Source organism: Martes martes (genome assembly GCF_963455335.1).
Source record: "Martes martes genome assembly, chromosome: 14".
NCBI classification, from domain to species: domain Eukaryota; kingdom Metazoa; phylum Chordata; class Mammalia; order Carnivora; family Mustelidae; genus Martes; species Martes martes.
The window spans coordinates 30049910-30118835 of record NC_137902.1 but is presented as its reverse complement, the minus strand read 5'-3'; the positions used below and the strand labels follow the sequence as shown (position 1 = coordinate 30118835).

Sequence of the window (68926 nt, the reverse complement as noted above, 5' to 3'; positions counted from 1 at the left end):
CCTGCTCAGCGGGAAGCCTGCTTCTCCCTCTTCTACTCGCCCTGCTTGTTTCTGTTCCCTCTCTCACTGTGTCTCTGTCAAATAGATTTGAAAAAAATCTTTTAAAAGGAAAAAATAAAACAAAAGGGTCAAACGGAGGAAACTCAACTCTCTGTAGGAGGTCCTGGAAAGTAGAAGAAGTAACATTTAAGCTAAGATAGGAAGGAGAAGTTGAAGTTGGTCAAATGAAGAGGAGTGGGTCTGGGAAAGTGTTTAAGGAAGAGAGAATGGCATGTGCAAAGTCTAGGAGGTAGCTCGACTCAGGAGGACTTGATATGAGACTTGGAGCGAGGCTAGGAAGGGGCAGAGTGGTGAGAAAGCAGAAGGCAGAGGCGGACAGTGAAAAAGTTTCCATTTGACTCTCCGAGGGGAATGGCATATATATTGTTTAACAGATATTTCATAGCATTTACCATGTGCCAGTAATGCCAGTTACAAACGGTAGCTCATTTCATCCTCATGAGAAACTTGTGTTTTTAGAAGGTCACTTTGCCCACAGCTTGGAACTTGTATTAGAGGGTTTGGGAGTGGATGGAGTGTCCAGTGTTGTTGTTGTTTTTTTTTTTTAAGGTTTATTTATTTATTTGGGGGCATAGTGGACAGAAGTAGAGGGGGGAGAGAGAGAATCTCAAGCAGACTGTCCGCTGAACACAGAGCCCAATGCTGGGCTCCATCCCATGACCCTGAAATCATGACCTGAGTGGAAATCAATAGTCGGATGCTTAACCAACTGAACTGCCCAGGTGCCCCCAACAGGTTCTTGATAAACGCTTGTTTAGTTCTTTGGAAGGTGAGTTGTTTGTTCACTGGTTCAAATATGGTCAGGAAGGTGCCCAGGAATAGGCAGCTAGGTCTCCCTGATTTCTTTTTCACTCTAGAGCTGACCTTCACGGTCATTTAAGTGTGATCTCTCCTCTGTAAAAGTTCTGAGGGGAAAGGAGGAAAAGCCAGCAAATAAGGATTTGTGGGTCCCTTTCTGCAAGATGGAAGGGATATTTGGGAGCTGTTCTTCCTCATCCCATGGTCTCCAGTTCCTCTTTCTGTCCTGCACAAAAACAACATCAGCAAGTGCTTTGCTGTAGTTAAAAGGGCTTTAACAACAGTTTCTCTTTGCTTTTCCTGAAGACCTAGGGAAATAGCAAAAAGAATAAAGAAGTCAGCAATGTTCATCTCCAATAGAAGGTGCTCACTGCTGCAAAGCCTTTTCAACCAACTGCCTGGCTAAAAAGAGGAGTGTGTGGAGTCCTGAACAGGGACGCCCTGTTCCCCGGTCTCAGAAATAGGAAGGCCAAACTCTTGGCATCTCAGTGCTTGGAGAGCCTAGGATGTCTGATGCCAGCAGCTCAGACGAGCATACCAGGGTGGGAATTGGGAACTTGTGGCTTCTGGGTCAGATGTGACTAAGGCTGGGTGGAGAACATCTGGTGTCTCCCAACATTTTTGCAGGCGTGTGACCATGCACTTATCACACAATGGAAACATTTCTATTGTTACAGCCTTATGCATCTGTATGTCTGATGAGAAGACAGGACACTTCCATCATGCAGGAATGGAAGATCTGGGATCCACCCCACAACCGGGATGGCCCTGTTTGGAAGAGAAGCGATCAGATTAAGGTGAGGTGAGTGAGGAACATTCCTTGGGTGCAGTACTTAAGGGGACACCAAAACCAACCAACCAACCAACCAACCAGTAATCAAGATAAATATTTTAATGTAATATTTTAAAAAATCAAAATTAATGTAAAACATCCACGGTAAACAAAATATCAACACTTAAAAGCAGACTGCTGTTTGTGTTATGACCTGGTGTCATTTTGCAACGGGAATAGTCATTTCTTTCTTTTTTTTTTTTAAATTTTTTTATTTTAATAAACATATAATGTATTTTTATCCCCAGGGGTACAGGTCTGTGAATCGTCTGGTTTACACATTTCACAGCACTCATCATAGCCCATACCCTCCCCAATGTCCATTTCCCCACCACCCTCTCCCGTCCCCCTTCCCCCCCGCAACCCTCAGTCTGTTTCTTGAGATTGAGTCTTTTATGGTTTGTCTGGGAATAGTCATTTCTAATCAGCTCGTGGTTCCCACATGGGTCGCCCTTATGCTCCCTTCCAGTTAGCTTTATGAGAATTGAAAATAGTGTGTGAATCGATTGGGCAACACAAGGCTTTATGTATGGTCCTGTTTTTTGATTGTGGGGCTTTCATCAACTTTCTCCATTCAATTCAGAGACTATTTCGTTAGGTGTGTCTAGGAGTGCACATGTTCCTGTTGCCTTGGCTGCCAGAATGGCTCAGCAGAGTACTAGTTTCCAGAGGAGTAGAGTCTAGGAAAGGGGTTCCAGCTGTTCAACCTTAGGCAAATAACCTAACTTCTCTGCTTTCCTAGTTTCTCTTCTATAAAGTGGAACTAACCATCCCCCCTCTCTGTGAGGATGAAGTGAGATGCGGTGGGCATAGGGCTCAATACAGACCTTGCTACAGACGCTAAACCAGCATTTGACTCCTTCCCTCTCTGTCCTGCAGGGATTGTTCATGCAGCTCTTGCGAATGGTTCCCTTCCGATGGGTTTGTTTTTGCTCTCTGTCCTGTTCTGGGAAGACCAAGAGAGAACGTCCACCCTCCGCTGACAAGCAGTAGTGTGACTCTTGAGTCCCCTCTTTTTCTTGATAAATGCTCTTGGTAATTGTAAACTTTTTAAGAAGCTCCCTTCTGCTTGGGACATTATACAAGACAACTTACTACAGCCCTCTTCTCTGAATTTAGCAACTGAGAATAGCAAAGCCCTACAGGCAAACAGTACATTATAGAAACACTGACCATGAAACAAAACAAAACCTCGAAGGCAAAACAAAACCCCCACACCTAATCTGACTCATGTACATTAGAATTAAAGGTCAATTTTGTATTAATCTGCTCGGGTTGCCATAACAAAATAGCACAGGCTGGGTGGCTTAACAACAGAAATGTGTGCTCCTGGCAGCTGGGCAGGCAGGAAGTCCAAGATCTAGGTGCCGGCCCATCTGGTTTCTGGTGAGAGCTCTCTTCCCTAGTTGCACATGGCCACCTCCTCACCGTGTCCTCATATGGTGAAGGAAGAGAGGGAGTATTCTGGTGTCTCTTCTTATAAATGCACTAATCCTATCAGATTGGGGCTGCACTCTTACAGACCTCTCACTTAATCTTAATGACTTCCTTACTCCAAAGACAGTTATGTTGGAGGGTAGGGCTTCAACATGTGAATTTGGGGGGACACAATTCAATCCATAGCAAGTCTGAACTCATGTCCTTTTTTTTTTTTTTAACAAGTACTTAGCTCTTTTTTTTTTTTTTTTAAGAATTTTTATTCATTTATTTGACAGAGAAAGCAAGAGAGCACAAGCTGGGGGAACAATAGAGGGATAGGGTGAGGGGGAAGCAGGGTCCCCACTGAGCCAGGAGCCCGATGGGGGACTCCATCCCAGGACACTGGGACCATGACCTGAGCTGAAGGCAGATAATTAACCATCTGAGCCACCCAGGCACCCCAGAACTCATGGTTTTTTAATGTACAGATAAGTAGATAGAGAAATAATTAAGTTGTAAGTGTATGCACATGTTTAAATGTATATGTGTATGTATATACATGTATGTATCCACACAAACACATGTAAACACACACGTTCTCCAGCTGTGTCTGCTGAGAGGGCCTAGAAGTGATGATGCCCCAGTTGGAATAAGCACCTTTACAACCCACATTCTGAGTTTTCAATACCATTCTCCACAAAAGGAACCATGACTCCTTGGAGAAAGGATTGATTCAAACACTGGGGTTGAGAAAGTTCAGGATGGTTCTAAAACATCTTGTCCTGGAAGGTAAGGAAGAACTCAAAGAATGATGGAAACACATCAAACGGACTAGGAGTCCATTTTTAAGGGCTCCCATTAGCAAACGCAGAGCACCAAAATGAAGCATGACAGCAACAGATTATAACCCAATGAGTGAAATAATACCCAAGTCCACAGCAATATGAATAAGTTAATAAACAGGTAAACAGAAGAGAAGAAAAAGACCTTCCTTATAGAATATCAACTAATAAGTGTATAAGGAATGAAACTACTAGAAAATCATTGATGTCTACTGAAACAGCCCTGTGGCCAGTTATAAAAACAAAGCTTGTAGCAGCTTTGTGTATTTTCTCTGTTTGTTATATATACAGGGTGTTTTTGTATATATTAACCTTTTTCTTTTTCTCTCTCTTCATGTTTTCATTTCATATGTAAGTTTCTTTTCTTTCTTTTTTTTTAAAAAGATTGTATTTATTTATTTGACAGACAGAGATCACAAGCAGGCAGAGAGGAAGGTGGGGGTGGGGGGGGGAAGCAGGCTCCCCGCTGAGCAGAGAGCCCGACATGGGGCTTGATCCCAGGACCCTGCAATCATGACCCAAGCCGAAGGCAGAGGCTTTAACCCACTGAGCCACCCAGGTGCCCCATATGTATGTTTCTATGTCAGTTGTTGGAAGTCAACATGACCATGTTAGTCTTTAGTTAACAGTCTATTCTGAGGGACTCTGGCAAAATCTGAGAAGTGTTTCTGTTTTTTGTTTTTTTGTTTTTCTTTCTGAGCAGTATTTAATGCAAACCGTTGGGGCTGTGTATCTCCTTATTGTGGAGAGAGGGGGTGAGAATGTCACCTCCAAGAAAAACAGCTGTGTCGCATCAGGTGGCAATTACAGAGTTGTTTCACTGTTGTATGGAAGTCCAATTGTATATAGAAGGTTGCATATGGAAGCTGAGTCTCCAAAGAGGTAGAAGGCACGGGTTCTCTCTGTGAGAACGGAACTGAGTCCTGGAAATATTTCTCCTTTTCCACGGGGAACAATGCTTAGCTTTGTCAGTAGAGGGAGTCGGCAAGACGCGGTGGGAGGAAGGGTTTCTCTCTTTGGTTCTCGAGTGTCCTCTCACTAAGCTCCTGAAGCTTGCCAGACTTCTCCAGGGCCTGCTCTGGAAGCTCAGGTGTCTTCTCAGGCGCCTGGTCCCATGGTGTGGACTCCCATGGAGTGGACTCCCGCAGTGTGGGTGGCTTGTTCAGCACCTGGGTCCTACAGCGCCAGGCAGCCAGCGACACACAAGGGCTAGGAGCTTCCCTCAGCCCCTTCGGTGGCTTTGCAGTTACCCCCCCACTTTTTTTTTTTTTTTAAGATTTTAAAAGATTATTTATTTATTTGAGAGAGAGTGAACCTGAGTGGGGGGGGGGCAGGACCGAGGGAGAGAATCTTCAAGCAGACTCCCCGCTGAGCTCGGAGCCCCACACAGGGCTGGATCCCATGATCCATGAGATCATGACCTGAGCCAAAACCAAGAGTCAGACACTTAACCGACTGAGCCATCCACGTGCCCCATTTTGCAATAACTTCTGATGTCCCTGCAGTTGCACCCCAGGTGGCTGATTTCTGGCAAGTTCTACAAGGGCAGCACCTCAGTGACTTCTTTGCCATCTACTGAGCCACAGCTATGTCCTCTCTAAGGAGATCTGAATCTTGGCCCTGGGAGGTGGGAGAGGAGGAGAGCTCTTCTTAAGGGGCCTATCTCAGCCCTAGGAGTCGTAGCTGTTGCTTGTATCTTCTTTTCCTGGTTTCTTCAGAGTGCTCTTTAATGCCTCAGCTCTCCGTTAGAGTAAATGATAATTCCTTATGTTGAGGTTCCCCTATGCAAATTACTGTGTGGTTTCTGTCTCGAGATCAGACTCGGGCTGAATCAGTGGAGGATAGCGAGACCGGTAGTGTGATGAGGGTGAAGAACGTCAAGTGAACAAAACTCACGTGAGAGCTCGCTTTTGTCTTGCAATCCAGTGACACCCTGAATCCAGTGAGCTGGGTGTCAAAGCTCTTTCAGAAAACAGTATTGATGATAAAGCTAACACTATGAGCTCTGGGCACTTTGCATCCCATTGAATCCCCACAACAGCCCAGTGATACTGAGCCGTTGCTGTTAATCTCCTTATGCCAATGACAAAGCTGAGGTTAGAGACCTGCACGATAGCAACATGTCTTCCAGCTACACCTGTTGCCTAACAAATCACCCCAAAACTTAGTGGCATAAAATGACCATTTTTTTAGTGCTTATGGATTCTGTGGGTCAGGATGTTTTATTTATTTTTTAAGAGGTTTTATCTATTGGGGCTTCTGGGTGGCTCAGTCGTTGGGCGTCTGCCCTCAGCTCGGGTCATGATTCCAGGGTCCTGGGATCAGGCCCTACATCCAGCTCCCTGCTTGGTGGGAAGCCTGCTTATCCCTCTCCCTCTCTCCCTGCTCGTGTTCCCTCTCTTGCTGTGTCTCTCTCTGTCAAATAAATGAATAAAATCTTTGTTTTTTTAGATTTTATTTATTTATTTGACAGAGAGAGCGATCACAAGTAGGCAGAGAGGCAGGCAGAGGGAGAGGGGGAAGCAGGCTCTCTGCTGAGCAGAGGGTGGGGGAGAAGAGGGAGAGGGACTCTAAGGTAGACTCCATATGGAGGACAGAGCAGGATGGTGGGACCTCAGGTCTCACAACCCTGAGATCATGACCTGAGCTGAAATCAAGAGTAAGAGGCTTAACTGATTGAGCCACGCAGGGGCCCCATGTCAGGATGTTTTTAAAATGTCCTCAGGATTTTGGTTTTATTTAGGAATAGTGAGGCCAACAGATCAGGCGACGGCTACCATTGAAAAGATAACTTCTTACAGTTCCCCAGAGGAAGGGACACATCACACAGGGCCACGTGGGGGAAGCCCTGGGTCAGTCAGGAGGCAGAAGGAGCAAGGGAAAAGCACAGACATGAGCTTTTATTGTTGTTTTTGTGGGAAGAAATGGGTGAAACAAAGTAAGCAGCTAGGCGGGTTTAGGATTGGCTGGTTTGAATAATACCCGCAGGCTCTGGGGCGTAGGAACGGTCTCCAGTTGCCCGACACCTTTCTCTGGAATGATTAGGGGAGAGGAATATTGATTGCCTCCTGGAGTACAAGAGCCCAAACAGAGGAGGTGGTTTTGGAGTGTGGGTTTAGGATTGGTTGGTTTGCATGGCAAAGGCACACTCACAGTCACATTATTTGCTATCTTTAGGAATTAGCTAAATCTGGGAGGGGCAGCCCCTCCCTGGATCTGCAAGGTCCCAAGATGTCAAAACATCAGGAAACAACAGAAAATAGAAAGCATGAACGATACACAGGAACTGAGGTAGTGGACAGTGGGCGTGGCTTGTCTCTGCCCTGTGATGTCAGGACTCCAGCTAGAAGTCCTGAATGTCAAGGTTGCCTTGACAGCTGGGGATTGGGTTCATTTGAAAGCTCATTTCGTATGTCTGGGGCTTAGGCTGGGAGAACTGGAAGGCGCAGACTGCTGACTGGAGGACTTTGGTGGTTTCTCAGTGTGACCGGGAACAGAGACTTCTTTCATGGTGGCTCAGGGCTGTGGCCTTGTCTTTTGGACAGAACTTAGAAGTCATACAGTGTGGTTCCTACTGTCCTGATCGTTATAACTGAGTCACAAGCTCACCCAGATTCAGGGAAAGGGGACAAAGACGCATCCTCTTGATGGACGAAGAATCAAAGAGTTTGTAGCCATTTTGTTTTTAAATCAGCACAGAGTGGAACTAGGAATGAGACCCTGGCAGTTAGGATCTGAGTCCTACTTCCTTCATGCCAGGGCCATTATAAGAAACAGAAATCTGTTTAAGTTGTCTCAGGTGAAGAAGTGTGGGGGGTGTTGTTACTGGAAAGCCGCAGTGAGTTCACAGAATGAAGTCTAGTGGGACAACCTGAAGCAAGTCACAGGCCCTTGTTCTCTCTCACCATCTCTTGTCCCTGCATAGCGGCCTGTGATGGTTAATTTTATGTGTCAATTTGACTGGGCCACAGAGTGCCCAGAGATTTGTTCAAATATTATTCTGGATGTGTCTGTGAAGGTGGTTTTGGATTAGAGGAACATCGGAATTGGCCGACCAAGAAGAGCAGATTGCCCTTCCTCAAGGAGCTGGACCTTGTGCAATCAGTTGAAGAACCGAACAGAACGAAACAAAGGCTGACCCTCCCATGAGTAAGAAGGACCTCCTTTTTTTCTTTTCAAAGATTTTTGTTTATTTGACAGAGAGACAAGAGAGAGAGGGAACACAAGCAGGGGGAGTGGGAGAAGGAGAAACAGGCTTCCTGCAGAGCAGAAAGCCTGATGTGAGGCTCCATCCCAGGACCCTGGGATCATGACCTGAGCTGAAGGGAGAGGCTCAATGACTGAGCCACCCAGGTGCCCCAGAACGACCTTCTTTTGCCCGACTATTTGAGTGGAGACATTGTTGTATTGTGGGTTGTTGTTTTGTTTTTTTTTTAATTTTTGAGAGAAACGTGCGTTCATGCAAGCACTGGTGAGTGGGGGAGGAGAGAGAATCTTAAGCAGGCAGGCTCCATGCTCAGCACAGAGCCTGATGTGGGGCTCAGTCTCACGACCCTGAGATCATGGCCTGAGCCAAAATCAAGAGTCAGAAGCTTAACCAACTGAGCCACCCAGGCACCCTGAGCCATTGGTTTATTTCTACACCCTTCTTTGGACTCTAACTAAAATACTGCCTCTTCCTGCCTCTTGAGCCTGCAGCCTTTAGACTAAACTATGCCCTGGCTCTCCTGGGTCTCCACCTTGCCAACTGCACATTTTGGGACTTACCATCCCCCATAATTCCACAAACCAGTTTCCTATAATAACTCTATATGTATGTGTTATTTATCTATCCATCCTGTTCCTCTAAACAACCCTAATAACACACTGTCCTTTTCTCTGCAGATCAGCTTCCTCTGCCAACTCAGGGTTTCTGCTCCCCCTAAATTTGCCTCATGCTCTGGCTTGGTGGTTACTCCAGCACTAGCTCCATTTAGGAATGACCATTTGGCCAAATTCCCAGTTCGGGTCAGAAGAGGAGATGGGAAAATAGCCACAGAGCTTTATGGTATAAATATTCCTTCTCTGTCCGGAGCCACCCCACTGACAAGGGCTGCGGGTGTGGGGAGAAGGCTGCCACGGGGGCGGCAGGCAGGCCGGCCTGCCAAAGCATTTCCATGCCACTGAAGATTCTTGGGGCTTCTCTTGATCCTTGAATGCCATGTTGTTAGCTATTCTGGCATCTTCCTGATGGGTCAGGACAAGGTCCTTCTTGGTCTTCAGTGGCTTCTGTGACCTTTGATCTCTTTCAGTCATGGCAGTCATGTCCCCTCTGCCTGTCTAGGTTGTGTGGCGGCGGGGGTGGGGGGACTTTTTGGCAGCAGAGAGAAAAGCAGAGTTGTAGAAAATCTCCATGATTCGCCACATCTGAAAGAGTCCCCAGTGGTCATGGGGATTGGAAACCAAGTGGTAGTGGAGGGGATAGCACGATTGCTTTTGCTCTGTGGTTTCAGTGAATAACGTCTTATAGAGTCTGGTGAGACTAGATGTAAGGGGCGAGTTCATGGTTAAAGTAGACTCAGGGCATCTCAGACAGCTGTAGTGTTTCCAGTGATCCAGAAATTTAAATTTAGTTCTAGCTTAATCTTTCTGTTTTTTTTTTTAATATTTTATTTATTTATTTGACGGAGAGAGAGAGATCACAAGTAGGCAGAGAGGCAGGCAGAGAGAGAGGAGGAAGCAGGCTCCCCGCCGAGCAGAGAGCCCAATGTGGGGCTCGATCCCAGGACCCCGAGATCACAACCCGAGCCGAAGGCAGAGGCTTAACCCACTGAGCCACCCAGGCGCCCCTAGCTTAATCTTTCTGAATCTCATTTCCCTCAGCTGTCAAGCGGAGATAATGAATTGCCTATCTCCCAAGGTTGTTCCAAGGAGGAGGTGAACACCCCACACCAAGCATCCTCTGAGGGAGACCCTTGGCTCTGCCCAGTCCTTGGGCCTCATTCCTCTTGCTTTAAAGCTCCAACCATGGGTGGGCTAGAGAGTTAGGGGGACAAATCCCCCTTTCCTGGAGACCCTTCACATAGCAGGGTAAGAAACAGAAACAGCATACACAGCCAGGCTCCCCAAGTATAAGTCTTGGGGCCTGTGACAGCCACACCCACTCTCCCTGCCTGGCCCCATACCTGCGGACCATCTCTGCAACATGGAGATCATTCTCTTTGTCACCGCTCGGGGGCAGTACTGTGATGTCTTGTGACCTCCAAGACCAAGGCTGAAGTCCGAGATATATGCACTGATTACAAGCCTGGATTCGGAGATCAAATATTTGAATTCCGTTCTCCATTAGATATGGGATGTTAGATAAGTCACACAAGCTCCCCATGCCTCAGTTTCCTCATTTTAAAGCGGAGGCGGTTTTAATGGGCCTACCTCAGAGACCTGCTGTGGAAAGTACACGAGACAAGACTGGCAAGCACCTGGCATCTGCCGCCTGGCATCTGGTAGATGCTTTGCAAATGGTGGATGTTTCCACTGAGTCTCTGCCACTTTTACCCAAGGCTGACTGGTAGAGTGGTGGTGACTGATTCAGTCCACCCTGGCCCAGAGTGTCCATCCCTGCCCCAGGAATGTGGTCTGCTGGGATCTACCCACCCCACCATATGTCCCAGTAGGAGGTCATCGTCAGTAGCTCACGGGCAAGCCCATTAATGGTGAAGTCTCATGGGCGTCTCCCTTGGACACCATGGTTCCCTAGCCTTAAGGACCTGGCCTCACCAGCCAGTGTTCTGGGTGGATTCACACAAAGACAAGCCTCAGAGGATACCTGTGGCTCCAGGTCTGGTCCTGGCTGGCTTCTCCTGGGGAGTGAGGGCTGAGCTTTGCCAGAGTCAAATGCCTTTACCACTTCATGCCCAGCCTGTGGCCCCCTGCCTCTGTCTGCCCAAAGGGGCCCAGAATCCAGGCCACTTCATAGCTCCAGCCAAGGCCAGGTCCTCCTTGGGGGCTGGAATAACAAACTCAGGAGCCCCCCTCCAAGTTCCTACCCAACTCCAGCCCAGAGGGTACCCTACCCACCCCACCCACCATTCCAGAGCTTGGTGTTCCCATAGCCTTGGGAACATGCCTGGAGATGTGAGCCACTTGGCGACCAAAAGAGCGTTCATGCGCAGAGCCCCCTGCCCTGAGTGAGCACTGGACAGTGAGTCAGGAGACCTAAGTTCTAAACTTGGCACTCCCATCATCAACCAGCTGTGGGACCTGGGGCTAGTCACTTACCTTCCCCAGGCTGTAGCTACCCCTGCATAAAATGAGAAGCCAGGAACAAATGATCTTTAAGGCCTCTTCCAACTCAGGTATAGGATTGTGGCATAATGCCAGGTACCTACACAGCAAGTGTTCAGGAAATGTTGATTTAGTAATTTAACTCTAAGATTCCAGGCAAGATTCTGCAGGTGCCAATACCCACCTACTTCCTCGCTGTGAGTTTTGCCTCTGCTGTTAGCTAATTTATGTCAAGGGCCAAATCAGGGCCTGGCATGTAATAGGTATTAAACCAGTGCAAGTTGGGTCTGTGTATGCAGTGATTTACAGTAGCCCAGAGGCTGAAGAAGGAACTGACCGACCAGCAGGAGCGGGTCATGGGATCTCCAGGGGGCCACGCTTCCCTCCTTGTTATCAGCTGCCTCCTCTTCTGGGCATAGTCAAAGTCATTGCTTTGGGGCATAGAACAACGTCCAGCAAGCATCACTAATTCTTGTTGCCTGAGCAAAGGAGGCCTTGCTTTGGCTCACACTCTTCCCTTTGCCTATAGCACCTGTCAGGAGCTGCGATTCAGCCCGCTTACAAGCTAATAAGCTAGCCTGCTCTTGTTTCATAAATGTGGGCAGAAGATATGGTCTCCTGAGTCAGACTCGAAGGATTTACCACTCTTGGCACAGCAGGCCGCGCGAGCATCATCATTATGTCTCTTTCCCTCGCTCCCTAGTTTGACGGGGGCAACGCGGAGGAGCCTGGGTGGATGTTACCCATGCAAGAGCTTTATGTCACAGCTAGGGAGCACTGAGCTTGGGGAACCCACCCCTGTCCCCTCCTACCACCACCACTCTTACGGTAAGCAACAACCAAGCCTACTGTCTGTCTGGGGGGTGGGTGTTCCTTCACCCCACAAACTTGCTGGCTGCAGAACACAGCAGCCAGAAGTGGTTGGAAAGTGAATGGGTGACCATGGCTTTGCATTCTCAGCACACTCAGTATTAAGAGCCACGGCTGCTCAGGCCCCATGGGGGACCGCCTTGCCCAACAATGCCTAGCCCCCATCTCTGCTTGTCACAACTCTATCCACCCTCCAGAGATGCTCCATTCTGGAAGCTTTCCCAGCCCTCCCATCACACATATTCTCCCTTTTAGATTTCCTTGCATCTACTTTCTTTTCCCTTTTGTGTCCACAGCTGTCGCTGTACTACCGAGAAAGTGCAAACACAGTGAGGGCAGGAGCCGGTGCTCCTTGTTCCGCCGTTCCACACCCAGATGGTTTGCATCCCACAGGTGCTTAGGCCATATTTGTGGATATCTTCTTGCATGCTTATGCTTTTGCAGCATCTCCTGGGACTGCCCCTTGGAATGTCTTCAGGATTCCAGAGGCTAAAAATATCTCCCCAAACCATTGGCTTCCTTGTAAGGAGCTGGGCTTAGCTGCGAGGCTGAAGATTTGTGCCCACCAGGCGGCGCACCACCCTTAAGTCTGCAGATGCCTTTCTTAGATGCCAGAGGACTCTTCTCTCCCTCTGAGTGTTTATTTGGTTAGGTCCCCTGCTCACAGACGTAGTTTATGGAGCATAACCCCATCATCAGCCCAGCACCCAGAGTCAGCCCCCAAGTGCCTGTCCTAGCTCCAGCCTTTTTCAAGACCAGCACCCTGAGGACACTGAGGATGTCCCAGGAGGGATTGATTGCTAAGGGAGATTGCTGAGAGAAAGACCCCAGAATTGGGATCAGAAGACCTAGGTTTGAGTCTCCATATGGACACTTGCTAGTTCTGTTTCTCCGGGCAAGTTATGTAACCTCTCTGGGCCCCTGTAACAGTAGCCAAGAATAAAATCTGAGAAAGTAACATATAAGCACTTTGTGGTTTTTTTTTTTTTTAAAAGATTTTATTTATTTATTTGACAGAGATCACAAGTAGGCAGAGAGAGAGAGAGAGAGAGGAGGAAGCAGGCTCCCCGCTGAGCAGAGAGAGCCCGATGCGGGGCTCAATCCCAGGACCCTGGAATCATGACCTGAGCCGAAGGCAGAGGCCTTAACCCACTGAGCCACCCAGGCGCCCCAACATATAAGCACTTTGAACATGAACCTGGAGCCAGCCACACGTGGGCTCCTGTTTAAACTGTCACCCGCCAGCTCTGTGAGCATGGTCACCTTCCTTCACCCTCTGAGCCCTGGCTTCCCCACTGGCAAATCAGAGTTAACATTACCTAGAATATAGGGGTGACTGGCTAGCTCAGTTGGTAGAGCATGTGATTCTTGACCTGGGGGTGAGTTCACGCCCCACCTTGGGCGTAGAGCTTACTTAAAAAACAACGACAAAAAACAGTGCCTAGAGCATAGTGAGCTTTCAGTGAATAATGATCACGTATGTATTATGGATCCCTAGACCCTCAAATGGTGCCCAGTGCCTAACAGGTGCTTGATATCCATTTGCTTAATGAAAGGATTTCACAGATGAAGAAACCGAGACACAGAGCAGTTAAGTGTGAGGTCCCAGCACAAGGGAGTGGTGAAGCCGTAATGCATAGCCAGCAGTCTGCCTCCACGGCTTGCACCCTTGTCTCAATACCATGCTATTTTACACAGTGATGGAAGTTACACATCACCTTTTACTCACTTAAAATAAGCGTTCACAGCTTTCCCAGGTCCCTGCAGGTGGGGCTGTGCAGCAAGAGGCCTCAGCCCCCTGAGAAACCACATTTACTTTCTCCCATAAGGAATGCCAGGGTGCTGGGAGAGGAGAGGACTGCTCAGCCAGGCCAGGGGGCCAATGGACACATTCCATGACCAGGAGATGATGGACTAGTTCTGCACTCTGCTGACATTTATTGAGTCTCTTATTTCCGGGCAAAGATAGAGGTGACAGCCAGCAGTTGCAAGCAATGTACCAGACTCAGGAGCACTGCATAACTTCTGGATGCTGCAAGAGAGGGCCTAAAGAGCCAGCAATCAACAGCTTGGGAGTCTGGACCAAAGGGAGGAGCATTTAAACTGGGCCTTGAAGGGTAAGTAGGAGTTTTCCAGCCAAGTGCGGTCTGGGAATGAAGGGCTTTTTGAGCTTATTTGGGGGGATTTAAGAGGTTAGGTGGGGTTGGCAAGCCCCGTGGGAGCAGGGGTAAGGAAAGGAAGTGGAAAACAAGGAAAGTGAAAGTCAGTTGGAGCCAGCTTGTGAAATAAGCCCATAGAAGAGATAGAACTGTATCCTGTGGTCAGTGGAGGAAGCAACGCAATGCCAGGTCTGTGTTTTGGAGGGATGTCACAGTGAGCGAAGGTTGAATGGGATGGGGAGACAAGGGACACCAGCTGCAGTTACGAGGTTAATGGGCTTAACTCCTCTAGACCTCATTTCTCCTCCTCAGTAAAAGGAGGAAAAGAATTCTATCTGAGGCTGTTTTGAGGCACGAGTGGGCTTACGTGTAAACGCATTGTTAGCTTCCATTGGAGGCTGTTCTGCCTAGTGTCCTGGTTAAACACGGGGGCTTTGCTCTCTCTTATCCCAGGCTTGGTGCCTTGGCCATGTCGGATAGCACATTTTTAATCTAGGCGACCCTGGATGGCAAGGAGGTTGGAAAAATGAGGATGGACTGAGGACTTGGCTTTGTGGTGTGTGGGAGGGGCAGGGGGGTCTCTGGTGGGGGACTGTCCCTTTCTCTGATGTCTGAGAGCCCAGCTTTGGACCGGAGAAGAGTGAGGTGGGCACATTCCAGATGTCCAGGTGAGAACGGATGTCAGCTTCAGACCAGCGCCGCTCTCCTCCAGAGCCAGGAAAAGGCCAAGAGTGCCCGGGTGGGCCCTAGGGCAGGAGAAAGTAGAAAGAAAGAGGCACAGCGAGGCGCTGAGAGAACGCTCCAGAAGACAGCTTTTCCCCTCTGAGGGTGGACGGGAGCTGGGGAGGCAGGGCAGGCAGGGTGGCCCCAGATGTGCCAAAACTTGGCCCGGGCGGCCAGAGCGGAAGGCCCTCGGGCGGCCCGGAGGTGCGAGTGCCCTCCGCCGCGCCCCGGGGAGAAAGGAATCCGAGCTGGGAGTCTGGCGCCGGCTGGAAAGGGGGGCTGGGATGGTGAGCGAGGCCCAAAAAGAGATGGCAGGAAGCCGGGAGGAGCGAGTGGGGGTGGAGACGGGGAGGGGAAGCCAAAGGGCGGGTAGCAGTGGTGGAGACGGGGAGAAAGAGAGGAGGGCTGGAGGGAGGAGAGAGTGGAGGAAGGGTGGGGAGAAGGGCAGAGGAAGCGCGAAGAGGACTCGGAGGGACGCGAGGAGGCCGCCGCGGGCGCAGCGGGCACGTCGGCCGGGCCACCCCCGCGAGCCCGGCGCCGCCATTCCGCTACTCGGGGCTCCGCCGCCGCCGCCACCGCGCCCGGGGGCCATGCTCCCGCCGCCCCCGCGCCAGCCGCCACCCCAGGCGCGCGCGGTCCGCGGGCCGGTGCGCCTGCAGAGGGCCTTCCTGCGCGGCCCGCTGGGCGTGCTGCGGCTGCTGCAGCTGCTGGCCGGCGCCGCCTTCTGGATCACCATCGCCACGAGCAGGTACCAGGGCCCCGTGCACTTCGCGCTCTTCGTGTCCGTGCTCTTCTGGCTGCTGACCCTGGGCCTCTACTTCCTCACGCTGCTGGGCAAGCACGAGCTGGTGCCCGTGCTGGGTTCGCGCTGGCTCGTGGTCAACGTGGCACACGACCTGCTGGCGGCCGCGCTCTACGGCGCCGCGACGGGCATCATGATCGCCCAGACGCAGAGCCACAGCTACTGCAACCTCAAGGATTACCAGATGGCCTGCGCCTACCACGCCTTCCTGGCGGCCGCCGTCTGCGGCGGCCTCTGTCTCGGCCTCTACCTGCTCTCGGCCCTCTACGGCTGCTGCCGCCGCTACCAGGGGGAGCAGGAGGTGGCGTGAGCCGCCGCGCCGCGGGGCGGGGACCCTCCCGAGACCGGCGCCCCAGTCCTTCCTGCCTCCGCCGCCCCGCGCCCGTGCGCCCCGGCACCCACCCGTCGCCCCGCGTTCCCGCCCGCGCCCGGGCGCCCTGGCCCGCAGTTCCCGTTCGACGGCAGAGCCGCCGCCTGGAGTCCCGCCAGACGCGCCGGCTGCGCCCTTTCCTGGGACCCGGGCAGGGCCTCATCCGAGCAGCGGGCCCCCACGCATCCTGGCCGTCCGAGGCGAAACCTCGCGCTTCCTCGCCCTCTTCCGTGCGGAGAGCGAGACGTGGACAGGCGCCGCGTAGATCCGGGGGAGGCTCCCAATTGGAACCAGGCTTCTGGCTGCGCCACCGCCCCCTCCCTCCCGGCCTGCTGTCGGAAGAGCACCCCCGTTCCCTGGCCCCTCTTCCAGCTTTGAGTGCTGTGAAGGGCAGGCTCACAGCCGCGGACAGAGCCGAGGACAGGCCTCCACTGGTCTCAGGATGAGCGAAGAGTTTCGTTTCAGCTCGGGATTGTGCGCGCATCCTGCGCGGTCCCTGCTCTGACATTGGGGTGGGGCGCGTCTGCAAAGGTGAGGATGGATCGGAAAGGCCCGCGGGCTGCACCTTTGCACGTTTGGAGTCTGCTCTCGCCTTTGCCTGTTCCGCCTTTGGCCTCAGGGTTCTTGGAGGCCAGGCCCAAACGCACACTAGTTTCCGTGGCCTCAGCTTCCCAGCATTTCTCTCACGGGCTTCTGCTCCACCACCCCCACCTCCCAATGTCTTTTTGCATTAGGGATCCGACAGGACCCTGAAGGAATGTCAAGGTGAGCCTCACCCCTTGCTCTTGGGAAAGCCAAAATAAGATTAGAACCCCGTTTCCAGACTCCCAGCCCAGCACTGTTTACATTAAAGCGGTGGATGTTCCCAGGAACCCTGGCTCAGCAGCTACCGTCTAAAAGAGGGTTTCATTTTCAAATGGGTTTGTCAAAGTGCCATCTCTCGCCCACTTGAAGATTCACGATGCTCATTAGCATATCAAAGGCTCTGAGAAGTCCCACTATAAAAGAAGCCCAAGTAATTTAGTTTACAGTGTTAACTGCCTGTGGACCTGGAGCAATTAGATTTTGCCACCTAAGACTTCCAAGCATCCTTGTGCTCTCTTGGCTGTCATTCATTCCCACCGGATCCAGCCCATTGGCTCTGGTGTGATTGAAGATCTGGGGTGCTCCTTCTCCTTCCCAGCGTATTTCTCTAGCAGAGGGAGGGCTTGCCTCAATGGGGGAGAAGATAGCTGTCCCTGCTAGGCACATGAGAGACCTGGGAATTGGCGGACCTGAACATTCCTCTACATTGTTTGGAGAATGAAGTCAAGGTTATCCAGATGGTGTCCCTGTCAAAAAGAACATTGCCTATAAAAGATGCTGGCATGGACCGTGAGCAGCTGGCAGGAGTGGGACTCACTCACCGAAGAGAGAAGAAAGCTCCGAAGTTGGGGTGAATAGCTGGCCCAGCCTCCATAAGGTAAGGTGCTTCCTGAATTTCGGGAGGGGTCATAGGCCTTTGAATAAAAAATAGAGAGCCCCCCTTTGCCAAAAGGTGAGGGGTTTTTATTCAGGGAGCAAGTTGGAGGGGTGACCACCACAATGCCCAAAGACTTGTTCAGCCATTTTGCCACATCCCGCAAAGGTCTGCTCTTGGAAAAAGCTCAGCCCTGTCTGGATTAGAAACTAGAACAGGGGAGACCCGAATGTGTTTTGGGGAGTGTGTTTTTGAAGCTTAGGTAGAGAGGGTGAGGCTTTTCTGTTGTAGCCATGAAGATCGGGGAGGGGCGTGTTTCATGCGGAACATGAAAGCATTTATGTGGGCACTGCTTAAAGCACTTAGATGTATTTCTTTCATTCTTTCGACACTGTTGTGGCGAGCTGTGTTCTCGTTCTCCTCTTCCCTAGGAGGCAGATGAGTCTACCTTGTCCAGAGTCTCCCAGCTGCTGTGACGGGTGGAGCTAGGAGCTGGACTCTGGCGATTTGGCCTCCTCAGGACAGGGCTGTACTCTCTAGAGAAGGGGGTCAATACACATTCGAGACTGTTCATGTGGCTACTTTAAAAAAAATCGTGGTAAAATGTACACGTAGCATGAAATTGACCATTCGACCATTTCAAAGTGTATGCTTTGGTGTCCTTACGTAGGTTCCCAGATGGTTGTGCAACTATCACCACCATCCAGCTCCAGAACGTTTTTCACCTTGCAAGACCGAAACTCTGTCCCATTCAAATCGTGGCTGTTTTGTTGTTGTTACTGTTGTTTTCTTTCCTTCGGGAACTCCTAGAACACTGAGCCCTTTGCGGTCTCGTTTAGGCTGGAGTGTTGCTGCCTTCCTCCAGGTGGCGCACCCATCCTTTCAGCCCCCACCACTGGTGCTGGCCAGAGCCTGGGGCTGGCCTTTGCTGGGATACTTACTTGGAGGTACCTTGGCTGGCCATGACTTTGGTTCTTCTTTTGCAGGTTTCCATGTTTCTGAGGCCATGGAGATTCCCGTAGTGATCATGCCGACCTCTCCCAGGGCTCGCTTCCCTGGCAAGGGACACCATTCTGGGCTGGGCCAGCAGAGGGCTGCAGAGTGGCCAGCAGAGGGGAGAGTGGATGACCTCTGCCCAGCAGCTTCCCTTCAACATTGTCCAAAGGAAGATCCAAGACACGTGAAGATTCATTTTGCCTTAACACAAGAGAAATTCCGATTCTCCTTGTGCTGTGACTTGGTTCCAAGATTCCAGACACCTGGAACTGAGCAGTGCACCTCCGTGCCCTAAACAATGGGTTTAAGCTCCAGCTTTTGTTCCTTTGCTCTTTTTCCAGATCACTGTTGAAGTAGCATCCTCAGCTCTCTTCCTAGCGCCGCCCCCCCCCCCCCCCCCCCGGCTCATGGTGCTCTGTCTGTGGTCGGGTGACCTTACTCAGGAGCAGACGTCTCCTTCGCCTTCACAGTATCTTATCCAACCAGATGTGCCTGAAACATTCCAGAGCTCACTGGCTCTTCTAGATGTGCCTTCCTGCTTGGCCTCCGGCTGCTTCTCCAGATGCAAGAAGGATGTGTAAAACAGCCCCCACACCCATCCCCTCCTCCCACTGAGACCCTGTACCATAAGAATGGCCACCTGACCTGGCCCAGAATTTTTGAATACTGGAGGCAGCCTCTTTGGCCTCCCTCATTCGACTCCAGGACTCAGTCCAGCTTGAGACCACTGTGGACTCCTACCAGTCCAAAAGTCTGGGACTACTTGCGGATCCAAGAGAGGAATTTTCTAGTATTCTACGAAGGCCAAAAGAGAGGGTGGGAGTGGGAGGGGTGTGGGCCAGTAGCGAGAGGGGACCGATGTGCCTCTTTTAATAGTTTAGTGGTGATTACTAATTTGCTTTTCAGAATAAAGTTTGGTGTGTCTGATGTTGGTGTATAGGTCTTCTCTCCCCTGCAGTAAACCTGTGTACTGGTTCTCCCAGCCTCTGTCCATCCTCTTCTTCTTTCCTTCTGGGAGGGGAAGAAAAATGAGTTCACAGGTTTTCAGTGCATTAAGGCAGGACACAGGAAGCAGAGGAAAGAAAACCGCCTGTGTCTGCCCCTGACAAAAGCTGGTGGGAATTCAAGAGGCTCCTAGCCCAGCTCTCAATGACCCCTCTCTTTTTGGAAGCTCCACTCCCTAACAGGCAGGCACAGAATGACTATGGTTAAGGAGCCAAAGGGTCCCCTGACTCCCTGACCTTGCAGAAAGGGAAATGAGCCACAGGGAGGAATGGTGCCTTACCTAGTGTCACAGAGCTGAGAGGGGACTGAGTGAGGTCTTCTGGGGCTCAGGTTCTGATATGGACTGTAGTCCTGCTCTGGTGTTGCCTCCCAGACACACCCCACCTGGTTTCCCCTGATTCCAGTCGCAACCTGATGAATAAGGTGCTTTGTAAAGGGTAGGAAAGCAGAGTGAGCCGGCTTCCTTGCCAGCTTCTCCCTCCTGTGCCCTGAACCTCAAGTCTGCAGCCCGAACATAGGATTCTAGCGGCAGATCTCAGAACTCACTTAGAACAGTTCTATGCAGAGATCGGATGCTAGGTGTGTTCACACCCACTCTCTTCCAAAGCACCCTCCTCGGCACAATAAACACACACACACACACACTCACTCTGTCTTCTTCATGGTTTGAATTTCCAGGGTGGAAAAAAAATGCCAAGGACCCTCCCTTATTCCCCTCTTCCCTCTCTGTCTATTCATGAATTTTGCATGAAATAAAATGTGGCCTCCCTTTATGCAAAGGCTGGTAAGCCCCCCACTCTACCATAGCTTTGTGGAGAATTTTGCAATGGAAAATATGCTTCTACTTCATGATCTTTTTTGATCCGGTTAAGTCTCAGTGGTTGGCATTGTTACCCCCGTTTAATAGGGGAAATAGAGCCTCAGAGAGAAGGGCCATGGTCACACAGCTGGCTAGTGGCAGGACTGGGACTGGAAGGCAGAGGGTCTTTCACTACCCTTGGCAGCTGGTAAATCCTTGTGGTCCTCCGGCAGGCTCTGAGGTTTCGATGGAGTTTGGTTTTCATTCCTGCAGATCAGGTGTTCAGGACTGGTCTAATCTGACATTTCCTGTTTAATGCTGGGGGCACTTTGAAATAAGACACGGCTCTTCAGGGACATAATTGAGTCTGGGGAACCTGAGGGATTTGCTCATTTATGTCTACTATTTTTCCTGCTTTTCTAAGGATGGGGGTGAGGGGGCCAATGGTAAGAAAGGAGAGCTAATAAACCCACAATTGCAGGGATAAAAGGAAAGAGGGATGTGAGAGAGAAAGGTCTGGTTAGCATTATTCATTCATGTTTGTATTGTTTTGTTTGTTACAGTAGTTATTTGTTAAAATACCAACATATATATCCATTACAATATAATAGCAATATATACCTATTAAAAAATTAAACTGCACAGAAGGGTACAAACTAAAAAGAAGCCATTTAATCATCCTAATCTCAAATGCTAGATATAAACCATTACTAACTACTAACTCTCTTGTTTTTTCAAGGGTTTTATTTATTCATGAGAGAGAGAGAGAGAGAGAGAGAGAGAGCGCGCGAGTGAGCATGAGCTGGGGTAGGGGGAGAAGCAGAGGGAGAGGCAGACTCCCCGCTGAGCAGGGAGCCAGATCCCAGGACTAGTTCCCAGGACCTGGAGATCATTGTTATGCCCCAATAACGGGTCCGTGATTAAAGGAGCGAGACTGATACAAAGCGAAGGTCAAGCAAAGCTTTATTTCGGGCCAAGCATCAAGAATCTAACCGAACGTTCGGGGCCGCACCTCTTACAAGAGAGGGCAACCCTTCTCTGTTTCACAGTCTAGCTTTTAAGGGTAAAGGCCATGCGGTTGGGCCTGGCCACGCACAGGTGACCAATGAGATTGTAACACACACAGGAAACTCCACAGTGATGCTAGGTGACCAATTGAATTATAATTTACCCTAGTAGACATTTGAATCAGCCTATTACATCTTGATTAGGATTGGCGCCAAAAGGGTTCCCAAAGGGCGGGGGCCCATACTCCTTGGTAGCTAGGGAGACAGTATGCAACCCCCTACTGATCGGATGTCTCCACCTGGCCTGACCCACCTTTGTATCTGGGCATTGTTACCTAGAGCTAGTTTCCGGGACCGCCTTTAAGTGAATCCCCTGGGGGAAGGGGAGCAAGGACAGTTCAAGGGCTAAACAACAAGGTTTTGTTTAACCTCAATGAAAGCCTCTTGACAAAATATAAACATAAAATAGGTCCTTACAATCGTGACCTGAACTGAAGGCAGAGGCTTAACCATCAGAGCCACCCAGGTGCCTCTTAACCCTTTTTCTTTGATTTTTATAACGAACCACATGTACATGGGATACGTGTGTGCATGTGCACACACTCAGATACACATATACATTTGACTCTCTTACAACTTGCTTTTAACAATTAATGATAATATAGTCCTAACCCTTTCTAAATGCCCACGTATATAGCCAGGGACTGCAAGAACTTTGTGTACTTTCTGGAACGTTTATAACTTTCCCACATTGGTTAACTTTGTCACTCCCTTGGCTGCTTCCTGTGGAAATCTTAGTAAAACCCTTAAGAGGGGGTGGGTTCTTTTTTACAGATGAGTAAATAGAGGCTTAGGAGGGGAAGTGAAGTGACTCTCCAGGTCTGTGCCAAGAGTAGCAGGGAGCAGAGGGAGCACTGGCGTGGCTGAATTCCACTTCACCAGTCTTGGGGGAGAGGAACGTGCCACTGACCAGTGGGAGCAGCTGAAAAGAAGCAAGGAGGGCCTAAGGCTCTCTAGGCCCTTAGGCAAAGGGGAGGTATGCTGAGGTGGCCAGAACCCAAAGGAGAGCCCCTGACATAGCCAGCAGGAAGGTGTGGACCACCCACAGCAACCTCGCCTGTGGAAATGCCAGTCAGACTCCTAATCGGAAAGCCCTTTTGTCCTCCCTGTTCCATGACCCCATTCCTTTCAAACCGGATGGCTATTTGGGATCTTGCTGGCACCAGGGCTGTGACATTCCTTCCTCAGCACTGAGGTGAAGGCAAGCTCCCAGTGGCAGTTCTTGGCAGGTTCCTCTATCTCCCACAGGTGCACCCCGGGCTCTCCTTGCTGCCATCTCCAGGAGTCCTGAAGGGGGCGCTCCGACGCCCCAGTTGTAAAGCGCTTCTGAGTCAAGGTTGGCAAGAGGGGAGAAAGGGAACTCACTCTATGAAGTGTGTGCAGTGAGTCAAGCACAAGTCGGAGGATACCTTATATATCATCGCTTGTCATCCTCACAAGCCCAAGAAGTATTTAATTCCCCTTTTTGCTGGACGTGGAGACAGGCTCAGAAGGGTCAACTCACATGACAGAAACCAGATTTAAAACTCAAGTGTGTGCGGCCATGCTTTGCTGTTTCAGAGGACTTCCCAGCAGACAGGCTGTTTCTCCCAGCCATCCAAAGACCCCACCGAGAGCTTCTGGGTTTTCTAATAGCTATGTTTTGAGCTAAGGCAGGGAGGAAAGACTGTAAAGAAAGTGGTATCATTCAAGTCTGAATAATGTCAGCTTCTCCCTCCTCGGGAGTTAGGTTTAACCAGCTCACTGTGCTGAAGCCACTCTCCTGGTTCCTGGAGACCGCCTCTCTGCCTGACGTAGGAAGGACTCAGAGTGTCCCTCCACTCAGCCCTCCCTCCTCCTGAGACTTCGTGCCACAGGTATGGCCACGTGACCTAATCCCAGCCTTGGATAGGGAACCCTGTGCCTTAACAAAGTCTTGTTCTGTGCTCTGTGCTGGCTCCTTCTGTGTCCCCTAGGCGGTTAATATGACTGGCTCTAATTCTGAGGTGAGCTCAGCCTGTGGCGTCAGAAGTGAGGCCAATCTCTCCCTAGTTGTCTATTCTTAGGCAATTTGCTAAAGCTCTTCATCTGTTTCATCACTCCCTAAATGGGGTTAATGCTCATAGCTGCCTCCCTGGTCCGTGGGAAGGGCTTGCCGAGACGAGGCACCCAGAGCAGAGAGCCCGGCAACTAGTCTCTGCAGGTCAGCTCTCAGCTGGTTAGTGTTGTTGGGAGGACCTCGGGTGATGTTTGTCAAGTGCAGACCTGAGCCACAGTACGTGCTCAGAAATCTTTCTTCCCTTCTCCCCAATTCCGCCCTGGCTCTCTTCCTGCCTGAGAAATGAGAAATTGACTCCTCCACTGTTCTTTCTTGCGGTCCGATTTGAGTTGTCCTGAAAGATAGCACAGGACTGTTAAAAATTACTGTCATCTATGTGAAGGTCAGGATCCTCTTTTCTCCAGAGTCCACGGACCTTCTTTGCCTTCCTTTTGATTCCCTGGACCCTGCTCTGTGCTCCTAGCAGTACCCTCGTCTGCCTCCTCTCAGCCTGGAAGGAGGATGCCCTCTTCTCATCTTGTTTTTTGAGGGTCCAGGCCATCTACAGAGAGATGAACTGACCATGGATTCTCGGGTGTCGGGAGTGAGATGTTCACAGACTCCCCTCATTATGTGTTTGCAGGCTCCTCCACGACTGCACTCAAATCAAAATTTGTCCGGGCACCAGGGCGGGGGTGGGTGGGTTGGGTGGTGTTTCTAAGTGCTTGGCTTCCCTCACTGTTTTGTATCTGGGCATTTCACAAGTCTTTCCTCACTTCCCTGGTAAACTGTAAACTCTGTTGTATTTATCAGCTTGTCATCTTGTTCTCCCAGCCATCCCTAGGAACTAGTGAACTTGCAGGGTTTGTTTTTTAAGTTAAAATGATGAACTACCAGGGTGCCTGGCTGGCTCAGTTGGTAGAGCATGTGACTCTTGATCTTGGGGTTGTGAGTTCAAGCTCCATGTTGGGTGTAGAGATCACTTAAAAATAAAAATCTTATCAAAAAATGAATTACCGGGATGTGTGGGTGGCTCAGTTGATTGAGTAACTGCCTTTGGCTCAGGTCATGATCCTGGAGTCCCAGGATCAAGTCCCGCATTGGGCTTCCTGCTCAGCGGGGAGTCTGCTTCTCCCGCTGACCTCTCTCCTTTCATGCTCTCTCTCTCTCTCAAATAAATAAATAAAATCTTTAAAAAAAAAAAGAATTACCTCCGTGATTTTTTTTTAACCTCAGTGATCTTAACATAGGTGCCAGAAGGTGGATGGAGGCTTTTTGCAGTGATCATGATGGTGATGACAATAAGATTATTGTCGATAATGGCATTAACAGTAATAAAGATTACTCAATGTCCCTGTATTCTTGTATTCACAATTTGCGAAATTTTTTTACGTCTATTTCATCCCATCCTTATATGAACTGGCAAACAGTTCTGATAATACCTGCATTTTGTAGATGATGCTCAGAAGGGGAAAGTGTTTACCTCGGTGTATTGTTTGTTTGTTTGTTTGTTTTTAGAGAGAGTGAGAGAGAGAGAGGCAGGGGAGAAGGGCAGAGAGAGAATCTTAAGCAGGCTCATTGCCCAGTGTGGAGCCCAGTGTGGGGCTCCATCTCACGACCCTAAGATCATGACCTGGGTTGAAATCAAGAGTCAGATGCTTAACCGACTGAGATACCCAGGCGCCTCTAGATATTACTTTTTTGAAACAGATTTATTAGATATACTTAATGTACATTAAACTGCATATAGGTTAAATGTACACTTTGGCAAGTTTTGACCATATGTATACACTCATGAAACTGTCACCACAATTAAGACAATAGACATATCCATACTAGCCCCAAACCTCCCTTGTGCCCCTTGGTAATTCCTTTTTATCTCTCCCACCGCTAAGCAACCATTGATCTGCTTTCTGTGACTAGAGATTAGTTTATAATTATACTATGTATGTATGATATGTACTTTTTTTTTTCTGGGGTAAGGGGAGGTATTTGGCTTCTTTTATTTAATGATTTTGAGGTTCATTCATGCTACTGTGGTAATAATAGTTTGTTCATTACTATCACATGTATTGTCCTATTATAATTCATTTATCCATTCACCTGTTGACAGGCATTTGTATTGCTATAAGTTTTTGGTTATTGCAAATTAAGCTGTTGTGAACATTTAGGTACAAATCTTTGTGTGGACATATGCTTTCATTCCTCTTGCATAAATAGCTAGCAGTAGAAGGATTCAGTTGTATTCTTAGTATTTTTAAATTGGCTATATTCCAGATGATATTTGGGGGGTGTGTGAGTGTGTTTGGCGCGTGCTATTCCCTGGCACTTGTATCAGTGATGGTAATTCTGGACTCATAGAATAATTTGGGAAGTTTGCCATCTTGTTTTGTTTGGAATAATGTAACAAATCATTTTATTGATGGGTTTGATAAAAATTGGCTACAAAAGAATCTGGGCTTGACGCCATTGAGGAAGTTTGCAAATTCTTCCAATTTTTTTAATGGTAATTGGTCTATTAAGATTTTTTTTGGTGGGTCACCTCCAACAGTCCACTGGTGGCATATTTATTCTAGTAGTCTCCCATCGAATTCTCCAATTTAGGATGAGGTGTTTTTTTTTTTTTTAATTTATTTTTAAAGTAATGTCTACATCCAATCAGGCGTTCAAACTCATAACTCCAGATCAAGAGTCACATGTTCTACTTACTGACCCAGCCAAGTGCTCCTAGAATTAGAACATCTTGAGGAAAGAATTCTGGGCTATTCCTTTCTGTATTCCCCTGAAAGCCACATAATAATTAGTCATTCAGTGAAATAAACAAATATTGATGTTTATAGCTGCTATAACAAATGCTCTCCAACAATTTGGTAGCCTAATTTAATAAAAATCTCTTTGTTATTCACATACAAATCTATTTCTTCTTTATATAACTGTCCATTATGGCTATCCCAGGTCAGTGGACGCCTTTCCACTATGATGATTCAGGGACTAGGGCTCCGTCCACCCTGTGGCCTGGCCATTCCCTCTGCATTGAGCTGGCACTGGGGAGAAGAGAGGAAGGGGGAGGTTTTGGATTTTTACTTTTTTTTTTTTTTTTTTTAATTTGACAGACAGAGGCAGAGAGGCAGGCAGAGAGAGAGGAGGAAGCAGGTTCCCCGCCGGGCAGAGAGCCTGATGTGGGGCTCCATCCCAGGACCCTGGAATCATGACCTGAGCCGAAGGCAGAGGCTTTAACCCACTGAGCCACCCAGGCGCCCCGGTTTTGGATTTTTAAATGCCTTGGTCTGGAAGTGATACTCATCGCTTCCACTTGTTTCCTTTGGTGAGTCACATGACCCACTCCATATGCAAGGGGCTGGGAATGTAGTTCCTGGCTGGGCATTTGCTGCCCAGCTGCAACTCTATACCATGAAGGGGCGGACGAGACATTTTGGTGGATAGTTAACTGTCTCTTTCACAGGAGGCCACAAGGTTTTATTGCTGAGATTTTCACTGCTTTGCTCTGTGAGGTTTTTTTGGTGCCTGTGTTTGATGAATGGTTGTTTTCATGGCTGCCAAGAGCTATTGAGTCAGAATGTAACTGCAGACATCCATTTCCTTGCTGTGTTTGTCTGGCAACTCACTGCCTCACAGCTGGGAATCTCATTACTCAAGAGCACTTCTTTCCCAGGTACAAGAACATAAAAATGTATTTATTGAACTCTTTTCAGAGCAATGGTGGTGAGCTATTAATCAAAAACTATGCTCAAATATTAAGGGTAAACACTAGAGAAAATGCAAATATTAAAGACAGTCTAAAAATACATACCAGTCAAATATTTATTTATTCATTCACTTTAAAAAAAAAGATTTTATCTATTTATTTGACAGAGAGAGATCACAAGTAGGCAGAGAGGCAGGCAGAGAGAGAGGGGGAAGCCGTCTCAATCCCAGGACCCCAGACCACGACCCGAGCCAAAAGCAGAGGCTTTAACCCACTGAGCCAGCCAGGTGCCCCTCATTCACTTTTTAAAGAATTTTTTCATTTATTTATTTGGCAGACTGAGAGACAGCAAGAGAGGGAACACAAGCAGGGGGCATGGGAGAAGGAGAAGCAGACTCCCCTCTGGGCTAGAGCCCAGGACCCTGGGACCATGACCTGAGTTGAAGGCAGAGGCTAAACGCCAGAGCCATCCAGGCGCCCCTACTCATTCACTTTTTAACGGAAACGTAATTCACGTCACTTAAAATTTCACACAATGTAACAAAAAGTCTCAGTTTTAAAGTGTACAAATCAGTGGTTTTAGTATATTCACAAAGTTGTGCAACCATCACCACTATCCAATTCCAGAATATTCCCATCATTCCAAAAAGAAACCCTGTACTTGCTAAAAGTCGCTCCCAATTCCTGCCCTTCCCCTGCACCGCCCCCTGGCCCCCGGTACTTGGCAAACACTGATCTACTTCCTGTTTCTACAGGTTTGTCTATTTTGGACATTTCATACAGCATGTGGCCTTTTTGGTTTCTTTCATGTGATACACTGTTTTCAATTTCATTGGTGCAGTAGCATGTGTGAACACTTCATTCCTTTTTAGGGCTGATTAATATTTCCCTGAATGGATATATTACACTTTGTTCATCCATCATTCTTTCATTAAAAAATTTCTAATTGTGGCAAAATACACATAACACCAAGTTTACCATCTTGACCATTTTTTAAGTGTACAGTTCAGTGGTATTAAAGTATGTTCACATTGTTGCACAACTATCTCTCCTCATTTTGCAAAATTGACAGTCTGTTTCCATTAAACAATAACCCCCCACTCTTCTCTGCCTCCAGCCCCTGGCGTCAGCTGTTCCACTTTCCGTCTCTACAAATTTGACTACTCTAGGTACCTCATTAAAGTGGAATGGTACAGTACTTGTCATTTTGTGACTGGCTTATTTCACGCAGCATTCATGTCCTTAGGGTTATTCATATTGTAGCACATGTCAGAAGTTTCCTACTTTTTAAGGCTGGATAGTTTATTGTATGTATATACCACATTTTATTTGTCCATTCATTGATTAATGGAAATGTGGGTTGCTTCCACATTTATGGCTATTGTGAGTAACTCTGCTATAAACATGGATGCATAAATAACTCTTCAAGACCCTGCTTTCAGGGATGCCTTTAGTGGCTCAGTTGGCTAAGCATCTGTCTTTGGCTCAGGTCATGATCCCAGGGTCCTGGAATTGAGTCCCACATCAGGCTATTTGTTCAGAAGGGAGCCTGCTTCTCCCTCTGCCTCCTGATTCCCCTCCTTGTTCTCTCTCTCTCTGACAGATAAATAAAATCTTAAAAAAAAAAAAAAAAAAAAAAAGACCCTGCTTTCAGTTCTTTTGGGTATATACCCAGAAGTGGCATTGCTGGATCATAAAATAGTCATGTATATAATTTTTTGAGGACATGACATACTGTTTCCCTTAAAGGACGCACTATTTACATTCCCAACAACGGTGCACAAGGGGTCCAGTTCCTCCACATCCTCACCAACTCTTGCTATTTTCTGTTTTATTTATTTATTTTAAAAGAAGCATTCATTGAATATTTACTATGCCAAAGCCCTATACTTGGCAGAAACTGGGGCTGCCAAGATTGTTAAATTATAGTCTCCCTGCTCTCAGGAACAAAAGGAGATTCTAGAGATATGTTGAAATGCAAAGTAAAGGTGCTTAGGGGTGCCTGGGTGGCTCAGTGGGTTAAGCCTCTGCCTTGGGCTCAGGTCATGATCTCAGGTCCTGCAATCCAGCACCGCCCCCCCCTCCCCCAATTGGGCTCTCTGCTCAGCAGGGAGCCTGCTTCCCCTTTTCCCTCTGCCTACTTGTGATAAATCTCTCTCTGTCAAACAAACAAACAAAAGTAACAGGTGCTTAATAGGATCAGAGTTTTGTGTAAACACAAGGGAGGAAACGAATTATTTGGGGAAAGCTTCACAAAAGACTTGACATTCAAGCTGGGTGTTGAAAGGTGTGTGGGAGGAGGTCAGGTGGAGGAGGAAGGGTATTCCAAGCCTGCAGAGCAGCACCTAGTAGCTAGCCTTCAAGCTGGCCTCCAAATTGGCCCCAGTGACTACCCCCTGGTAGACACGCTCTTGTATAAGCCTCCCACTATACTTTGGGACATTAGATAGTTCTGACCTGTAAAACCGGTAGGATATTGTGCAAATGATGGTGTGTGACTTCTGAGGATGTCTCATAGAAGATCTTGTGGTTCCCTCTTGGATTTCTTGCTCTGGAGGAAGTCAGCCACCATGTCAAGAGGGCACTCAAGATGCCTTCTGAAGAGTGCCAGGTGAAGAGAAACTGAAACTTCCTCCCAGCCTAATAGCACAAGAATGCCAGCATCAGATTTGCTGAGTAAAGAAGCCACTGTGGAAGCCAATCCTCCAGCCCCATTAAACTTTCAGATGATGGCAGCTGTGGCCAACAGCTGACTGCGATCTCATGAAAGTTGGAGCCAAAGCTGCCCACGAAGCCGCTCTCCATTTCCTGACCAAACCACCCAAAAGCCAAAACTCAATGTGAGAAAATATAAATTTATTATTGTTTTAATCCAGTAAGTTTTAAAATAATTTGTTACACAGAAAGATATAATGAATACAGCTTGAAGCATGACGAAATCTGGTATGTGGTGGAAATGGTGGCAGGAGAGACCACAGACAGAAACTCCAAGTTGAAAGGCGACTCGCCCAAGGTTTGAGTAAGAGTGGGTGAGGGAGCCATCTGGTGGAGGTGGATGTGCTTAGACAGTCTCTTCTCTTCCCACACTTTTTTGTTTTTCTTTCTTTCTTTTCTTTTTTTAAAGATTTTATTTATTTATTTGAGAGAGAGGGTGAAAGAGAGAGGGGAGAAGGTCAGAGAGAGAGGTGGACTCCCCATGGAGCTGGGAGCCTGATGCGGGACTCGATCCCAAAACTCTAGGATCATGACCTAGCCAAAGGCAGCCGCTTACCCAACTGAGCCACCCAGGCGCCCCCCCACTCCTTTTTCCCAACTTCTTCCACCCAGCATTTCCCACAAGTGTTTCACCAAGGGCCACAGTGAGGTTTATGAGTCAATCATGTGGGCCATACACACCCTCGCTTAGAGATGTAAAGACTAATCTTTAGGAAAATGTCAAGTTATTAGTTATCCTCTTTTACTATTTTATTTTCTCCTTCAGTCTCTTTCACTTACCAGTGACGCTAGGATTTGAGGCGAAGAATGAAGACTCAGAATGCTGGAGAAGAGAAAGAAGGAACTGGGAGAACTTTATGATACAAAATTCAGAGTTAGACTCCCAAAAGCAGAGTCTAGCTGACCAGTGTGTAGTTACCAGGGGGAGCCTTTGTTCATTGATATTGGCCATAACTGTTGACCCTCTCTGGTCTTTAGAGCCTTCTTATATCCTCCAGAGTTCCCCCCAGATAATGTCTAATTCTTGAATAATATCTCTCAATTGTAGAGCTGCCAGAAGAAAGAAACAATAATACTACTGACCCCAGGCAGTGTGAGGCCAGTGGTCCAGGCCCACCCAACAAGGAATTGCAAAGAAACCAAAATTTGCCTTTGGAGTAAATTATTGATTTACTTAACTACCTGGGAAATTTCAGGTAGCTGAGATATTAAAGAAAAAAAAAATCTTTCTATACTTCTAGACTCATCCTGAAGGAGGAGAGGCCGAGTCCAAGCAGACAAGCCTGGACCAGCAACAAGGCCAGGCCCATCTAAGAAGTAGGAGGATTTCCGACTGTAGTTTAGTAGTCCGTGTGGGGATTCGGATCTGTCTTCATTCCAGCTGTTGGGAGGGGTAAGTGATAACTCCCAGATGGGTCAATCAGAGAAGGGGTACAGACATTCGACTCTTGCTTAGACGAATGTGTTGGATTTGAACCAAAGCGGTGATATGCACGGCGTAAACCTCGGGCTCCGCGATCCTTCGCGAATCGCAGTCACCCACAGACCCACTTGAATCTGGGCGGGGTAAGCGAGGAAAGACGCGCAGGCGCAGTGCTGAAGAGGGCGCTCACCTGCGCTAGAGCGGGCGGAGCTAAACGCTGGAGCGGGAGGCGGGGCGGGCGTGATGACGTCACGGACACGCCGCCGCAGAGCAATTCGCGTCCCGGAAGCGGCTGTGGCGGCGGGGGAGGCGGAGGAGGCTCTCGGGTTTGCTACTTCGGAGAGGCGCTTGGAAGAGGCGCGTCCTAGGGGTGGGGCGGGCCTGAGGAAACGCTCCGGGGCCTAGTGGCCTTTCCAGTGGTCCCTGGCCGTCCCCGCCCCTCCCCCACCAACCCTGCGACCGGGTAGGTGAAGTGCCACCTCTCTCGCCCCATCTCCGGGTCTCCGCCGACTGTGCGGAATTGGGCGCCTGGACGTCGCGGGGGCCGCCACCTGCTGGCCCAGCGACTTTGGGCGTGGCCTTCCCGGTCTGGGCCGCAGGGCCGGAGCCGGCTCCGTGGGTTGCAGAGGTGGTGGTAGTCCTGGCCTCTGCCAGCACTGACCACCTTCACCCTCTCCAGGACTTTTTACCTTGCACCCTCCCTGGATCCTTTAGTTCGAGCTCCGCCTGCGGGTATTTGGGCTCCCAGTGGCCCCTTGGTCACATCCCCACCCCCAGTCCCCGTCAGGTCTCAGTCCACAGCGAGGGACTAGCTTATGCTGATGTGCGTCAAGGTTCCGTCCGTCCGTCCCCTCCTTTTCTTTTTAGGTTTTGGGGTAGGACTTTGAAATTAGGAAGAGGGTGATGGTCTCCCCATCGGAGTGGGGAGGTGGAAACGGGGCCTTAGGGAAGGGGGTGACTGCCCTGTGGGGTTCGAGGGAAAAGGGAGGGTAATGGGCAGAAATGGTCCAGGAAGTTGTTGGGAACAGAAAGGAGAAGGAAGCTTTAGAAGATGTGGTGGGGCAGGAGAAAGCATGGGAGTCCTAGAAGATGGACAGTTCGTTTACTCATTCAGTGAGCATTAATTAACCTTCCACTGTGTGCAGAAGCAGTGGTAAATGGAAGACATAGTTTTTGACCTGGTGGAGCTCCAAGTTAAGAAGCACAGACCGGCAAGAAAGCCGAAATTTTACTTTGGTGGGATAAATGCTGTTAGGGCAAGTGCATGATTGGGATTATTGGGGAGGGTCTCCCATTCCAGACTGGGGTGGTTGCCAAGATCCTCTCAGATCAAGGGAGCAATGTTTCAGCAGTTACCTGAAGGGTGGGTAGGAATTAAGCAGGTCAAGAGTAGGTGAAAATATTCCAGGTCATCTTTTCTTTTTAGACATCAGACTGCCTCTTCCCAGCAGCCATGTATACTCCGTCTTTATGGTTTAGACTCTTGATGGATCTCTGGGGAAAAGAACAGGATTTTTATATCTGGGCAATACACTTTATCCTGCTGAATATGTCTTCTGTCTGTGAAATGGGTATTTCATCTGTAAGCCTTCCTACCTCACAGGTTTATTATAGGCACCACATGTACTAATGTAAGTAGAAGGGTGGTGGGTACAGTGCAAATGTCAGGAATTATTATGGTTGCAGGATGCAGACATCAGAGCGTGAGGGGAGTGGGCCAGAGGTGAGCCCCAGCGTGATGCCCGAGGCTCCCCTGGAGTCTCCATCTGCCCCTACCAAGTCCCCGGCGTTTGATCTTTTCAACTTGGTTCTGTCCTACAAGAGGCTGGAGATCTACCTGGAACCCCTGAAGGATGCAGGTGACGGTGTCCGGTACTTGCTCAGGTAACAGACTTCGCAGAGTTGCTCTGACCGTCTAGACCGTCTGCTTTCCTGCTCCATAGTTGTGCTGAACATTTAGGCAGTTGCTGGGTTATCCTTTCTGCCCTAGAGAGGAGTGGTTCTGGGAAGTCCATTGGTTCCCTGGGTTGATTCCAGATCCACCTCGGGAGAGGCAGGGCCCTGGGAACCATATTGTCTTTCACCAGAGTTTCTGCTTTGTCGTTCAGTAAGCTTATACCTCAGGACTGCTAACTAGCCTCGAACATCAGGCCTTCTAAATCTTAAAGGAGGATTTTTTTTTTCCTTCTTTGTCAGTACTAGCATAATTAATATTAAAATTAGGATGTAATTTTGAACATACTAAATACAAATACCCGTGAATAAGCAGGTACCCCTTTTGCTAATTTAGGATTGTGGAGCTCCAAATTTTTTGTTCTTATTTTGCTTTGATTTTCATCCTCTATGATTTCTTTTTTTTTTTTTTAATTTATTTGTCAGAGAGAGAGAGGAGCGAGAGTGAGCACAAGTAGACAGAGTGGCAGGCAGAGGGAGAGGGAGAAGCAGGCTCCCTGCTGAGCAAGGAGCCCGATGTGGGACTCGATCCCAGGACGCTGGGATCATGACCTGAGCCGAAGGCAGCTGCTTAACCAACTGAGCCACCCAGGCGTCCCAATCCTCTATGATTTCTTATTTCTCTTTTCAGCTCACTCTATTTCTTATCTTAAACAATTTTATTACAGATACATGCTATTCCACTCCCTAAATACTTCAGTTTATTTTATTTTTTTAATGAGAAAAAGCAATATCACACCTAATAAAGTTAACAGTAATTTCTTGATAGCATCTTATACCCAGTTCTGATTTCCTCAGTTGTCTCAAGAATGTCATGTTTTGGCCAAATCAGATTCTAATCCAGGACTGCATTCTATGTGGTTATGTCCCTTAAGTCTTTTTCAATCTAAAATGGTTTCCTTTTCATGATACTGACTTGCTGGAGATGGAGCTGATGGTCCTGGAGAATTTCCTACTTTGATTTGTCTGGTAGCTTCCTCATGGTGCAAATTAGAAGTTAGATTTAAAGGTTGGATCATATTTAAGTGATACTCCCTCCCCGACAAAGGTCATGTGTTCCTAATATACGGAGCCACGTAAAACTTGGTTGTCCTGCAGAGCAGCCCTTTATATCTTAGAATCTGTGAGTGGGGCTTTAGGGCTCACTGAACCTCCTGAAACTACATGTAAAACTTGGTATGTGCATGCATGTTTATTTCTAAGGGAGAAGCTTCTAGTTTTCATCAAGCTCTCCAGTCCTCTGAGAGAGGTAAGAGATAGGGTGAGTGGAGTGGGGTTAACCTGTATGAGTACTATTGAATATCATTCTTACCTCAGTCTGGAAATAGTGGGAGGTTTATTTTTTAACTCTCTGAACAAGTCCTTACATTTTTCTTGTTCCCTTCAGAACCCCTTTTATTTTATTTTTCATTTTTTAAAAAAGATTTTATTTATTTATTTGACAGATAGAGATCACAAGTTGGCAGAGAGGCAGGCAGAGAGAGAGAAGAGGAAGCAGGCTCCCTGCTGAGCAGAGAGCCCGATGTGGGGCTCGATCCCAGGACCCGGGATCATGACCTGAGCCGAAGGCAGAGGCTTTAACCCACTGAGCAACCCAGGCGCCCCCAGAACCCCTTTTATTTATGGCATTAGGCCTAGAGGTGAGGTAGTTTGTCTTCCATAGCAATATTCTCTACCATTAGATCACTGTCTCCTTGGTGCAAGGGATAGGGCACCGGATGGTATGAGAGGCTTGATTTGTAATCCCACCATGACCATCCAGCTGAAATGAATTTTAGTCTTCCTTAGTGGAGGGGATGGGCCCTGGGGTTTTCTGCTGTGCACCCACGCAGGTGTATGTGTATGTATGTGTATTTTACTCTTTTGTGGCAAAGCACAGAATTTAAATACAGCCTGCCCCTTCACCTTTTCTACTACTGGTCTCTCAGTGCTTCTTGGCACTCGTATGTTCGGACTTTTCCATTTTATGAAATTAGAAATCCGAGGGTGTGGTGTGATTCATTAAAGCTGGATGGAGGGGGAACAGCATTTGGCCTAAAGAGCCCCCAGGAGCTTGTGGTTCTGTGCCACTGGGAGACAGAGCACTGGTCTGTGAAAATGGCTGTCAGATTAGTTTGTGCTTTTGATTGTTCTTTTCTTAGTAAAGAGGATTTGACTTTCAAGAGGGACCTAATCTTGAGCTTTGTCTGATAGTCAGAAGCCTAGAGCTGCAGTAGATTTTTAAAAGACTCCTCATTTCTGGGATCAGCTACTCTAGTAGGTGGATCTCTGTGACCAAAGTGTCAGTAAAGACATGAGAAAGAATGGGAGAGGCTTTATAGTGTAAGTGACTTGAGTGGCTGTATGATGTTTTTATTTCTGAAATGGGGTTGGCTTTAGACCAGATTTTTAATTTGCTCTTATGCTTATAGCTGCCACTAGCTGGTTCTGAGGCCTAATTAGAGTGGCATAGTGGGGGATGCTGGGTTTCCAGAGGAAGGCAGACAGAGGTCATTTCATTCCCTTACTCATAACTTTTATGAAAAAATAAAAGGGGCACCTGGATGGCTCAGCTGGTTAAGTGTCTGACTCTTGATTTTGGCTCAGGTCACGATCTCAGGGTCTCATGCTCAGCAGGGAGTCTGCTTGAGATTCTCCCTTTCCCTCTCCCTCTGCTCTTCCACGCCCTCCCTTCCCCCACAAAAAAATAGAAGCACGTAAATCAGTGAACCTCATTTAGCAACTGAAATACTCAATCACAGCAAAAGAAAATACATTGAAGTTCTGAATACATTGCTTGCCAGCAACAGACCTGTTTATTTTTCTCTTTGACTCTCCCTCAGTTGGCTGACCTTATAAATGCTACACTGCTGGGTTTTTTTTTTTTTTTTTTAAAGATTTTATTTATTTGACAGCCAGAGAGGGAACACAAGCAGGGGGAGTGGAAGAGGGAGAAGCAGGCTTCCTTCTGAGGAGGGAGCCTGATGTGGGGCTCCATGCAGGGCTCAATCCCAGGACCCTGTGACTGTGACCTGAGCCGAAGGCAGACACTTGACAACTGAGCCACCCAGGCGCTGCTACACTGCTATTTAGAATTTAGGTATCCATGCTTTCATTGTTACATCTTTGCTCCTTTTCCCCTATTAAATGTCCTTTATCAGGGATGAAGCCAGCAGAATTTGCTTGTCCTCAGCAACTCAAGTCTCTGGTCTTCTTCCTTTCCTCTTTGGGGGCTTCTGCACTGCTGTTTGGTGGTGGTGGTGGGGGCTGGGTCTGCCTGTGCTTCCAGCTGTTCCAGTTCACTTAGGGCATGTCTGCTGAAAGAATGCTATACCCCGGTTTCCATTTCTTTTTTGATCTATTAAAACAAAATCTTCATTATCTTTTCTCCTTTTGGATTGCCATGTTACGATCTTACAATTTCAGAAATAAGTGAAAGTTACAACGTGGTCACATAAATCCTTCACGTTCTGTTCTTTTGATTTCTGTATTAGATGAATCTTGCACAGTGAGTATATATATGTTCCTGTGAAGTTGTACAAAGAATAAGTGAACATTTTCAAGAAGAAAGTTCATCATTATCACCTCCTAAAGAGACCAGAACATTACAAAACACAGTTAAACAGTATTAACTGGGTTTCTTAACAGGTATTTTATAAATTTTTCTCCTTCTGGGAGAAAGTTCCACAGGTCTTTTAGTTCTGAGAGGATACCTTTTCTTATCCTGGGGCCTAATGGGTGACCTTAACTCCTCTCCCAGTTTCCTATCCACGTTAGTGGACACTTTGCATGTTTCCTTGACACTCAGAGCTCCAGGCTCCCTCCTCTTGCTCCTCCTTTTGATGACCCACCCGTGATGGCCGTCTCCTCCTCCCACCCTCTCACCCCCAAATTGGAGGAGTGGCCATCTTTAGTGACCAGGACTTTCTTGTGTTGTAGGTGGCAGACGCCTTTGTGTTCCTTGCTGACCTGTCTGGGCCTCAACGTCTTGTTCCTCACTTTGAATGAGGGTAAGAACTGATTCCAGGGGCAGGGGATTTTTGTGAATGAACGTGGGAAGGAATTCCAAGAAGTAGTCCCTTGTCTTGCCATGGAGTTGGCCTCCTTCCCTGTCTGCTTGATGTCAGAAAACCGGCTCTGAAGCGACACACTCTGGGCTAGAATCCTGGCTGGATTGTTGAGGTGGCACGTTCTTTAATCTGTTTGTCAAGGCCTAATTTTCCTCATCTCTAAAGGGAGGATAATAATAGTGCTCTCCTCAGAGAGTGGTTGTGAGGAACGAGGTAGCCTGTATATTACATTTAGCACGGTGCCTGACACAGAGTAAGGAGCCGGTGTATTGTAGCTATTATTATTGTTTCCTTCTTGACTGAATGCTGGTGTTTTAACCTTTTTCCATTTTTATTTCCAAGCTGATTCCAGGGTCAGTGAGGGCATGACATGCGGTGAAGGTGCCAGGGAGGTGAATGGTTAAGAGATTTTTGCCATGTCCATTGATGTCCTCTGGCTCAGCTGTGGAGCCTGGAGGGGGCTGCTGGGCAGTCACCAGCTCTGAGGGGTCTGTGGCATGAAGGCTTTGAGGTAGATGTGTGGACAGGTGGGTGGCTCTAGAGATCTTGGGTAGTGATGTCTCCTGGGGACTGTTTGTGGCAAGATATACCAGGACCCAGGCCTTTTCCTGTTTGAACTGACAAGTGGCTGCAGAAAAAGCTAAACCCCTGGGGGGAAATGTGTAAAAAGCCTGAGACAGAGTGTTCTGAGGAACTGGGTCCTTTATTCATGTATTCATTCTTCTATCAAACTTGCATTTCTCAAGTGTCTCCTTTGTTTCCTATGGAGATACGGATTCAGTGGGTTGAAAATAAACCCAGTTTTCACATAAGACCTCATTTTCTGTTTGTCCAATGACAGATACTTAACTAGCATTTACTGTGTGCCCAGTGCTCTGTTAGCTTGCTTTGGGGGTACCATGCTACATGGAAGAAGGTCTTTCTTTGGATTTTCTCTCAGCCTCCCCATTTCTCAGTCCACAGTGGTGTGTCTGTGGTATTCTAAAAGCCAAACGATAGGCTTCTGATCTGCCCCGGTGGCCCAAAAGGTCAGAATGTCAGTCACAGGGATGTCTTAGCAGCCAGACTCCAGCAGGAGCCTCCTACTGTGTGTTCGCGTAGATTTGTTAATGTTAAAAAACAAAAAGAAAATGAGTCTGGGGCTATCGTAGTGACCAAACGGATGGAGTCCCAGCCTTCAAGAGCCTGTTTGTGGAGGAGAAAGCAACTATGCCTATAATCAGTCATGTGGTGAAAAATTTTGTGAGGGAAAATAAAGCTGGGTTAAAGGGTTGGAGAGTGAGCAGGGGAGACACTCTTTCAGGGAAGAGTGTGATCAGGGAAGGCCTCTTGGACAGAGCCCTGGAGGAGGTGAGGGAGCGAGTATGTGGGCCTCTGGTGGGCAGAGGCCCCCGCTCCTTGCTCCTCATTTACCTGCAGTGTTTTTGATCCGTAGGCGCATGGTACTCCGTGGGTGCCCTAATGATTTCAGTGCCTGCCCTCCTGGGCTACCTTCAGGAGGTTTGCCGGGCACGGCTGCCTGAGTCAGAGTTGATGCGGAGGAAGTATCACAGCGTGAGGCAGGAGGACCTCCAGAAAGTTCGCCTGTCTCGCCCAGAGGCTGTGGCTGAGGTGAAGAGCTTGTGAGTATGGACGGGGCCGGGGTGGTGGGAGATGGTCACAGTGGCAGCGGCCACCACAGAGTGCTTGCATTGTATGAGGCGTTCTTTCCTCTCATCTATCGGGTTCTTTCCTCTCATCTTTTGAACAGCTCTGGGAGGTAGCTACTGTTAGCATCCTCCATTTATGGATGAAGAAAAAGGCTTACACGGCAAAAAGGGGACCAAGCTGGGATGAGAATCCAGATCTAGCTGATTTCACAACAACCTGTGTTCTTTCCACTAGAGAGACAGTTCAGGGTCTTAACGGAGCGCATGCATGCATGAGCCTCGGCCAGGGTTCAAATCCCAGCCCTCCATTTACCGGCTGTGTGGCAACATGTGGCATCCCTGCGCCTCGAGTTCCTCACCTGTTAAATGGCATGATAGTAGGCTTGCCTCATAGGTGGTTGTGAAGACTGAATGAGTGTCCGGTACCCAGGAAGTGTCCGATAAGGGTTAGTCACTGTCACTACACTGTCAGGAAGCTTCCTAAATGTGACAGAGCTGGTACTTCCAAAGAGCCACGTTAAGACCATTGAATAACATTAATCATAGCAACTGCAAAGCTTCAAAAAAAGTTAAAAACAAACGGAGGCCTGGGCCTGGCCCCTGTCTGAGTCCATTTTCTGGAGTGGGGTCTGGGTCTCTGTGGTTTTTAACACCCCCCACCTTTTTTTTTTTTTTTTTAATAAATGACTTTAAACTCAAATGGGAGTTGCAAGAATAATACAGAGGAACTCCCAGACTCCCTGTACCCAGCTAGAACAGTGATTTCATTTGCCACATTGGCTTCCTCTGTTGCTTTTCTCTTGCATGTTACTTTTTTTCCTTCTGAACCATTGAAAGTAAGTGCAGACGTCATGCCTGTTTACTCCAAATACTTCTCTCCTAAGGACAAGGACTTTCTCTTATGTATTTATAATTGTATAATTAAAATCAGGAAATTTTACATGGCTAATATTAGCATTCTTGTAATTATCTAATATGTAGTTCATAATCAGATTTTACCAATGGTATTAATAAGGTTTTTTATATACGTTTCCCCTCATCCAGAATCCAGTCCCAAGTACTACATTACATTTAGTTTTTATGTCTTCTTAGTCTTCTGTAACCTGGAATAGTTTCCTTAGTCTTTGTTTCTCATGACCTTGACACTTTTAGATAGGATGAGCTTATTATTGTGTAGAATTTCCCTCAATTTGGGGTTGTTTGGCTCCTTATGATTAGATGGAGGTTTTGCCTTTTTGCAGGAATATGACAAGCAATGTGTTGTCAGTGTATTGTATCAGGAGGCATATGATGTCAGTCTGTCCTGTTAAGGGAGATGCTGAATTTGATCGTTTGGTTAAGGTTTCTCTGCTGTAAAATGGCCATTGTTGGGTCTTGTCTTTAACATTTTATTACTGTGATAGTTGTGAAGGTGATTTTCTAATTGGCGTTGTTAGCCAGCATCCGCTCTAAGAAAGAGCTCTTCCATCTTATCTGTATGAACTCGAGATTCTTAATTTTATTTAATGGGTTTTAATCCATTACTGTCATTATTTTGATCTCAGATTGTCTTAGGTTTGGCAGTAGGAGCTCTTTTGAACTGGCTTCTGTGTTCTTTTGATATGTCCCATCCTTTTTTTTTTTTTAAAAGATTTATTTATTTATTAGAGAGTGTGGGAGCACATGCCCATGGGGGTGGGAAGGTGGAGGTGGAGGGGCAGAGGGAGAGAGATAATCTTTTTTTTTTTTTTTAAGATTTTATTTATTTATTTCACAGACAGAGATCACAAGTAGCCAGAGAGGCAGGCATAGAGGCAGGCAGAGAGAGGGAAGCAGGCTCCCTGCTGAGCAGAGAGCCTGATGTAGGGCTCGATCCCAGGACCCTGAGATCATAACCTGAGCTGAAGGCAGAGGCTTAACCCACTGAGCCACGCAGCCCGGAGGGAGAAAATCTTAAGCAGATGTCCTGCTAAGCACGGAGCTTGATGCAGGGCTTGATCCCATAACCCTGAGATCATGACCTGAGCTAAAATGAAGAGTTGGGTGCTCAACCGACGGAGCCACACATCATTTCTGAGTGCATATGATATTCAGAGTCATCTTACGCTTGCGCTGCCCCCACTCTGGAACGAGCCATTTCTCCACGGGGCCTTTCAGAAACCAAGATCTGGGTGCAGCATGCATTCATTGCTTCTGGGGGTGGATCCATTTAAAAAACCTCTCCAAGTGAGTCTGCCTTACAGCCCAGGTGGAGACACAGTGTTTTCTCTCCTGCCATTTATCCTACAGCTGTAGTGCGTCTGTCTGTGAGGGGGGGGTTCCCTGCTCCTCATTGTCTCTCAGCCCCGGGGAAGTTAAGCAGCTGGCCCAACCCCAGCAGCTAGGAAAAGACCCAAGCGGGAACATTTGTCCTGTTTGCATCCCTGTAGGGGTCCAAAAGGGGGCCTGAAATGTATGCAGTTTCTTCTGAGCTATCCGCCCCTTCTTTGGGTTCGAAGACACCAGCTGTCCCTGGCTAGCTATGCCCGTGAGGTCCTAGCTCCTGTGGCCCCGAGCTCTGGCTCACGGCAGTGCCCTGTGCCCACAGCCTGATCCAGCTGGAGGCCTTCCTGAGCCGCCTGTGCCGCACCTGCGAGGCCGCCTACCGTGTGCTGCACTGGGAGAACCCCACCGCGTCCTCACAGTGAGTGGCCGCCGCTCCCCGCCACTGCTGCCCTGCAGGGATTTGCCACAGGAGCTCCTGCTCCCCTCGCTCAGGGGAGGAGAACCTCTGAGGCTCCTGTGTGTGAGTTCACCCTGCCTGTGAACTTGTGGGCTGGGATGTACTGCTTTTGTTTAGTCACCTTTTAGGTGTGGTAAAAATACTTTGAGAGTAGAAATGTAACTCACCATGTAATCTCACCCACTCGTTTGATTAGCAGATGTCGTGTTTATGAAGTGTGCCCGTTGCCGAGTGGCTGTGTTCCAGAGTGATTTCCTTCTGATGTTAGGAGTTTCTGACGCCGTGGTTCCTCTCTTTTGTTGCAGGTTCTATGGGGCTCTTCTGGGCACAGTTTGCATGCTTTATCTGCTGCCCCTGTGCTGGGTCCTTGCCCTTTTAAACAGCACGCTCTTTCTGGGGAATGTGGAGTTCTTCCGAGGTAAGCCTCGGACAGCTGGGCAGAGGCTCAGGCTCTGGGGGCTAGGTTAGGCTCCCGTGTTTGTCGGGCCCTCCAGCTAATCATCCGTTTGCTGTGCCTTCCACAAGGGGGCAGCACCACACCAGGGTAGTTTCTGGGAGGGCTCCTGGGCTCTGCATCTGAGATGTCAGGGGGGATCCAGGGGAGGCTGCTACTGTGGGGGGTCCCTCTCCCTTCCCAAGGCCGGTGAATCCCTGCTTATGTGATGTGGTGGCTTCTGGGAGATGAGGGAGGGATGTTTTCCCAGTGCTGCCACCCGCATCCTGGGACGCAGCCACCTGAAGTGGCTACTTCGAGTGATCCTGGAGTTCTAGTCTGCCGTATAGCTTCTAAAGCAGGGAGGCAGTCTGGAGAGGCCCTGAGCCACAGAAGCCTGGGTTTCCACATGTGTTTGGTTGATTGCTATATTTGTTTTCCTCCCTGTAGTTGGGTGGTTAGTTACGGAAGCCATAATTCATCGAACACTTAGTGCATTTAATCCCCTATGGCCGTCAAATGGGCTGGGTAGGGGTAGCTCTGTTCTGCTTACGAGGCTCAGGTTAGGTGATCTCTTCAGAGTTAGGAGGGTGACTTTCTTGCAGCTGAGAGCAGGCTGCTGGTGCAAGAGACCAGCTACCTGTAGAAGGGGGACCCCCAGAGCACCACTCATTCCATCCTGTTTATGCACCCCCACTCTGTTCTTGCCCTGGGCAGTGGTGTCTGAGTACAGGGCACGTCTGCAGCAGCGGCTGAACCCCAAGCAGAAAGACAGCGTCTTTGAGAGCCCGGCACTGCTGGAGGCTGGGGAAAAGTGTGCTGTGTGGGACTGCACGCCTGCACCCACGCCCACAGAGGTGAGCGCCCCCCACCAGAGGGCAGAGCCTCCTGCAGGCAGCAGATGGGGCCTTCTGGTTCCCAGCTTGTTCATGCCCCGGAGCTCCTGGCCTCTTTACAGTTCCTGCTGCTTCCCTGGCCTCCTCTTCTCAGAAATGTTTAATAATGATAAGCGTAATGATAACAACTACTGCTTGCTTTGTTGAATGCTTACTCCACTGATGTAAGGACTTTAGAGGTATTAACCGGGTGAGGTGTAGGTTGCTTCCGAGAATGAGAGGGTTTGCTGCTGCATGGGAGAAGGCTGAGGCCCAGAGTGCTTGTGCCAGTGTGTGTGGCAGGGGGCAGGACTCAGACCAGGCCCTGTGGTTCTAGCACCTGAACTGTGCAGCCACCGTGGGGCCATCTGTGGTCTTGCGCCCATGTCCCTGTCCCTCTAGGTCAGAGAGGGCCCTCCTTCTCATGACTTCTTTCTCGCATGTGTGCCATCTCCTCTGGGGCAGGAATGGATGTTTTAGGGAACCTGGGTGTTGGCTCCAGGGAGCTGGTGGCCTCTGCCTTGGGGGCAGGGTTCCCCTCTCCTTCTGTAATAGTCTCTCTTCCCAGGACCTCACGCCCGGCAGTGTGGAGGAGGCCGAGGAGGCTGAGCCCGATGAGGAGTTCAAAGATGCGATTGAGGTGGGTGGCCCTTCCTTACCACCCTCTATTGATCAGGCGGGAAGCCAGCTGGTCTGGAGCTGGGTGGCTTCTCACATCCCAAGTCCAAGTTTTTCAGTTCTCTTTATCCAGATGAGAAGCCAGAACTTGAGAGCTAGAGCTCACTGGGTGAAAGGGTGCCTCTGAGCTTCCTTCCATTCTCTGACCTACTCCTCTGTCATGCATGCTAAGGGCAAGGATGGCTCTGGAAGCCTCTGGGAAGTGCCCTGTGGTGGGGGCTGGATCATTTACCAGCTACGCTGGAGACTCTGGGCTTGGTGCCTTGGTTGTGGGGAAGGCAGACTTGGGGAGGGCACTGGCCCAGGTCGCTCACTGCTCTTATGCAGAATGAGGTTCGAAAGATGTCTCTTTGGCGGGGTAGAGAGGGGGAAGCTGGAGAAAGTGGTTGCAGGCCAAGGGCTAAGTCAGAATCTTCCTGATTTTAAGACAGTGATTCAAGCTGGTAGTTTGCAGAAGCATTTTATTTGGCATCCAAGATTTAAAAACATTTACAAATGGAGAGATTTCAGTGATAAGTCTGGATTTTCAGTTTCTCTGAACAGTCAGCAGTTCTGGTAGTCCCGCGTGTGCAGTGGTCAGTGTGGCGGAGGAGTGACTGTCCCCTTTAGAAAAGCCCCTGCCCCCACCCTTCTTGTCCCCGGTCACCGAGTGCTTATGTGGTTGCTGTTGTCACAGCTGTGCTGTTGCATTTCCATAGAGCAGGACGTCATTTCTCCATCTCTCTGTAAAGGGGGAAATTGCAGTATTGAGAAAAGGGGTCTTGTGCATTGCCCCGGGCCTGTGATTTACCCTAGCCCGCTTCCCTCTCACCTCAACCTCACCCACATCCGCATTTACATTTTCAGCTGCTTAATAATTTTTCCCAGACTTGAGCATGCCACTGTAGACTGTGCATCTCGGTGTGGTGGTGGAGGGAGTGAGGACAGCCAGGGCCTTCGGGCTCTTTTGTTCCTGACCCACAGTAGCGAACACATTTTACATCTTGGCCTAATTCACACTTAGGTCTGCAAAATGTGTAAAACTTAAATGGAGCAAAAGTTTTCTGAAAATAACATTCTAAGGGAAATTTTCTGTTCTATTGAAATCATGAGCTACTTTTAGTGAATTATCACACCCAGTTTGAGAAACCGTAGTACCCAGCTTCTCTCAAGCTGATGTGATGCTGGGCTCCTCCCCTGGGGACCTCTGTGGACATCAGCCTCTGTGGTGCGCTCAGACAGAACTCAGGGGTGCTTCTGTGTTTCCCTCGGCCTGTGGGACCCCTCCTGGCGGCGTCCTTCTTCCTGCTATCTCTCTCTGTTTTCTCTCCTTCTCCCGCACACCTTGGGAGGCAGGAGACTCACTTGGTGGTGCTGGTAAGTAGGAGCCTTGGTGAGGTGGGCGGGGACCGGGCAGGGGGAGGCTGACCGAGCCGGCTGGCCCCGTGCCTCGTGGGGTATGCTGTCCTGGGGGCCTCTGCACGTGGCTCCCGGAGCCCTGCCACGAGGTGGGCAGGACTGGAAGCAGCTGTTCCCACAGGAGGATGACGAAGGTGCCCCGTGTCCAGCGGAAGACGAGCTGGTCCTGCAGGACAATGGGTTTCTGAGCAAGAATGAGGTACTGCGCAGCAAGGTGTCCCGGCTTACGGAGCGGCTCCGCAAACGCTGCCCTTCCAACAACTTCGGTATGGCCAGGCCTGAGGAAGGGGGCTTCGTGGGTGTCGTGGGGCCAGAGTTTGGGAACTGTGGGTACTGGTTTGTGATGAGAGCAAGGAGTAACGCCATGTGCCCGGGCCCCGGAGAGGGTAACAGACAAACTGGCACTGCCAAGGGAGTGAGTCTGCATTCCTTCTTGTTCCTCTGACCTCCTTGAACGTTAACTTGAGGGAAGTTGAGGCGCTCTGTTCCAGAAACGCCACTCCAGGGTTGGAGAGCGGTGTCATCCTGAGGCAGAGGGCCAGAAGGCAGTGTGGCAGGATGGCTGAGAACAAGATGTAGTGTCTGACTGCCTGGGGTAAATCCCAGCTCTTCTGGGTGTCCTTGAGCAAACGATATAACCTCTCTGTGCCTCAGCTTCCCGTTCTAAGAAACGGCAGTAATAACAGTTCTTATCTCATGGGGTTCTTGGAGTTCTCTAATTTGGTGATGCTTATTAAGTGGTAGCACAGTGCTGGCTGGGTCACAGTAAGTTGCTTAGTAAGGGGGGGGGGTGTGAACATGAGGGGTCCTGGTCCGTCCCGCAGGTGCCTAGCAGCTTGTCTGGATCTTTCCTGTCTGGCTTGAAACAAGCTGAAGCAAAAAGTATCTTCCTCTGCACATGATAGAACCCCGAGGTCCCTTCTCCTCAGCCAAGTTTGTGGACTGACCAGTCCTTATTTTACTGGGGGGTCGGGATGGCTCAAGGAAGGCAGCTTTGGAGAAGGGTAGACATGACTGTTAGTACGGTGGGAAACCTGGCTCAGACCTGGAGAGCGGTTGCTGAACCAGATAAAGTTCTGGCTGAAGAGAGCAGGTGACTTGGGGGTCATGCTGGTCTGGAGGAGGAGCCTTGCTTGTGCTTGGTGTCGGCCTCCAGGAGGATGGGGCGGCGCTGTTTATTCCGGTGGGAGTGCGTTCTAGGGTCTGCACCCTGGGAGAAGCCCTGGGGTTCTTTTGAGGAATTTGGCCCAGGGCATCCAGGGGCCTGCCTTCCTGCCCCTGTGGCACCAGGGCCCTTGTTCTCTAGGATTAGAGGTCCTGGGCATGCTTTTTCTTTCTGCTCTGTGAGTGCGCCCCAGTCATTTCCAGTTCCCTTTTGTTTGTGGTGATCACAGACTTCTCCGGGGCACTGCGTTCAGTGCACTTGCACGTACACGGTCTCGTCTAGTCCAGATGGTAGATGCGATAGGAACAGGCAGTTCTTAGGGACTTAGGAGCAGCTGGGTTCCAGAAGTTCCAAGTGACACTATGCAAGAATTCGTATTCTTGCTCTAGCACGTGATTCATCCATGTGTATGAATTTTGAGTAAAGGCTTTTAGACGTTCTCATTTGCAGGTGAGTAACCTCAGGTGAGAAAAAGTGATTTGCCTTATGTCTTCAGCCAGTTAATGGTCGAACTATGACTCAAATCCAAGCCATGTGATCTGGCTCCTGTGTTCTTTTGTTTTTTTCTCACTCATTATGCTCCCTTTGCCTTAGTGTCGGAAGTTCTCTGGTTTTATGTCTTATTTTAATACTTGGTTTTTGGTTCAGGTAATCCCAGCTGGGTTGGGTGAAGGCCTTTCAGGTTCACATGAGGCTGGCAAGGGCAGAAAATGCTGCTTTTTTGTAAGCCTCTCTTAATTCCCATTCTTTAAGACTGCTCGCTGTCCTCTCCCTGAAATGTTCTCAGACTCCTTGCTGTGAGGGCAGGTACAGCAGCTCTGCTCCTGGGTCTGGCTCCCACAGGCCAGGGGGAGGTGAGCCACATTCAGGGCAACTGCATTCTGGCTGCCCGTGGAGGGCAGGGACAGGGACAGATGAGGACAGGCTGCTCAGGGGCTTCTTCGTGGCCCTGCTCTGTCCCAGAGGCTCTTTGACCGTTACCCTGGCAGGGCCCACGCAATCTTAGGCTCCTTCCTGCTCCCGTGGCATCATTACATGGTGAGTCAGGCCCTTTGCTGAGGGTGGGGGCAGGGAGAGTCGGTAGATGTTGGAAGGGAACAGGTCTGCTCTCCTCCATATACCTGTTTTGAGCTGGTGTCAGCATCCTAAGCCCTCCTTGGCTCAGGCATGTGCAGTGAGTACATTTTGGTTTCACCAGACCACATGGCTCCCCTGGGATGCTTGGCCCTGATGTTCCATCCTGGACTTGGGCCTGAGTGTCAGTCTTTGAGTGGCTCCAATCCTCTGCCCTGTGCCCTTGTCCCCTTTGCTAAGGAGAAGCAGAGATGGGTTGCTTCTTTTTTTTTAAGATTTATTTATTGGGGCACCTGGGCGGATCAGTTGATTAAGTGTCTCAGTTGATAAGTGCTGGTCATAATCTCAGGGTCCTGGGATCGAGCCCTGCACTGGGGTCCCTGCTTGGTAGAGAGTCTGCTTCTCCCTCTCCCTCTGCCTACCCCGTCCCCACTCATGTTCTCGCTCTCAAATATATAAATAAAACCTAAAATAGAAAAGATTTATTTATTTTTAAAAGATTTTATATATTTATTTGACGGAGAGACATGGTGAGAGCAGGAACACAAGCGGGGGGTGGGGGGGTGGGAGAGGGAAAGCAGGCTTCCTGTCCAGCAGGGAGCCCGGCAGGGCAGGGGGAGGGGGCTCAATCCCAGGACACTGGGATCATGAACTGAGCCGAAGGCAGATACTTAACAACTGAGCCACGCAGGTGCCCTGATTTTTTAAAATTTATTTGAGAGAGGGAGAGGCTCAATCTCACGACCCATGAAATCACGACCTGAGCTTATACCAATAGTCAGACACTTAACTGCTTGAGCTGCCTGGGTACCCCAAGGTGGGTTGCTTTGCCCACATTCTTTGTGTGGGGGACGAAGTCTTAGAGTAGCCTGATTGCTGGTTTGGCATCAGGGCAGCAGCCCCTGCTGTGCTGTCCAGAGGCCAGGAGCTAACTGGCAGCAATGGCATTCACCTTACATGCCTTGGCCTCAGGCTTCTCCTTGCTCTAGCTTGGGTGGACCCATCTTTCCTTAAACACAGGGAGTGTCCTGTAGCAAGGGCTACAGGGGGTTCTGGTGGGACAGGAAGGGACCATGTGTAGCTGTCAATATACCTCTGGGCCTTTGCTTGAAGGTGAGGCCCGGGGCTCCATACCTGGCCACACAGGTGGTTCAAGAGGCCTAGTGGTGCTGAAGCTCCTAATTGCTCTGGCCAGGTCGCAGGAGGCCTTTGGGCCTCAGGTTGTAGACACGTACTCCAGTAGCCTTATTATCCACTCCCAAGTGTTTTCAGGACCCAACTCAGCTTCCTTCTGGGCCCACAGTCCCGGGGCTGGGCTCTGTAGCCCCTTTCGGGAGCATCTTCATGCCCACCGTGGACCCCCAGGCTTTCTCCCCTGCCACAGTGCCCCCTGTTTGCATGGAGATTTTTGCCTCAGACCATAGCCTGGGTTCCTGGGGATAGCCCTTGGAACCTTTCTTGTTCTCTTCAGGGTTTGCTTTTGTTCCTGGAGCTTGGTGAAGCCATCAGGCACAGTGCGGCCTTTCCTCTCCTCAGGCCTCAGTTTGCCTCTGCCTTTTGGTTCCCTTCATTCACTGGCATGTGCCCCCTTCTGTAGACTGTATCTTTGCTGCAGGCCACCTTTTCCGTCTGCAATTTTCCTGGGAGCACGGGTGGGTGGTGAGCACAGCGGCCTCTGAAAGAACCGTCGGTTCCCTTTCTCCCTGTCCTTCATCTCTTCTTGTACCCCTTGCCTCCTCCCATGCACTTGCTAAGCTGTTGCTGACTCTTCTGGCATGGTCTGGAAACTTGATCATTTTGTGGGTGGTGATTTGGGTGGAGTCTCTTGCGGCCCTGCCCTGCTCTGTCCTGCCCACCACTCACAGTGTCTGTGCCCCTGCCCTGCACATCGTCTTGGAAGGTGCCTGGTTCTGAGCTCCTCTCCTGGAATCTTCAGATGACAGGAAGCAGGAGTCTGGGGTGCTAGGCATTTCCGCATTACCTGTGGGCAGTCTATTTGTTAAGGAGACACTTAGGAAAGGGTCGTGTCAGGCAGGTTTCATCTGAGCTCATTGGATCTGCCTTCTCCGAAGGATACCTGTCAGGTCCCGCCCCCCACCCCCAGTTTGGTGTGATTTCTGAGGAGCAGATTCTGTGGGAATCTTTTCAATTTTGGTGGGACCTGCAGGTGGGGTCTCAGTCCTAGGAGGGCACATGAACCGGCAGCTGTGTATAGTCTGGAGACATGGATTCTCAGGGACCATGGGGATTTTCTTTCTGTTTTCGTTTTCTTTTTTTTTTTTTTTTAAGATTTTATTTATTTATTTGAGAGAGAGTGAAAGCGAGAGAGATCACAGAGTAAGAGGGAGAAGCAGACTTCCCACTGAGTGGAGAGCCCGATGTGGGACTCGATCCCAGCACCCTGAGATCACGACCTAAGCCGAAGGCAGACACTTAACCAACTCAGCCACCCAGGCACCCTGGGAATTTCCTTCTTAGTTTGAGTCCCCTTCTGTCTCCGGATCTGGACTTTGCTCCCTTTTTTTTAAAAATCAAAGATTTTATTTCCTTATTTTAGAGAGAGAGTGAGAGAGCATGAGAGAGAGAGATCACAAGTGGGAGGGAGGGGTAGAGGGAGAAGCAGACTCCCCACTGAGCAAGGAGACTCATATGGGACTCCATCCCAGGACTGTGGGATCATGACCTGAGCTGAAGGCACATGCTTAACTGACTGAGCTCCCAGGTGCCCTGGACTTTGCTCCTTTGCTTACTGCTCCCAGGCATGGTGTCTGGGGTGGGCTGCCATCCTGAGTGGTCCCATTTAGAAGAGCCAGGAGCAGGTGAGAGTCGAGAGCCCTGGGTTGGGTCAAGGCTGAGCTGCTGCCTCTCTTTGTCAGGGAACTGCACGGGCTGCTCGGCCACCTTCTCAGTGCTGAAGAAGAGGGTGAGTCTCCCTGAGGGTAGTTTGTGGGAACTTGGGATGAGATGCAGGGGAGTAGTGGGGAGTCATTGGGCCACATTGGGCCTGGGGTCTGAGGTTTGCTCAGGTGAGCGGGGATCTGCTGTCCCTGTGACCACACCTTCACCAGTCTTCCCATTGGATGTCGTGTTTGCTCTGCCCTGCTCCACTTGGGCACCTCCCCATTCCTATGGTAGTCCCAGGTTCCTTGGGTGAGATCAGTTGATGGGAGGAGGGGGACTTTGGGTGTGGGTGACGCATCTGATACTGACCATGGCTCTTTGCAGCGGAGCTGCAGTAACTGTGGAAACAGCTTCTGCTCTCGGTGCTGCTCCTTCAAGGTGCCCAAGTCCTCCATGGGGGCCACAGGTGAGTGGTGCAGGCGGCCAGGGGTCAGGGCATTGGAAGGGCTTGGCTGGTTCCTGCATCCTCCAAGGGCTGCTGCAGTGTGGGAAGGGAGCAAGGGGCCAGTGAGAAGGCAGGGGGACTTGGGATCCTGTCTGCCCTGGAGAAACATCTCCACTGTCCTATAACAAACAAAACACCGAAGTATTTTATGCGTGCAAAAGAATATATTTAATGTATCTGAATTATGAGACATAATACTGAATATCTGTGGCTGCTTCGCTGAAGTTAAAAACAGAGCAGTAGCCACCCCCACCCAGGCTCCCCAGCACCGCCCTGCCTTCCCCAGAGGAAACCACTGTGCTGAATTTTGTTCTTTTTCTCATTAACTCGGTAACACTTTTAACAAAATGAAAAAGCTGTACATACTCACTGTAAGCAAAAGATACAGATAAAGGAAGGGATTCATGTGCACGAGGGTAAATGCAAACACACATGTAGGTTCTACAAGTAGTGGAAGCACGTTCTGCACACTGCCTCTAACGTGCTGTAATCTGAAATTGAGGCTTTTCTGGTTTTCTCTCTGGTCATGCAAGTAGCATAGGCTCATTCTAGACAATTTGGAGATTATCATACAGAAGAAGAAGGAAGAAAAAAGTAATCCGTAATCTTACTACCTAGGGATAACCACCGTTAAAACATGTTGGAAAATTTTCTTCTGGTATTTTATTTAAAGAACTTTTTAGTGGTGTTTTGTTGGTACCAAAATAATTTCTAATGCAGGGCACCTGGGGGAGAGGCCTGCTGTTGCTGTGGTCACTCCTGAAGTCCCCAGTCCCCATGGAAAGTGGAGTCTGAGGGCAGGCTAGGGAGCTGGGTTAGTGAGGTTGTGGGCTGGGTGGTGGGTGGCTTGTGTGGGGCATTGGGGGTTGGGAAATGTTAGTAGTATTGGGGGTCATGAACCAAAGGACATGAGGAAGCGTCTCACCAAGTTCTTCCTCCTTTTCAGCCCCTGAAGCCCAGAGAGAGACTGTGTTTGTGTGTGCCTCGTGTAACCAGACCTTGAGCAAGTGAGAAGAGGGGCTGGGGTGTAAAGTGGGCGTCGGTCCCTGGGACCAGCAGCAGACCTCACTCTCCTATCCCTAGCCCCATGTGGTGTGTGCTGGGCAAATGTGGCCTGAACGCTAGGTAGGCTTCCCTTTCCTCTCCTCGCTGTCTCCAGCTGGGTTCTGGAGCTGCTCTCCCCTCTTGCGGACGGCTAGTAAATGGCAGTTCTCAAATCCCAGAGGTTAGAGGAGCCCCTGGAGAGCCTGGCATGTTTGCCCTCCTCTGTCCTGTCCTGAATTAGTGGACTCAGAGCTGGGCGGGGAATATAAACTAGAGGGCAGTAGTGAGCTAGGCCTGGTCTCTCTAGGGGTCTCTGAGCATCAGGGCGTCTCTTCACACCTCACAATTCTAGGAGACCACAGATCAGAGATGGGGAGAAGAGATTCTTCTTCTGCTGTTCCTGGGCCAGCCCCTTGGCCTCTGAGAGCCTGCAGAAGGGCTTGGGCATGGCATGGCCCAACTCTGCTGTTTGAATGTCCCTTCAGGCATCAGGATCTCATTGTATCCCCACCAGAGGGTGTGTGGCCAGAGCTAATAAGACCAAAAGTCCTAGAAAGAGGGTTGAAGTTTCCATGTTCTCCCAGAGGAGGCCGTGTCTAGGAGGGCCTGTCAGAATCCTTTAGTATTAAGTGGAGCAAAACATAGGGAGCCCCAGCAGCTCAAAGGACATCAGACCCACCTTGCAGAAACCTTGACTTGCAGAGTCTCAGCCCACATATTACCCTGGTGACACTCCACTGGGTAGATGCCAGGTGTTCAGATTACTCTTACTTCTCCTGCTCAGAGCCTCAGGTACCCCTCCTCTGGCCCAGAGCTACGTTTTGCCTCTCTGGCCCCTTGTCCCATGGAGTGTGAGACAGGCAGGGAGAGCAGAGGTCCTGAAGCCCTTGACCCTTGGGGGCCTGGGAAGTGTAGGATCCCTCCAGGCTGGGTCCTCCATTCTGATGCTGTTCCTCAGCAGGACAGTCTCACTTAGGGGTGAAGGCCACTTGAGGTCCCCATCCCCTCTTCAATAATTTTATGTTCACTTCTGGACTGTTAGGGCACCAGCATCTCTTCCTAAGCCTTGAGCGGGCTCGGGCATCCTTCCTGTCCCCTGGAGCTGCTCTGCCTTTTTGAAGTATTTATTTATTTATTGCATGGTTCCTGGGAACATGTGCCCCAAGGAATGGGATGGAGAGGAGGGGGTGTTTCTGTCCCAGGATGCCTCCCTGGAGTCATGGGCTGCTGGGGACCCAGGACCCATAGGAGGCTGAGCAGGTGTCTGAGGAGGCAGGCTGGGGAGACAAGACCGCCCCAGGCTAGCTTTCTAGGGCTACTTAGGGCTGGGCAGCTAGGGTCCTGTGACAGACCAGGAAGGTGCAAGTCCCTAGGGAACCAGGCAGGCCTTGGTGTACCCCCTTCCTTGGGCTTCTTTGTTAACAGATGAGAGTTAAATACTCTGTGCTTTATTTACACTGGAGAGGAACAAAAAGGATCTCTGTGTATATGGAGAATTGTCAATAAAAAGGCCCTCAAGCTTCTGACGTTTTTGTCCTGGTCCTTGCGCTAACCCTCTCTGTGAGGCTAGAGAGCCAGACTTGCCCTGGGCTGAGTTTGCAGGCCTGCACTGTGCCTGCGGGACACGGCTGGAGGGGGTGTGGAGGCTGCCATCCGGGGGTCTGCAGGGGGGGTTGGGGGAGGAACGCTGTGCCTCATGCAGGTGGGGCTCAGCACGTGTTTGTCGGATTGACTTGAGTCTCTGTCTTGTGACCAGATTGTGAGCAGTTGGGGGTTAGGACCAGGACTAGTCAAACACTAAGTGGTGCAGGCTTTAGAACGGAAGGATTTTAGCTAATCCTTCTTAGAAAGCAAAAAAGGATCGGCGCTCTGGAGGCTGAGAGCCAGCCAGAAGAGGATTGGCTGTGAGACAGGACAGATAAGCGGTTCTCTGAAAGCAGAATTTGTGGGTTGTATACTGGGTGCCAGGCACAGTGGTGAGAGCTTTATACACATCATTTTACTTATGCCTAATGATGGTCCTATGAAGTAGGCACTGTTCACCCCCATTTTATAGATAAGGACACTGAGGCCAAGGGAAGCTGAGTAGGGGCAGTGAACTTTGGCATGGTACTTTGCAGACTAGAGCTGGCTATAAGCCATGTCTTCCAGACGGAGGGCTGGGGCAGCGAAGAGGGCAGGACCTTGCATCAGAGCTGAGGTTAGGTCACAGCCGTGTTCTCATGGCCCCATGCCCGTGCAGCTCGCAGAGGCAGTGGCCTGGTCCAGATGGGATTCTGCCTAGCTCAGGGACTTCCCCTAGTCTGGGGGAGCCCCAGCTCCGAGGGGCCTCGAGAGACAGGGAAGCAGGCAGGACCTTTTCCTGGCAGTTTTTACAGAAGACTGTGTTCTCTTGAAAAAGTATCAAAGTGGCCTCAGCAGCCTGGGTCCAGAGGAACAGCAAAGACATTGGAGGAAGGCAAAGTGGGGCCTTGGAACCAAAGGACAGCAACGATGGTGCAGGCCCACGGGAGAGGCAGCCGGGGCTGCACCTGCGCTTTTGTGCATGGCACGTGTCCTGGGTGGCTCAGTTGGAAGGCTGCTCAGAGGTTGTCCAGGCCAGCCCCTCACTTTGGGAAGGACAGCACATCCATTTGAAGAGGCATCTTCCCCATGCTGTCAGAGGGGGGGCCTTCTTCAGAGCAGGAGCAGCTTGTGTTAGCCAGGGCCAGTCTGGTGGCCGTCAGAAGTAGGCACTGCTGTGGCCAGTCCCGCACTTGGCCTTCCTCTGCATCAGCGGCAGCCACGCTGGAGTGAATTGCCACAGGGGCATTGACCCCAGGCATTTCTGTGCTATTTTCCTCTGTAAAGTGCATGATATTGATCTGTACCTTACAGGGCTGCTGTGAGGAGTTCCCGAGACCATCCACTCCAGGCGTGGAGCACTGGGCCTGGGGCACAGGAAGTGATTTTCAAAGGCCAGCCTGTTCCTGCCATTCTGGCAATCTGACTGTCCCAGATGGCCTAGAACAATTTTTGGTTTATGTGTTTTTAAACCAGAGACTAATCTTAGATTATTATTCAGGAAAGAATCTGAGGCCAGACTGTAGTTTGAAAAAGCAGAGACAATACTATTTTATTTTGGGGAAAAACAAAAATGATGCATAATGTTGGTGAAGTAGTCTGTGGCACGAGTAGCCTTTGGGACACGGGCTACCTTGGGAAGCACAGATTTTATCGTGGGGTCTTGGATGGGTCTTCCCACCAAAGGGCAGAGGGCCACCTCTTTGTCCCTTTACAGTGTGTGTGAGGGCCTCAGTGAGAGCAGCCTTGGGAGCGACAACTTGCAGGTGCAGGTACCACCGGGAAAATGAAGCCGTGGAGGTTGGATTGTGTCTTGCAGCTGGCGGGGGTCCACAGCGTGGAGAGGACTGGACGTGTGGTGGCTGGGAGGGCAGACTGTTCATAATAGAATTGGATGCCTGATTTAAAAGATGCCTCCAGTTTGTTCTTTGGCACCCATTGGGAGGAGTAGTAGCCGGGTTGTGCTCCAGCTCTGGTGCCCATTGGGACAGACTTGGGACACAGCCAGCACTCACAGCCTGGCTTGAGTTGATGGCTCTGTTGATCTTTTTGTGGTTTGGTAGGGATGGAGGGCAATCTGTGGTGAGCCCTGGCAGACTTTGAATTGGTTTCTGGGGTCTTCAGGATTTGTAGTTGTCGATCTCCTGGCCCTTAGGGCTAAAGCCAGACGAAGCTCCATTTTCATGCCCTTGTCTTCATGGAACCTTCCAGGCACCACTTTTGAGAGGCCCTGGCTCCAGCATCTATCTTGTAGCTGGTGGCAGGCTCTGAGATCATGATAACACCTACTTTTCTTTTCTTTTATGTATCTTTGATGTTTTTTATTAATTTCTGGAAAAGATTTTATTTATTTGTCAGAGAGCGAGAGACAGGAGCAGGAGCAGGAGCAGGGAGAGCTGCAGGCAGAGGGAGAAGCAGGACCCACGCTCAGCAAGGAGCCCAATCAAGCAGGACTTGATCCCAGGACCCTGGGATCATGACCTGAGCTGAAGGCAGATGCTTAACCGACTAAGCCACCCAAGCATCCCAACACCTACATTTATTGAGTACTGTGCCAGCAACATGCTGAGCTTGTCATTCTTTTTTAAACCTCAAGACATTCCCAGAAGCTAGGTTCTGTTATGAAGTCCATTTAACTGATGAGTGAAACAAAGTCCTGGAGAGGTTAACCTGCCCAAGGTTATGTAGCTAGTAAGCCATGGAACTGGGGTGTGAATTGTGCCACAGGTGCTTGTAGAGGCATTATCAGAGAAACTTTGGGTGAACATACAATCCTGGCTCACTCCCCTCTGTTTCTGCCTTGCCCCCACAAGCTCCAGGATCTTCTGAGCCACTGAGCTGACAGGAGCAGCCTGCCCATCCCGAGCCCTAGCAAAGTGGGCTCAGCGTCCAGAGGAACAGAGGCAGCCTTGTGGCAGGAGCTCCCCCGCCCCAGCACCACCCCCCTTGGTTGGGTCCGTTTCAACACCCCAGAGCAGCACATTCCATTCTCTGGCACAGCTGGGGGTTGGGGATTCCGGATTCCCCTGGCTGCTTGCTCTCTTCAGGGCCCCAGCAGAGCTTGCTGTCTGGGCTGGGATACTGGGTCCCAGCCACATACATTCCAGCAGCAACCACCCCCCACGTTGGATTTCCCAAAGAGTGAACTTTAGCCAGGATTACAGCCGACTAAACAGTTGTGGGTTGTGAGCTTCCTTTGTGGGCCTCAAGAGCCTGGATGCTGATAGGAGGGGTGGCGGGGTCAGGGGTGGGCTGCTTTGGGTCAGGAGCAAAGCCGCAGTCAGAGGCTGGCTCCTCTGTTGCTGTCAGGGCCCTTGGAGTGGGACCTGAGCAGGGCTCCCAGAAATCTTCCTGTGAGGCAGGGTGGCCGAGGCTTTGCTCTCTGTCCTCCCCCCAGGCTTTGCCCGCTGCAGACGGTAGTATAGTGGTTGAGAACCTGGGGTCAAGTCCTAGTACCACTACATGTACCACTACTGTGTACTCTGAAGTGTGTCCTTCAGTAAGCTCACGAACCTCTCTGGTCCTCAGCCTCCTCCTTAAAACGGGGATAGTAATGCTTACCTCTGAGGGCTGTTGGCAGGCTTAAATTAGCCAGAGTGAGGAGCACCTGGGTAGCTCATTGGTTGAGCGTCCAGCTCTTGATTTCAGCTCAGGTCAATGTGATCTCAGGGTTGTGAGACTGAGCCCCGTGTCTGGCTGTGTGCTCAGCACACATTCTGCTTGAGGATTCTCTCTCTCTCCCCCTCTGCCCCTCCCCTCTCATAGGGGTCGCTTGCTTGCTCTATCTTCCCTATCTCCCCCCACCCCGCCCCGGTAAAATAAACAAATAAAATCTTTAAAAAGAAAAAAATAAGAATCCCAGAGTGCTTGGAATAGTGCCTGCCACCCAGCATGGGCTTGGAATTTATTATGTCTTCTCCCTGCTGTTGGCTTACATACCCCTTGGGGAGGGGTGTATTTTCTTTTTTTTTTTTTTTAAGATTTTCATTTATTTATTTATTTGACAGAGATCACAAGTAGGCAGAGAGGCAGAGAGAGAGGTGGGGAGCAGGCTCACTGCTGAGCAGGGAGCCCAATGTGGGGCTCGATCCCAGGACCCTAAGATCATGACCTGAGCCTAAGGCAGAGGCTTTAACCCACTGAGCCACCCAGGCGCCCCGAGGGGTGTATTTTCTGAAGTAAAACGTCAAGTGTAGGCTCTGTCCTGAAAGTAACAACTCTGGGTTTTAGATGAGATGTTCCTACCTCTTCCCTGCCTTCCTGCCAGTAGGTTTCTTAGTTAATAAATCAGTTAGGAATGTACTGTTATGTATGGGCACCGTGCTAGCCAGGTCAAGGCCTTTGGTTAATAAAAATACCAATTACCATCTAATGAATATCTTCTAAGTGCTGGGCACTGGTTTGAGGAACTTGTCATATGTTATCCCCACTTAACACTCAGCCAGCCTGTGAAATAGACATTATTCCTTCATTTAGTAGTTGGGCAGTGTTCCCAATGTCACCTGGTCACTAAGTCACAGAATTGGAACCCAAAACCGGGCTCTACTACCTCTTTTCACCTGATCCAGGGTACTTCTTCTTTTTTTTTTAAATTTAAGATTTATTTATTTTTTAGAGTGGGGAGAGGGGCAGAGACAGAGAAGCAGACTCCCAGCTGAGTGTGGAGCCCTATGCGGGGCTCAATCTCATGACCTGAGCCAAAATGAAAAGTTGGATGCTTAACTGACTGAGCCATGTAGGCACCCCAGATCCTGAGTATTTAGCAGCCTGCCCCAAATCCTTCCTGTTCTTTATCAGAACTCTGATTTTGTACCCAACTGAAACACCTGACTTCCTCTGCTTCCTCGCACCTGGGGGTGGCCATGTGACTTAGTTCTGGCCGGTGAGCTAAAAGTGGAAATCTACCAGGTGGGACTTGTTGGGAAATTACTGTTTTCCTGATCAAAAGGGCCAGAGGCAGCTGACATGCTGGTTTTGCTCCCCTTCTCTGCCTTGCTGCCTGGCATGTGGTTAGAAGTGGGGAGGAGGAGGCCCTGTTTATAACCAAGAGAACAGAAGCCGTCTCCTGGCAGAGCAGGAAGACAGAATGAGCCTGGGACACGGACCTCACACCTGTCTGTCTCCAGCCCTCTGGTGTGGAGAAGCCCCACTGTTTCTTGGGGTTTCTGTCAGATGTAGTCATTTGCTGACACACAGCCCAGATGCTCGCTGGGCAGCAGCAGCTGTCTGTTTCCAGACCAGCAAGGAGGGAGCGTGTTGTGGCTGAAGGAAATGAAGGGTGGGCTCAGGCCTTGTGGGGCTTCCCCTCCTTTTGGGGAGGATTCTTCTTGGTCCCAGGAAGAGATTGCTGGGGGGTCTGACAGCAGATGTTGGGGACAGAGCCGATGTACAGAGCAGAGCCTGACCCCTGTGTCGGGAGTGGCCGAGGCCTGTCTTACTGGGGCTTCCCGGGATGGGCGAGAGGAGCCCCTCCCTGCCTGCTCCATCTTCTGGCTGCCAGCACCTGACAGAGGTCAGTATTGTGCTCCCGCCAGAAGTAGCTGGAGTCCTGTCTGTTCAGTGGAAAAATAATTCCTGGTCCTGGTTGACCATAGAAGTGTCCGTAAATATTTGGTCGGGGTAGGAGGCTGGGAGACAAGGGGCAGATTCAGGGAGCTGTGGGCTGGGCAGGCTTGGGGTGAGGGTGGGTGGCGGTGGCTTCCTCAGAGTTGAGGAGAAACAAGCAGGCCTCTGCTGCTCCTGACCTGTGGCGAGGCCACCTGACTGCCCAGGGAGGAGATTTATGGGCAGGCTGTCAGACCACCTGTTAGCTTACCCTGGCCCCACAGCAGAATAGGGGCCCTTTGGCCTTCCTCGTTTCTCTGTGGCATCGTGCTTCTCTGAGAGCCCTGGAAGCCAAGTCATCGCAAGAGAGCGCGGCTGCGCTGTGTTGGAGGAGCAGGAAGCCCTGCCTGGGCTGGGCAGCTGGACCCTCCCTGGTGAGGAAAGCCACCCTGGGGGCATCCCCAGCCCCCTACCCTGGGTACGTCTGCCCTGTCCCTCAGCATATGCTGACAAACCCCCAGGGTCTCTTTGCAAAGGCTGGACGTTTGAGTGGCAGGAGCCTGTTGCCTCCATTTTAGGCCTTCTGCCCTCCCTGCCCCATTCAGCTCCAGGCGCAGCAGCATCTGCTTGGAGTTCGCTGAAGAAGCCCTCAGTTGTCATAGGCACTGCTTCCCTGCATGTAGGACCGAGACCCAGCCTGAGGTCACCTCAGCCATGCCCCCACCCCCCCCCGCCCCGGCCGCCTCAGCTATTGGCTCATCTAGATCGAGGTCTTCAATCCTGGCTGCATACCACCCCGGGGAGCACCTAGAGATTCAGATTTCTGAGCATCCTCCAGAGATTCCAATTTAGTTGTTGCAGAGTGGGGCCCCCTATTTGGCAAGAGCTCTTTAGATGATTTGAAGATTTATGTGTTAAAATGTGGATTTGGATACAGTAGGTGTGGGGTGGGGCCCGAGCTTTTATGTGTTTTCTCCCCGGCTCCCAGGGGCTCCTGCCCCTCTGGTTCCTGGGGCACAGGTCTACACCATTATCCCCGCAGGTCAGGACCGGTGCCCAGGGGCAGTCTGAGTGCCGAAGGGGTAGGAGGTGACACCTCTAGGCCCTTGGCTCTTCAGAGTAGTTCCCTGTGGTGCAGCCTTCTTGGGATCTGAGGAGTAGGCAAGGTCAGGGACATGCTGTGGGACTGTGGGAGCCCTTTGACTGTGGGAGAAGGCTGGGGATCTTGGTGTCACTCTTCCTCTTCAGGAACAAGAGGACGGTCATCTCCATTTGTCACAGTGCTGGGGATGAGAAGGGTGATCATCACTCTGTGCTCTCAGGGGATCTTATGAGAACAGGGGCATTGTTCTTCGGCAAGTATGTCTGTGTGGATGGGCCATGGGGTATGACAAGGAATCTCTTTCTAAAAGTCCCTTCTGAACCGTCCTCTCCCCACCTTTGGGGCCAGCTGACAAATAACCTAGTCAAAACCAACTTTTTTTTTTTTTATTATTTAATTAAAAACTTAAAAAAACTAGAAACTGAGCCTGTGGCCTTGCAGCGGTGGCGATAATTTAATCATCATCAGAGTAATAGGGACATGCAGAGGCTGAGGGACGAACCCTAAAAAGCGGCCTCTGGGAGGGAGTCTGGGCTGGGCCTGTCTCCAGTCTAGCAGGGCGGGAAAGGGGAAGAGATGGGGAAGGTGGGGAGCTGTGGCTGGAGGGCACTGTGACCCTAATGCCTCTCCTTTGGGGGACTATGATGACACGAGTGGGCAGTGGGGGTAGGGAGCTGTCCCACAGATAGCTCAGCCTACTACTGAGACTTTCCTCTTCAAGGCAAGGCCTCACCACCAGCAGAGGGGAGCTGACACCAGGGTCTGCTCAGGAAACTGTCTCCTTGGGCTGCTCAGAGCCCCTCAGAGCTTCCCTCGCTCTCTCTCCCACTCTTTCTGAAATGCTGGGTTTCCTTCCCAAATGGGAAAGCCCTGCCTAAGAGAAGGAGGCCCCAGAACCCCTCAGTCACCAACAGCTCAGGCTCCAGGCCCATTTTTAGGGCCTGTGCTGGTAACGACTCTGCATGAAACCACTCAGGCAGGGGCTGGGTCAGCTTGGGAATAGGGGTGAGGCCAAGTGGGCAGAAAGGGAGTGGGGAGAGGGCAAGGCACAGCTGGCTGGGTGGGGCAGGGAGCAGCGGCTTTCAGTGGGGTTCGGCAGCCCCGTAGAAGAAGGGGTAGTAGAGGGAGCAGGGGTAGGAGAACATGAATTTGACTGCGAACTTCATCTCCTTATTCTTCTTGTCCCAGCGGTAGACGGCCATGAGCAGCAGCTGCCCGTCCACCTTGCGACCCATGACCAGGAAGCTGCCGGCCAGGCTGTCCAGCTGCGGGCAGGGGCAGCTGGCACCATTCTTCATGTGCAGCACCAGCCGCTTGGTGTCCTTGCGCTTCAGGGGGCCTGGCTTGAGCAGCTTCTTCTTTTTCTGGGCTCCAATCAGCTTCCGGTCCCCATTCTCTATCTTGATCTCCTTGATGCGCATTTTAACCACTGTGTGTGTGCAGAGAGGGTAGACAGAGGGGCAGGGTGAGGACGGGTGGGTTTGCTCAGGCTGCTCTCAGGCCCCCAGTGGGTGCCTGTGCCTGAAGTTCCACACCTGGGCCTCGGGGAGGTGGACTTCATGATACCTGGGCTAACTTCCGGATGGTATTTCTGGCTGTGTGTGTGTGTGTGTGTGTATGTAGCCATGGTGGGTGGGCTGGTAAATGTTTGACAGCTGGCCCTGGGGAGGGGTCCTGCTCTGTAGCACGGGCTGGTTTCCATGAGGTCCGTGCCCCGCCACTGGGGCCCACCGCATCACGGGGTGCTGAATTGAGCAGCGTGCACACGACCAGCTCTTGCTGGTGTGAACACCACTGTGACCTTTGTGAGACTGTATGGTACAGGTGGGAGTGTGGTGTCTGGGGCTGTGTGTCTGATATTGGACAGTATGTCTGTGGTGTGTCTGCAGGGTGGGGGAGGGGGAGATGCTTGAAGGCAAGAGGGTGGTCAGGGTGACCATCCAGGGTACATGCGGTGGCTGTAGAGATCCTAACACAGTTAGGGTTGGGAGTCTGGAACTTGGGCAGGTCACTTAGGCTCATCTCCCACTTCCTTACGCCCCTGGACCCCCATCTCTGTGAGCAGCCAGGGAGATGCCCGAGAATGACTCCGTTCACCCAGGGAAGGAAACTGTTGTAAAAAATCTCTTTCAATCTTTCTCTTTCTTTCCTTAACCACTCTCTTGGACACACACACACACACACACACACACACACACACACTCATCCCTTGCAATAGGAGTATTCTCTTTCCAAACGGACTAATGACCTAAAAGACTGAAGTAAGGATTTCATTGCTATCTCTTTTTTACAGACAGGGAGGCTAAGACACAAAACAGCAGCCAACTTGGCAAAGGCCACATGCCGGGTCGTGTGGTCCTGACTAGACTTGGCTCACTGTCCCAGGAACGGAGAGGCTCCAGGATGAAGGCGTGGGACAAGTGACCACAGCTCCCCTGGCCAGAGGTGCATCGGGTACCACGCAGAGGCGCCCAGGGGCGAGGGTGCTTCACTTCCATCCTGGGGCCCAGCTCTTTCCCTGCTGCCCCCAGCCATCTCCAGGCTTAGCTTGCCTTTCCTAAAGAGAATCCAGCCCTGGAGGGCCCTCTGTGGGCAGGTGCCAAGGGAGGGCTGCAGGAGCCTTGGCTAGGGGTGGTTTTAGGGCCCATGGACCATGGCTTTGAGGGGCTTCTGAAGCCTCTGGGATGACCTGCAAAACGAGGTGCATTTCTTTGGCCAGACGGTTCATGGTCTTGATCAAATTCTAAAAGGGACCCAGGATGCAAAAACTGTTAGTATTCACTATGATGGTTATGGACATGGGTGTTCGTGTGTGGGTGTGTGTGTCAAGGAGGAAAAGAATTGGGGCAGTGGCCACGTGGGCTCCACACTCACCGAAATCGCTGGAACACATCTGCTCCATGAGGCCGTCGGCACTGTGCTCCATCTCACACTGGGCACAGATCTTGGTCACTGAAGAGAGAAGCAGGGGTGGGGTCGAGGGAGGCTGATGAGGGGATCGGAGCCCAAAAGCCACTCGCCACCTGAGGAGCCACCGCCCCCTGCCAAGCCTCCACTCTCATCAGGAAATGGGACGATGGTAAGGGTGCTCACTGGGTAGTTGTGAGGTTCAAAAGAGATAAGGTTGCAGGGGGACAAAACTGCCCCCGTGGGCACAATTGCTCCGTGACCCTGGCAACTGCCACCACGATGCGCATTGTCTTCTTCTAAACTTTGTTTCATTTAATCCTCAGCCTCTGAAGTATTCCTATTAAAGAAAAGAAAACTGAGGTCCAGAGTGGGTACCCAAGTCTGCAATACTATTGTGAACTGAGCTTATAACTCAGGATGGGGGGTGTCTACAGGGTCTTCCTAGGAACACAGGGTCTGGGCAGGTGGGGAAACAAGTGACACTGGCAGGACAGGGACTGTGGTAAACCAAGGAGCATCACCCTCTAAGGTGGGCACCTTAGCATTGCCAGGACTTCTGGGGTCTCAAAGGAAGCCTAAGCTCTTAATTTTTATATGAAATAGTTTCAGTTTTATTGTGGGCCACACAAACCCTTCAGGTTCTATTCTCAGAACCTGGTTCTCAGGCCCACATGGCACCTGCCCTCTGTCCTATGTCTCTGCCTCCAACTGGGCGCCCCATCACAGGGGAAGGCAGGCCAGAGAGGGCAGGGCCTGGTAGGATTCTGAGCCTGAGCCCAGGACTTCCCTGCCTTCCAGGCTGTTAATGCACGGCTTCCAAGGAAACCAGAAAAGGAACCACACCGGGATCCCTGTAGGGACTGCGCTATCCCTGCTTGAGCTGGCTCGCTCTCCCCTGCTTCCTGGTCCCATTTCCAACCCAAGAATAGGGGTTTTCCCGTCTCTCAACACTCCCCAGTTATAGGACCCCTACCCAACTGTGACTCTCAGGAGGGACATGGGGGTGTAGGCCCAAGGGCTATGTGGATGAAGTTAGCCCTGGTGGTGGGGGAGGGAGAGGATAGGGTGTGGTGGAGTCCAGTTGCCTTTTGTTGCATCAGATAAGAAGATGGGAAAGCAGTACTGCCCCTTGGGGGAGTCCCAGCATCAAGGGCTCCTTGGGCTCTTGAGTCAACTGCCCAGTCTTCTGTCTTCTGCTCAGTGCCACTGCTGGATCTCCTGTCTGGTGCCCAACCCAGCCTTACTCTGCTTGCAAGGAGTTTGGGGGTGGGAGGTGCACAATGAAGGGAGGCTGAGACCAGGGAGGAATTAGGGGTAATTAGGGACTTGGGGTGGGTGAGAGGTGGCACTTAGGAGCTCACAGTTTTTGGAACCTGAGCTCACTTACTATATTACTTATTGAAAAACTGAGGCTCAAAGTTTAGGCAACTCCTAAGGGCTCCTTGTTAGTGGCAGAGTCTGGCAATCTGCTCGCTCTTCTGCACTGAGCTTTACCCCAAGGTCTCCTAGCCTGGGGGATTAGGGGGGAGAGTGGGAGAATTTAGGGTTCCCAGGGATGGAAAATCTTGTGTGTGGGGGTGGGTATAGCAGGGAAATGCACTTAGCCCAGTTTTCCCCCATAACCTTTCCCTCAGCCCTCTTCCCCTCTCAGGCCCCCAACATGGGGAGGGGTTGGTGAGTCTTGTTTTGGTGTCTTGGGGTCCAGAGCTGTGTTGGAGGTGAACGGGCCTGGGCATTGTTTAGCGACTCTAGGCATTCTTAGGCTGAGAGAGGCCCTAAGACATTTATGGGGACGCCTCTGGATAGGGGGACGCATTGGGGCTACGCAGGGATTCCAGCGTCTTTGGAAGGTGAGCATTGGGAGGGATGCCAGGGGCGTCTTCAGGAAAGGAATCGGAATGGGGAGAACCAGTGAGCATGGCCAGAGCTGCGGGGAGGCACTACCCTGGGAGTCTGAGAAGGCTGCAAGACTGGCGGGGTGGGGGAGGGGGCGGAGGTGCAATTCCTGGGGCATGCAGGGCTGAGAGAAGGCGGTGTGTGTGTGTGTGTAAGGGGGTGGCCCCTCCGGGGGACTCGCGGGCGCCCGGGGCCGTCGGAGCGCGCGGGGGCGGTGGCGGCGGCGCTACCTGGAGGCGCGGTGGCAGGCAGGTGTCCGAACTGCATAGTGATGCAGAGGTCGTTGTCCAGGGGAAACTTGTGGCAGTGCAGCATCTCGGGCCAGGGGAAGCCGTAGGCCTCCATGAGCGGCGCGCAGCCGGCGCGCACGGCCTCGCACAGCGAGCGGCACGGGTAGATGGGCCGGTCGAGGCAGACGGGAGCGAAGAGAGAGCAGAGGAAGACCTGCGTGTCCGAGTGGCAGCGCTTGGCCAGCAGCGGCAGCCAGCTGCTCGCCTGCTGCTTCACCTCGGCCAGGCTCTCGTGCTCCAACAGGTTGGGCAGCCGCATGCGCTTGTAGCCCACGGTGTGGCAGAGCGGGAGGTCGGCGGGGATGTCGAGGCACTGCGGTGGTTTGGAGTACGAGCGCCCGTGCAGCGGCTCCGCCTGCCAGCCGTAGTAGTCGTACTCCTGGGCGCGCGCCGGCGCTCCGTGCAGCGCCCCCAGCAGCAGCGCCAGAGCGGCCGCCCGCGCGCCCCCCGCCGCCGCCCGCATGGTGCGCGGCGTCCCCAGCTGCCCCGGAGTGCACCCGCCGCCCCGCCGCTCCCCTGCAGCCGCCGCCACCGCCGAGGTGGCCCGAGTGGTGGCAGCCTTCGCTCCGCTCCCGGGCGCACCGAGCGATCCTGGCACCTCCCACCTCGGGGCTCCGGCCCCGGCCTCACCGCACGCCCCAGCCAATCTCCGGCCGCCCGGCCCCCGGGCCCAGGCGGGGAGGCGAGGTGGAGCCCCCACGGCCCCTCCCGCCGGCTCCCGCGAGTCCCGCCCCGCGCCCGCGCACCGGCTCCCCTACTAGCGCGGGGCTCGCCTTGCGCCGCTCCGGGGGGCTCCCTCACCTCCCTGGACATTTCCTCTCGGATTGCGTTCTCCATCCTTCCTCCTTATCTCCCTCCGCCACAGCCTCTCCTGTTCCTTTTCTCACTCACTTCCCTTGCTTATCTGCCCGGCTCGGCCTTTCCCCCTCCGCTCTGCTTTCTCTTCCCTGACACCTCGGTTCTCCCTTCTCCTGGCAGGAGGCTCCTGGCTGCCCACACCCTCCTGTTCCAGGAGGGCAGTTCTTCACCCATCCGCCCTCAAGCCTGTGTTTGAGCTCCTGCCTGGTGCCGGGCGCTGTGCTGCTGGCTGCCGGGGAATCAGAGATGCATCTGACCCAGGACCCCAGCCTCCAGGGACACTGTAGCCTAGTGGGGGCGAAGGTAATCGTAACTGCCATTCAGTGAGCTCTAGGTGCCGCGGACACTGCGCAGCCCTTCACAGCCTTATCGCCGACTATTTCTAGTGATAGCTAATACTTCTTGGGTACTTAGAGTGTCTGTTCGAAGCACATTGCATAAGTTACCCCATTTAATTCTCACAGTAATGCTCTAATAAGGTGAGTGGGTACTGTTATTATCTTTACTTTGCAGATAAATGTACCCAGGCAAAGAAAAGTGAAGTGAGGATAGGGGCCAGGACTTGACCCCTGGTGGTCTGCTTCCAGAGTCAGAACCCGGGTAACCCCGGCAAGTCTGGATTCTGAATCTGCAGGCTGGCTGGCTTTGAGGGCCTTCAGGTGATGTCACTGGCCCTTAGTCACACAGCTAAGGGGTGCGGGAGTCAGGATTTGAATCCAGGTTTGGGCTCCAAACACCAGGGCTTAACTACATTGCCCGAAGATAAATTCCAGCCCAGGCCAGGAAAGGCTGTGGAAGGAGGAAGGAATTGAGGCTATCCAGGGAGGCATTGGAGAGGAGGTATTCAGGAACCCCATGTTTGGGGTCTTTTCCTCCTGTCTGGGGCCTGCCTTCCGTTGGCTTTCCTGTGGGAGGAACTTTGGAGGAATACTTGAGGGTAGGGGAGCTTCTTGTTGAGAGCCTGACCTGAGACCTGACCTCCCCAGTCTTTGGTGGGGGCGTCCTCTGGGAAGGCGTCTTGCAGGAGGGCTTGGGGCACTCTGGGAGCTGGGTCTGCCCCCACTCCGCTTCTGCTCTTACACCTCCTACCCCCTATCCTCCTGAATGTTTCCAAGGCTCCTGCCTTCCATGGATCTGTCCTTGCAGTGGTAACGGAGGGAGGTGAGGGGACACTCTTCTTAATATTCAGCAGACACACACGAAGCACCAACTGTGTGCAGGTGTGGAGGTGTGATGTATACACCACAGGTAGGGATCCAGAAATGCAGAAGTCTGCTTCGTCTGCTCTAGCGTGAGAAAAAGACAAAAAGCAGGGCAGAGGACACAGAAGGACATCCAGCAGACAGAGCCCAGGGTGGGTTCAGGCAAAAGAGCATGAAGAGGTTCTTTGGATAACCTGCCAGAAGGTAAAGGACCCCTCCTTGTCGGCGCAGGCAGCAGAGTGTAGTGATGGTGCAAGAGCCTGGACTTTGCAGACCAGGTTGAAGTCCGAGTGCATATTCCCTGAGTGGAGTGACCTTGGGCAAGTACTTAGCTATTCTGACCATCCATTTGCTCAACAGTTATTGTGGGGGGCAAACAAAATGATTCATGGAAAGAAAGCCCCCCTCACAGTGCCAGCACATAGTAGGCACCTAGGAATGGAAGATCTCCAAGGGATGTATGCCTTGGGAGTGAAAATGTGATGGGTGTTCTGCAGGCTCCCTGGGATACCTTGGCCCTGGCTGTGGTTTGGGACCCTGAGCAGTAATTCTGTTCCCTGTGCTCCAGCTGACTCTTATCCCTGCTTCAGGCTTGGCAGGGCTTCTTCGGGGGAACATGTGGTCTTGGGCACTAGCAGGGGGTGTTGGCGCTCCCCAGGTGACAGGCAAGGTGATGGCTCCCTAGGCAGCTGGTGCGCCTCTGCTGGTCTGGCGCAGTGCCTGGCCTGGACAGCAGGAGGTGTTGTTCCTGCTGCTGGTGAAGTAAGAACAGCACAGGGGAAGAGCCAGGTGAGTTGTACCTGCCAGCTCTGGGGGCTCCTAAGGGCAGAGGTGCCAGGCTGGAAGCTGAGGGGAAAAGGAGGCTGGGCCGTCTTTGCCTGACAACTCCCTGACACGGTGAGATTAAGGAGGGAAGGCCTTCACGGGAATGCAGCCCAGGTGGGAGCTGTGCCACGGGGCACTCATTCAGGAAGATCTCCCGCTGCGACCTAGCCAGTGGGTGACCTTGGCTCTGCACTCTGATGTGATGCCTCTTCCTGATGAGGGTGTTCCAGGGCCTGGGCAGCTGTGTGGCGCACCTGGCAAGCTGGGCATCTCTCCATCATGGAGCTTCTGCAGTCTGTCCAGGTGCACATTGCCCCCAGGTGATGGAAGGACAGTCTGTTAAAAAAAAAAAGTGTATTTGTGGTTTGTTGTGAGCAAAGTTTTACATAGATACCTCTTAGGTCAACTTGCTAATTATGTAATCCAGTCCTACATTTTTCTGCCTTTTTACTGCCTGCTTTAGTGATTCTCCAAATGTGCTCAGGGTTCTCCAGAGGGTCCCCAAATCCTTTTCAGGGAGTCTACAAGGTCACAATTGTATGCAGTTCAAAGATTCACTCTAAGTACAACATAGATCAATGGATCTTAAGGTAACAGAGTAAGAAAAGTTTATGGGTACAGATTCAGGTTCTACGTCACAACCAACATTTAAGGAATGGCCACATGGCAATTTTTTGTAGTATCAAAGAAGAATGTCTACAGTGTCTGAAAAGGCTGTTAAAATATTCTCTTTTGCAGCTACATTTCTGTATGAGGCCAAATTTTCTTCATATACTGCGACCAAAACAACGTGCAAGGACAGATCGAGTGCATAAGGAGGTATGAAATTCTGAGTCTATTAAGCCAGATGTGAAAGAGATTTGCAAAAATCAAGACAATGCCACTCTTTTCACTATTTTTTTGTTTTGTGAAATATACTTATTTTTCACAGAATTTGTTGTTTATCTTCACATATAATGGGTTTATTTTTGTTACTTTAAAGGAATTAATAAATAAAATTTTGCTCAGTTTTAATTTTAAACGTGGTAGGTGTAAAAGCACCTAAA

General features: G+C 50.6%; 3 protein-coding genes across 4 annotated transcripts; 2 read left to right on the top strand and 1 right to left on the bottom strand.

The window, feature by feature from the left end:
* The first annotated feature begins 15415 nt into the window (after positions 1–15415).
* MARVELD1 (MARVEL domain containing 1) lies at positions 15416–19519 on the top strand. Its single transcript, XM_080823045.1, has 2 exons — positions 15416–17600; positions 18584–19519. The coding sequence occupies exon 1, from the start codon at positions 15557–15559 to the stop codon at positions 16076–16078; it is 522 nt and encodes a 173-aa protein (XP_080679171.1). The 5' UTR covers positions 15416–15556; the 3' UTR covers positions 16079–17600; positions 18584–19519.
* Positions 19520–31149: 11630 nt separating this feature from the next.
* Positions 31150–53215, top strand: ZFYVE27 (zinc finger FYVE-type containing 27). 2 transcript variants are annotated; one of them, XM_080823131.1, is made up of 12 exons: positions 31150–31295; positions 33012–33209; positions 37197–37267; positions 38763–38949; positions 41543–41638; positions 41983–42095; positions 42828–42967; positions 43554–43625; positions 45183–45327; positions 50177–50223; positions 50526–50607; positions 51593–53215. In XM_080823131.1, the coding sequence occupies exons 2-12, from the start codon at positions 33013–33015 to the stop codon at positions 51655–51657; spliced, it is 1215 nt and encodes a 404-aa protein (XP_080679257.1). In that variant the 5' UTR covers positions 31150–31295; position 33012; the 3' UTR covers positions 51658–53215. The 2 variants fall into 2 exon arrangements, with proteins under 2 accessions (XP_080679257.1, XP_080679256.1); XM_080823130.1 differs by lacking the exon at positions 31150–31295 and adding an exon at positions 31593–31788.
* A 7079-nt stretch (positions 53216–60294) lies between these two features.
* Positions 60295–65458, bottom strand: SFRP5 (secreted frizzled related protein 5; the record flags this gene model as incomplete). The annotated part of the gene is made up of 3 exons (XM_080823132.1): positions 60295–61328; positions 62774–62851; positions 64936–65458. The coding sequence occupies 3 exons, from the start codon at positions 65456–65458 to the stop codon at positions 60982–60984; spliced, it is 948 nt and encodes a 315-aa protein (XP_080679258.1). The 3' UTR covers positions 60295–60981.
* Between the last annotated feature and the right edge of the window lie 3468 nt (positions 65459–68926).

What these genes read in the sequence shown, in the direction of transcription:
- MARVELD1 (XM_080823045.1), top strand. Translation starts at nt 15,557, where the DNA reads ATGCTCCCGCCGCCCCCGCGCCAGCCGCCACCCCAGGCGCGCGCGGTC.
- ZFYVE27 (XM_080823131.1), top strand. Translation starts at nt 33,013, where the DNA reads ATGCAGACATCAGAGCGTGAGGGGAGTGGGCCAGAGGTGAGCCCCAGC. An exon ending in AACCCCACCGCGTCCTCACA is followed by an intron (nt 41,639 to 41,982) that starts GTGAGTGGCCGC and finishes CTTTTGTTGCAG; the next exon opens with GTTCTATGGGGCTCTTCTGG. An exon ending in CTGCACCCACGCCCACAGAG is followed by an intron (nt 42,968 to 43,553) that starts GTGAGCGCCCCC and finishes CTCTCTTCCCAG; the next exon opens with GACCTCACGCCCGGCAGTGT.